General features: G+C 43.1%; 2 protein-coding genes across 10 annotated transcripts; one reads left to right on the plus strand and one right to left on the minus strand.

Moving 5' to 3' along the window:
- The first annotated feature begins 1,416 nt into the window (after positions 1-1,416).
- Positions 1,417-31,273, plus strand: LOC147627132 (potassium transporter 7-like). 9 transcript variants are annotated; one of them, XM_086815747.1, is made up of 11 exons: positions 2,268-2,348; positions 3,643-3,775; positions 5,660-5,722; positions 5,796-5,894; positions 6,520-6,765; positions 6,887-6,937; positions 28,426-28,686; positions 28,755-28,807; positions 28,912-29,026; positions 29,357-29,611; positions 29,831-31,273. In XM_086815747.1, exons 5-11 carry the CDS (start codon positions 6,654-6,656, stop codon positions 30,913-30,915), a joined length of 1,932 nt encoding a protein of 643 aa, XP_086671873.1. In that variant the 5' UTR covers positions 2,268-2,348; positions 3,643-3,775; positions 5,660-5,722; positions 5,796-5,894; positions 6,520-6,653; the 3' UTR covers positions 30,916-31,273. The 9 variants fall into 9 exon arrangements, with proteins under 9 accessions (XP_086671870.1, XP_086671865.1, XP_086671864.1 ...); XM_086815746.1 differs by lacking the exon at positions 2,268-2,348 and adding an exon at positions 2,654-3,349; XM_086815744.1 differs by lacking the exon at positions 2,268-2,348 and adding an exon at positions 1,417-1,535 and having other exon boundaries at positions 5,660-5,894.
- A 33,029-nt stretch (positions 31,274-64,302) lies between these two features.
- LOC147627133 (ethylene-responsive transcription factor WIN1-like) lies at positions 64,303-66,405 on the minus strand. Its single transcript, XM_086816162.1, has 2 exons — positions 66,245-66,405; positions 64,303-65,246 (listed from the first exon to the last, which is right to left on the minus strand). Exons 1-2 carry the CDS (start codon positions 66,322-66,324, stop codon positions 64,640-64,642), a joined length of 687 nt encoding a protein of 228 aa, XP_086672288.1. The 5' UTR covers positions 66,325-66,405; the 3' UTR covers positions 64,303-64,639.
- Positions 66,406-72,089: the final 5,684 nt, after the last annotated feature.

The raw sequence follows: 72,089 nt of genomic DNA on the forward strand, positions 1-72,089 counted from the left end.
GTCTTCACGGCCCAATTTCCAAAGGTTGTGTAAGCCTAATGCCACATTCCCACGACTGAGTATAATTAGGCTAAGAATATGTTGGGTCGATGGGACATAATAACTAAGCTAAAAATTGGGCATTCAATGCCATTGCAAGTTACACGACTGAGTATAATTAGGCTAGGAATATGTTGGGTCGATGGGACATAATAACTAAGCTAAAAATTGGGCATTCAATGCCATTGCAAGTTGCATTGGCCCAATTAATTGGGGGATGTGCACATGATGGACATTGGTGGTGTGGGCCGATGTGGATAGCCTATGTGTAAGCCCACGTCAAAAGGGCCACCCCTTTTTTTGCGGTCATGCATGCTGGGGGTGTGCAGTGGGCATGGGGGTCTTGTGTCCACATGGTTTCACTCATGGGCACCTTTTTCTAATGTTTTTTTGCAGGCGATGGCCCAGCAAATAAAAGAATGATAGGGTGTGTTGTTTGGCTTACCAGAGGTCCGAATGAGTGCTAATGGGCTCCAATCACATAATTGCAAAAATAGGCAGAGGTCTGAATGAGCATTGAGATGAGCACTGATCACGTGACTCCAAAAGCGGGGCACTGACATTCAGATGTGCGCGGGCATGTGCAACGGGTCCAAGAGGGCCTCAACACTATCTCCCACGAGGTCATAAAGACCCTTTAGGTATGGGATCAATGGCGGGAAGGCCAACTAGCAGGCGGGGGACAATGGGGGCTGTGTGATGGGCATTTTTATAAACTCGGGCAAAAATGTCGGGCAAAAATGTAACTTGGGCATTTTTGTAAACTCGGGCGGGATTCGAATTCGGGCTGCGCGACCCAGCGCAAAACCCATTACGTACGCCTGTGTTCATGCTCTGGCCAAGTGGCCATTAGGCCTTAAGCTTATCCCCCCTCCCCCAGCAGCCAATCGGGCGGCTGTCCTCCCTCATTCCCGCTCGGGCGCCTGACCCTCCACCGTTAATTCCATGCCCACAAGAGAAGCCCATAAAAAAGTTTTTCCCAACCAATCAAATTATTTCAATCACCCGCCCGTATGACAATTCTTTATAGATTGTGACCACATCCATGAGCGCTGGTGTGTTTGCTGCCTAGGGTCCAACAACCACCATTCCAGTTTCAGGCGTAAGACCCACATCGTGGGCATAGACCAACGCACCACAAACAAGATGACGCGTGGCAGATGGTTTCATTTATCCTGCCATGCGCACAGCTTACCTTTTCCGTGGGCATGCCTGCGATGTTTATCAAAAGGTGCTTGCCCACAGCTCTCAACCTTTTTCATGGGCAGGCCCTAATCTGTAAACACACTTAAGGCTAGGTGTAATGGCAGGGAACGGAAGCATGTTTGGACAACGTGTCCAGTCTCTAGACCTTTGAAAAAATGAGAAGAAATCTTTGAGTTTTGCAAATTACACAGGGAAAAAAAAAACCTTGTCATCTATGCAGCAAACAACAAAATCTTATGAAAAAAAGCAAAGGGAAAAAGCCTTTAAACACGCAGTGTGCGAGAGAGCCAGTGAGTGCGGTGTGCTTTTTTCCTTTCAGTAACTGTCTGTTTTTTTTTTTGGGGGGGTTTTTGTTTTTCCCATCATTGTGACCTCATATTGAAGAAAAGAATGGGAATTTTGGGGCCAATGCGGCTTATCAGTCTTGGTTTTGGTTCCCTGAGGCTTCCGTGTTGATGCAGCATACCAGGTACTCGCACCGTAGTACTTTGTGCCAGCGCCTCTTTCAAAGTTCTTTACCTAGAAAGGGTGACCTAGAACTTGCCTCTTTTTTGTTTTCTTGCTAGCAAAGTAAGCCCAAAAGCATGCCCACCTCGTTCTTCCAAAAGAAAACAAACCCACAATCCCCTCTGCTTTCCAGAAACATCCCCGCAGATGACCCATTTTTTGTGCTTCTTGCCTTTAAAGCTAGCCCATTTTGAGATCAGCCAATATGCCTATTCTAAGAAAACCCACAAAGCCCTCTCTTTCCTAGCAAACCCTCCCAGGCTTGTTAATTAAGCCCTGCAAACCCTCAATGGCTGATTAATTAATCCTTGCTCAGAGAACCCACAAAGCCCTTTCCAAGCAAAGCTAATCAATTAACGAACGCACAAAGCCCTTTTCTAGCAAACCAATCAATTAACAGCTTAGAGAACCCACAAAGCCCATTTGGAGAAAAACACACAGAGCAGGATAGTTGCCCACAAAGCCCACATGAAGAAAACACACCCATAGCCCATCTCAGAATCTTCTCTTTGAGAAAACCCTAATTGATTTGCTGTTCAAGCGAGAACGCTTACTTTGCTGGTTTATCTATTCAGCTTGTGTTGTCTTTCCTGCTGGTAAGAGAGAACCCACAAAGCCCTTTTTGACTGTTTTTGCCGCTCAGAGAAAACCCGCAAAACCCAAAAATTGCTGTTAAAGAAAACCCACTAAAAGCCCATTTTAGTTTTCCTTGTTGGACACCTAACAGGAAAAACCCGACACAAAAGTGCATTTGCACAGCCATTATAGAGAATCGAGAAATATAAAATGCCCGTTTGAGTAATTCACAAGGCCCATACGCCTAATTAAAGAGATAAACCCCTACTTTATCCTTCTTGTTTAATGAAAGAAAACCTAAAAAAACAGCCCTGTGTGTTGTTCTTACTAGGTAGGGAGAACCTAGAAAGCCCTCCTTGCTGATAAGAGCTAACCCATTTGATTCTGCTTTGCTGGTGAAGAACCTATAAACCCCACTTTGTTCTTCTTGTTGATTAAAGAGAGAGAACCCCACAAATTCTTTTGTTATCCTGTTTGCAGTCTCTGGGTTTACGTGTATCTGTGTGTAATACTGTGTATGCGCCCCCACAGGCGCGTGTGTACACGTGTGTTTTTTTTAATTTTCTCTCTGCCTTTGTTTCATCCAAGTCTCCCTTTCTTAACTGCAACCAAAGAAGCCTCACACGCTCCATGCATGCAACCTTCCCACCACTTCCCCTCAACAACACCACACAAGATAAAAGAGAAGAAAAACCCATATTTCCTATCACTCTCCTAGAACGCCCTCTTTAGCTCTAGTACGCAAATCACAAGCAACATACAAAGGCCACGGCACGGTGTGTTTAGTGAATCAAAAACCCACCTTTCCATCCTGCAGCATCTTTCCACCTGATTCAGCTGCCTCCACACGCAAATGGTGAGAGCGGGCACTTGCCGGTTAAAAAACTATGAGCCCATTTACATAACCCATTTACAGACAACTCCTCCTGCCCACTTGATTATCATTAAAAATTTTGCCACTAACAGGCCCTCTCAGTAAGGAGTAGTGCTACTTGGCAACGGTCCGTTGGCTGTGTCGATGGTGGGCTTACTTCCTTGGTTGTGTTTATGGTGGGTTAATGGAGACCCCAATGTGTTTTTTTTGTGTTGATGAAATCTTTGATTGTGTTTATTGCCGGTTTATGGAGACCCTAACTGTGCTCCTGATGGGCTGATAGTCCCTAATTGTGTTGATGGTGGGGATAATGGTGGGCTTTTTGACCTTAATTTTTCTAATGGTGGGACCTTAAGTGTTTTTACTGTGGGCTATAGACTCCCCAACTGCGTTTATTGTGGGCTAATGGAGACCCTTGTTGTGTGTATGGTGGACTGAAGGAAGTGCTCATCATGCCTATGGTGAACTAAGAGGACCCTATCTTCATTCGTATGCCGATTTTCTGCTTGCTCTTTTCACTGCTCTTGGTTCCACATGGATCTTGAAGCTGGCCTTCAACCAAACAAACATGGGGTGAGTCTGTCTACTTGTATCAAATCTCATTTTTTTGCATAGTTTAGGTATTGTATGCATTTGACTGCATAATGGTTTTTTGTTGCGAAAGCTTCAAATATTTTTGGTGCTTAGTCAAGCTTATTTTAGTGAGTTCAATCAAGTATGGCAAAGTTAGTGAGGAGTATGAGCAAATGTATTGATGCTTATGGTGGGTATGTCCAAGTTCAGTCAGGCCTATAGTGAGTATGGCCAAGTTCAGTCAAGCTAATAGCGAGTCTGCCTTTCACCTTTGGAGAAGTGATAGAGACTCAGTTCAATGGCTTATCTATGAAGATTTGTCTACTAAAGGTGACATAATTTAATGCATGAACCTGCACCTATTCTTGGGTGCTGATGACATGGTGGGGATGTAGTAGCACATAGTCTATTCTATCCATGATGGAGTTGATCATATGAAGTTTTGTGAGTACACTTTCATGGTATCAAGATCACACTTGGGTTTTTGTTAATTTTGGGAAATAACTTGAACTTTTTATTGGTATATTTGTAATAGTGAGTATGGCCAAGCCAAGTTTAGTCTATGCCAGGCCCAAAGTTTTATTTTTTCTCTCTTGATTGTGTACTATATGGTACCTTAGTTCATCCCAATCGGCCATTGAGTAATATCACTATACCATGGAGGAAACAGCTTACATAACCTCAAAGCACGTATCATTGGATCTAGTTCTTGAAACATTTTTTTTTTCGAGTGAAGGGAAACCATATGAAAAAAGTAAAACAAGGGATCTCCCAATCAAAGAGAAGTTGGTATGTCTGACTTAAATTACCAGAACGATTAAGGTACTATGCTGGTGAGGTGATAAAGAACTTCCTTAGATCTAGCTAACATAGGAGATAAGCTGAAACAACATGACATAGCAGCAAATTGGCAGCAAGATGGCATCTACAGACCAGAGCCCACATCCTTGACAGAGTTGAAATACTCCTCAGTTTTGGTGAGTTGGATTATGTGCTGACAAAGTTTATCCTCCTGGTGATGAATCTCTTCTGCCAGTTCATAGCATTGCAGCTTTTTTGAAACCATTTTTATTCATTTGTATGGATCTATCTGATTTTTTTCTGCTTTGTTCAATCACATGCCACATGGCAATAACATTGCAGCTCTTACAATGGACTTGTCTTTGCACTGTGGGAATGCTTTTACTTCTCTGCCACTAGTTCAAGTTTATCAAAGGTTTTAAATATTTGGTAACATTAAGGATTCACCTTTGCCTTGATAAAGAGCAGCATTTTTTTTCTTTTGGCTATATATAGAAAATTTAACCATCAGTAGGCTATTATTCCGTGTCTAAAATGAAGGCTGGATGTGTAAAAATTTGAGAATTGAGGGGTCTAGAGAGTAGAACCTAGGGTTTTTTGAGATGGAATACATAAAGAAAGGGGGGTGGAGATTTGCAGGAGAGGGTGAGAGCAAGGGGGGCAAAGAAATGGAGGAGGGGAGAGGTGGATGTGTTTGTCCTTCATCCCTGGAGAAGTGATAGATACTAAGTATTATGGTTTATCCATGCAGTTTTGTCCCACAAAGATGGACATATCTTTATGCATGAACTTGCGCCTACCTTTGGGTGCTCATGATGTCAGTGGGGATGTCATAGCATGTAGTCTATTACCCTGGGATTTCGATTGGTACATGTTGTTTTGTGTCTGAATTCTTAATAAATTACAATTGCTTTCTTCAGTGGGCTTACAATACGGATAGCTTTACTTGGACCCAAAAGCATTGGATGCATTTTAATAGTGTTCTATTCTTCTGAGTAATTATACATGAAGTGATGCCTGCTGAGATATTTGAAACAGTTGTTCAAAGCTGCTAAATCACACAATGATTCTCTTTGACTGTAGGGAACCTCCTGGAGAACTGTTTTGACTCTTGCCTATCAAAGCTTTGGTGTTGTGTATGGAGATGTGAGCATTTCTCCTTTGTATGTGTTTAAAAGCTCATTTGCAGGCATTGTGAAACTTTCCGAGGATGATGCAGAGATCCTTGGGGTTGTGTCTTTAATATTTTGGACCTTCACTCTGGTGCTGGTGATCAAGTACGCATTTTTTGTTCTCAGGGCTGATGACAATGGTGAAGGTACTACTTTTCATGTTCTTGGAATTGAGGAAGCTTGAAGAAGAGTTTTATTTGCATAACATACATAGACACGTTTATACACATGTATGTATGTATGTGTGCATGCATTTACACGTGTTTATACACATGCATCTATGTATGTAATTGTTGAAAGAGAAAGAAATATTATTTAATGTCTATGGAAGCCTTTGCTGTCTGCGTGGTTGATCTCCTCGAACTCATCGTTATCTCCTCTGGGGTATAGATGTGGCTCCATTATGAATCTTGGGTTCGTGAGATGCTGCAAGTCTCTAAGATATCTCGAGACAAGTCTCCTCTGGGAGGGCCTCAATCTGGGCTTTGACTTGTCACCAGGTGCTCCTGTAGGCCAGTTTCATCTAGCTCCCATAACCTATGTTGATCAATCCTTGGAAAGAACAAAGTTTCAAGAGTCATTCCCTATCTATGCCTATGAATCTCATGCACATAGAGAGCCACACATCTCTGGTCCTTATTTCTCGATGACTTTCCATAAGGGATTGAACCCCTTTTTGAATGAACAATGTGTGTGTGTGTGTGTGTGTGTGAGAGAGAGAGAGAGAGAGAGAGAGAGAGATTCTTTTTAATGGTGGCCCTTTTCATGCAGGCGGTACATTTGCTCTATACTCGCTGTTGTGCCGGCGTGCAAAGTTGAGCCACTTGCCAAATCAACAAGATGTGGATGAAGAGTTGTCAACTTACAGACTGGAGTCCTCTCCTAGAGGGAAGCAAGGGCATGCTATGAAATCTTTTCTTGAAAAGCACCAATATTTACGCACCTCGCTACTCATTGTAGTTCTCTTGGGAACATGCATGGTTATTGGGGATGGTGTTCTCACTCCAACAATATCTGGTAAACTATTTGTCATTGCTGTAGAATATCTTCTAGAACTGCTACTTGCCAACTAAAATACTGGTTAACTTGATTTCATGCCTTAGCCACGTTTGCAAATTTTTTTCCCTTTTTGGTGCAGTGTTATCGGCAGTCTCTGGTATTAGAGTTGCGGCAGACAACCTCAATGAACGTAAGTAGCTATGATTTGAGGTTGTGGGCCTACAATAAAGCTGTACTGTTTTGTAGGATCATTGTCTTTTGAAATTGGTGTTGGTTTAGTTCATTTTTGTTTTTGTATAAGATCAGTTCCTAAATCAAGCTCAGATCTCCGGAGCCCCCCATTTTACAGATTCCACATCTTGCTAGGGCCAGCTAGTGAACTATAGAAGGGGACCCCAGGAATGACCAGTAAACTAGAAACAACAGTTCTGGGGTGCTTGTCCCATTCCAAATGTGCTGTGCAAAACCGCCAGCATATGTTTGCACCACTCTCAATGCATGTAGCCTTTCATAAAGACTGACATATTGCATTCAATCACCATAAGATCAAGCTTGATATGGTGTCCAAATTCTATTTTGTTCTTCCTCGTGGTCTCCGCTCACAAAAGTCATCAGATGTCCTCCCACTGGAATTGCAGTCCTGTTACATGGACTTCAATCCATCTATATCCCTTGAAAAAAAAAAAAAAGTGAAACCTAGGCTCATAAGTTATTATGATCGTCTGGTCTGACATTGTTGAGCATGGCCCATCAGGGATGTTCATTGCGTTGACAACACCTGTAGGGTGTGGCTTGGTGGTATGTGACACCAGGTCTTATTGTGGGGTAGCTTCTCCAATGCTGCAGCTATGACCTCTCCTCCAGCTCAGGGATGAGTCCGGAGGACTCTTTTGGCTGGGAGGTGAGCCTTATTCCATGTTGGATAGTTCCAGGGCTTGGTCGTGGTGGTGGACCTTACGTTGGTATGAAAGTCTATATCTGGCACAAGGGAACCGTAGACACAGCGGTTAGGAAGCCATGGATTCTCCAAGGAAGGGAGACGAAAGCATGGACTGTTCCTCAGTGCGAGGGAATCCCAGGAGTAGACCTCTTTGCCCCTGAAGGTTTGCCCTTGTTGGCAGACAGGGATGGTAGAGTGAGTGCCCAGGGGAGCAAAGAGGAGTGCACAGCTTTGTGTGGTGGAATCGCCATGGAGGGCTAGGGCTTTTTGGCCATGGCCGGTCCATAAGGACTAGCCCCGGGTGCCTATGCAAGGTCGCTTGGCCGCGAAGGGCAGCCTGTTAAGAGGCGCAGCCAGGGAAGCCAGTTCAGGCCACGTATGATGCCTGGGGAGCCTGTTAAGAGGTAGAGGTACAGCAAGGAAAGCCAGTTCAGGCCACATATGATGCCTGGGCAGCCATGCTGCAGCGCATAAAAAGCAGCACTGTCTGACAGGCAGCTATCTGGACATATACATAGGGTTGGGATGCAGTGCGGTCAGCGGGCAAAGGTCTGGACAGTGGGCAGTGATCTGGGCGGTGCGCACAGGTAGACGGGGGCAGTGCATGAGGATAGCGAGTGGAGGTGCTGTTTGCACAGAGTTGTGTGTGGGATAAAAGAAGGGTGATTATTAAAATAGGGAAAATCTGGGGGTTAAAAAAAGCATAAGTGAGATTTTTTCATGTGCGTGCTAAGCATAAGGAGCTTAATTTTGAGCTTCAGCTTTTAAAAAGCAGAAATCTAAAGTAAGAGTTATTTTTTCAATTCATTATCCCTATAAATACAATCTCACCTTCTTGTTTGCTTATACGTACAAGTTGTGCAAGGTCTACATGCACCATCTCCAAGCTCTTGCTCTCCGAAAGCTGCAAACTTTGCTTTCTGCCCTCTCATCCACCCTGATATCCTGTCTTAAACCTTTCACGTCCTACACTTTGCAAGCTAATATGACGGCCATGACTAGTCATCTTGCCGCCCTTGAAGTGATGTTTATAGACTTTGAGTTGGAAACTGATCTTTACACATATCCAGATTACCAGTTAGAGGGCTCCCAGAACAGAGCCAAGACTTTGGAGGATGCTATTAAATTTGCCCAAAACTTTGATAATATCCATGGTCACAAACACACTCCGCAAAGACCCCAACAGGGATTTGGCAATAAAAAGTGATCCCATGGTGGCAATAAAAGCTCATTTGAACCCAAAGGGTTGACAGATCCGCCTCAGCAAAGTACCAAGAAGACTTGACAAGGATGAAAGGCGGCCTAGAAGGCGGAAACAAAGAAGATAGGAGCATCCTTTTAGTGCAACCAACTAGGGCATATGTCCATGGCTTGTCCGAATAAGAAGAACAAGAGAAAGTGGGCCTCTGTTTTGGAAATCTCGGGCAATCTTCGTATCTCTACTATTGAAATTCACCACCTAGAGCACAGTTTGTGATGGGGATGGTCTTTGGGTAAGTCAGCCTTTGGCAAGCATGATCTCCTCAGGATGGAGGGTTTGAGCAAGGGGCGGAAGGTATTTGTACTTTTTGATAATGGCAGCGGTCATAACTTTGTGAGTGCTTGCTTGGTGTAGAAACTGCAGTTGCCAACAGTGGCAAGTGACCTTAGGTACCAATTGAAGTTCGCACCGGGCATGGTGCAGGAGATTTGGGACAAGACGGTTTGAACCTAGAGTTGCACACGGGTGACTATCGCGAGAACCTTGACTTCCACCTTGACCCTGGATCAAAAGTTGATGTAATTTTGGGAATATCTTGGTTCAAGGATAAGAACCCTCCTTTGCAAATAGATTATGAAGACCAGATTATTACTTCTGTACATAATGATTACCCCATTGCAATTAAGGATCCCCATTTTGTATCTCTTCAAGGGAAGGATATTCCTATTGTATCCGCTATTGATACGGATGAAGAGTTAACATCTTTTGAGTATGATGTATATCTGTATCGTTTAAGTCTGTTTAAATGCAATACCTCTTTACGTGATTCTCAATTCGCGTGGATGGGCTCTTCTGACTAGGATACATTTTGTTACATGGAAGTTTTGAGGCACTCTTGTGGTGATGGTCATAATCCAAGATGCCTAGTTCGAGGTTTCCGGATGGCTTATAGACAGCCAGTGGAGATGGACATGGATTGGGGTGTGAACATGGTGGTATCTTTTATCCTTGCCTTTGCATGGATTGGATTGATCCTCAAGTTGACCTAAGCTTTGATCTTGGTGTTCAGAGGGGAATTTGGTTGCTTCAAGGCTCGGTTGTCCACAAAACCCCCGTTAAGCATGATCGTAGGTGGAATGGCCAACTTTCCCCCTGGTGTGCTCTGGTGGTATGGGACAGCAGAGTGTATTCCCATGTAGGATCTCCGGAGGCTTCATGGGTTTCTTGTCTAAGACACTCTATGCTTTGGCATAGTTAACCTTTGGTAACTGTGAGGAGCAGTGCTAATCTTTGAGTGACAACAAGACAAGACTTTCTTGGTTGGCTAAACATTGGCGTGTCACTCGCAGAGTGACAAGTTTTATGATTGTCACACACTCCCTCGTGATAGCCAAATGATATTGATGCGTGAGAGGTGGAATATGTTATAACCATTGTCCTTCAGGATCTTTGTTAATGGGATTGCGTGGACCTTTGGTTCCTCCCAATTTGGTGGAGTGAAAGTGGCTGTCAGGCTGTTCAAGGACATGGGACATACGTAGAAGTTGATGGGGATTTTTCCCTAAAGTAGACGTGAGTATCTACTAGTTATGTGTGAAAACACAATCTCCATTTAATCTTAGATCAGTATTGGACAAGGGAGATCTTGTACTGGAAGTACATGGCACCTATGCATTCATGAGGGTGTGAATTGAACAGAAGGGGGGAAGTATGTGACGCCCTGACAAGCCTAGGATTAGGGCTAAGGGCGTATAGCAACCCAAGATTAGGGTTAGGGTTAATCCAAGATTATGATTAATGATAGAGTAGCTATGGGGACTGAAAGGTGAGCAAGGCCATGGCTAGTGAATAGTAGATAGAGAGAGAGAGAGAGAGATAGGACAATGCTAGAGCGAGAGAGTGATTAACACGACTCAATGATGTGACGCTTGCTTGATTATTCCATGAAAGTACATGTAGCTTTATAGGTTACAAAGGTTCTTCTACGACATCACTGCTTATGTTAGACACACACAAATATCTAGATATTATTTGACACCCCTCTAGCCCTAGGCCTGTTCGACAATTTCATAAACCATGTTGTTGATGCCAAATGAACATTACGGAAACCTCATCACCGCCTTGAAGAACCTGCCTAGTCTCACCTTGGAAGGGGTTATAACCTCCTTCAAGGAGCAGAAGAAGATGAACACCAAAGAAGCAGGGAGGGGGGGGGGGACAGTTCTTCTTCACAAAGAACTTCAAAGATATGAAATGTTCCCTTTGTGGTATATAGAAAAGGAATGTTACTCAAAGAAGCCGGGCAAACATTCTAGGAAAAACAACCACAATAAAAAGTACTACTATCACAAAAAGTCAGACGCCAACATCATTGAGGAGAGAGAGCTTTCCACAGAGGAAGCAAACTACTGTTATGATGAAAGTCCAAAGTTATGTGTTGTGTTGTTCAGTTGTGTGTTGTAAGTGAGTGACCTAATCCTTTGTGTACTCTATCCTTGGGACCCCATAACTGGCATGAGAAGCTAGAGCCATGAGTCTAGATTTATCCTTGACACAATATAAGGTAATCCTTGAGGGGGGGATTGTTGGGAATCAAGATCTTACCTGTGTGTGAACCCACTCCTATAAGTGAGGAAGTATGTGTGTGTGAACCACCTCTGCTGTAATATGCGGAAGCTTTGGAGAAGAATCGGTAACTTCAATACTCAGAATTCAGCACTCTTTTCGTGATGGAAATTAACGCACAAACTGAAAGGAGATGTGCAGAAAATAGAGAGAGAAGGGAGAGGTGGAGAGGATACAGTATTGGGTCCCAATTACCCTCTGTAGGGCCCCCACCACGGATGGTGTATTTGCTTTATTAGAATGATGAGAAATCTGAAAGAAAATACAGCAATCTTGGATCTTTTCTTGGCTGGGAATACCCTGCCCTTGACCTGAATCCTTCACCCCTTTGCTTAGCACCCTCTTGGCTTTGTCTAGCCTCTTATGCTTGAGCTCTTGGTGGAGAATGAGATGAATGAATTTGATTATGGAAAACTTCTATTTATACTACCCACACAGGAGCAGTCGGCCAGCATAGAACCACGCGGCCAGCATTTAATGTCCCACGACTGTGAATATTCAGCAATAAATGCTGAATAAAATCCCATAAAATGCTGGGTTTTTTTCCTAAAAGGCTAGGCATGATGCGCCTCCTTCCAGAGGGCTGGGCATAGCTTTTGCCCACAATCCAAGGGCTGGGCAGCCTGTATGGGCTGCCCTATACTTGCCCTACAGCCATGTAAAGGCTGTAATCTCCTGGAATCTGCCTTATTCTTGCCCTAGGGCTGTCCTACACCCCCTCCATGGCTGGTGGGTTCAGCCTGGCCTTCCTGGCCCTCATGGGGGTGGTTCCACACCATTCCCATGCCCACACTAAGATCCGGGTTAGCCCTATGGGCTGGCTCCTTGTCCTAACCACTATCTACTCAGTGATCTGACATCCGGTACCATACCAGATACACAGAACTACTGACATCATTCTAGAGGGAGACTCACACCGCGGACTGGCACTGTTTCATGTGCAGGACAGTGCACACGTGACCTTGGACTCATGTGCAGAGAACAATGCACACCTGACCTCGGATGACTGAGATGGATCCCTAGCTGACTCCTCCGGGACTGGGCTCACATGGGACCAGTTCACCATCCCAGGTCCTACACCTTCTGTACAGAAATGTCTACGTGGTATCCAAGTGCGGGATGCATGTGACATCCCCTTCTGCTTAACTTGACGGAAGCTGCATGGCCTCCAAATAATCCGTCTATAATGCCGGATAGTCTTCAAAAAACTCTTTGTCAAGCCATACCGCTTCATGGGTTCCTCGGTCCTGAAACTTTGTGAGGAACTGTCGTAGTCTTCGGCCTGAGCCATGCTTGAAACGGTGCGGAAGGATCTGTTCTGGAACCATAACTTCTGCTTCATCCACAATGTCTGGTTTCGCTTCGTCTTTGACCTCTGAAGGGAGTGGACCTGCATATGGCTTTAACCAACTGACATGAAATACATCGTGCATAGTCCAACTCGGAGGTAGCTTTAACTGCATAGACATCTTATTAATCTTTTTCCGGATGGGAAAAAGGTCCGAAGCTCCTGAAAGACAACTTTGGGCATCGCTTGCCCACCTGCTTCAATCTTTGCTCATTATCCGAAGATAAACCCAATCCCCTTCCGAAAACTTCATATCCCTTCGGTCTTTATTGGCCTGTCGAGTGTAGGCCTCTTGCGCTTTAGCCAATCTGTCTTTTACTGACTCTAAGATCTCTTAGTAAGACTCCGTCACTCTGTTCGCCTCCGGTACTGAAGACGAAGACCTGGTTACCGACGACTGGAAAGGTCTTCCAAACGCTGCCTCATATAGAGTCCTGCCAATAGTTGAAGAAAAGAGTCATTCAAAACAGCTTGAACTAAAGGCAAATACGATTCCCACTTACCTTGCTGATCGTGGACATAACACTTCAACACATCAAAGGCCAACTGGTTGTATATCTCTGTGTGGCCATCTGTCTATGGGTGGAATGCACTGGAAAAATTCAACTTAGTACCAAAATTATCAAACAATGCCCTCCAAAAATGACTGGTAAACTTGGCATCTCGGCTTGACACTATGGTCCTAGGAATCCCGCCAATCGGGTACCAATGCCGAATGAACAACTGGGCAACATCCTCGGTGGTCACATTGGCCCTGCAAGGAATAAGCATAACAAATTTGCTAAACCTATCAACAATAGTTAAGCACTGCGTATTACGCTTACTCGGACAGGGAGGCAGATTCGTGACAAAGTCCATGGAAATGTCTTGGAAAGGACCCTCAGGAATTGGCAAGGGCTGTAACAACCCTATCTTCTTTCCACGAGGAGCTTTCACCTTTTGACAAATGTCACAGCGTTGTACATATGTAAACACATCACGCCTCATCTTTGGCCAATAGTATTGCCGTTCCAATTTCTCCAAAGTCGAATTCATGTCCCTATGACCACCTATAATGGCATCATGGGCATCATGGAGAAGAGCTGCCCTGAACGACTTCATGACACACAGTCGGCCTTTGTAGAAAAGCCAACCATCGCGTATCAGAAAGTGGCATGGTCCTATGGCATCCAATGCCTGTTTCCACTGTGTACCGAATTCCTCGGAATCCGCGTACATGTGCTTCATGTCCTCTAGTACTGTACCAACAAGATCGAGTCTAGTGGTCTAAATCGTAGACACTTGTCTCTTCCTGCTCAAAGCATCGGCCACTGGATTGGCCTTTCCTGGAAGGTACTCAATCATACCACCGAACTGCTGGAATATCCGACTCCAGTGGTGTTGTCGATCACTCCATTGTGCACTTGGCATCGTCTGAATCCAGCGTAATGCTTGATGGTCAGTGCGAACCTCGAAGTCATGGCCATACAGTCACGACCATACAGGAAATGTTTCCAATGTTTCAAGGCCTGTATTACTGCTAGGAGTTCATAATCATAAACTGAGTAGTTCTTCTCGGCGGGCAGTAACTTACGAGACATATAAGCTACTGGATGAACATTCTATTGCAATACACCTCCAATTGCGATGTTACTCGCATCGGTGATCACCTGAAATGGATTGTCCCACGAGGCAAGTGCTAGACAAGGTGCTTCTGATAAAGCCACCTTGAGGTTCTGGAATGCCTCCAACGCTCGTGGAGTCATTCGAATCTTTTGCCTTCTTGTTTTCACCCCCTTTAGCAGATCGGTGAGATTTGCCGAGAGGTCAGAAAACTTGTCAATGTGGGTGGAATATACCTGGCATATACCCACAAATGATCTAATGTCATAGGTTGTCTGAGGTACTTCCCAGTTGACAATTTCGGCCACTTTAGCCGGATCAAGTCGAATGCCTTCAGCACTAATTATATATCCCAAGTAATGCACCTGGAACAGATAAAATTCTGACTTCTTTTCATTGACGTAGAGCTCGTTACTTTCCAGCAACTTAAGGACTTTCTCCACATCAATGTCATGCTGTTCAACCGTAGCTGAAAATACCAGTATGTCGTCCAAAAATATGAACACACACTGTCCAATCAAATCCCGGAAAACACGCATCATCATGCGGTTAAATGTAGCTGGGGCGTTCGTCAAGCCAAATGGCATGACCACAAATTCATAGTGGGCCCGTTCCGTACGGAAGGCTGTCTTGGGGATGTCTCCCTCCACAATCCGCACCTGGTGGTACCCACTCTTTAAATCAAGTTTTGAGAACACCTTTGCTCCATTCAGCCTCTTGAGAATATAGTCAATTGGAGGCATTGGGAATCTGCTCTTGATAGTCAGCTTGCTGAGTGCACGATAATCGACACACAAACCGGAAGACCCATCTTTCTTCTTGACAAATAAGATCGGTGTTGCAAATGGCGACACGTTGGGGTGGATGAAGCCAGATTGCAACAATTCTTAGAGCTGGCGGTCCAACTCTGATTCCATTGCCTTGGAAAGGCGATACGGAAACTTGCTCGGGGGTTCCGAGCCTGGGAGGAGGTATCCTCCGGTCTGGACGGGGGGAGTTGGGGAGGGAGGCTGTCCCGAAGAAAAATCTTCTGGAACTTTTCATGGAGAATCGAGTACTTCTCGGAAGCACTGGCCACCGTCTAGGCTGTCTGGATGTAAATCATCGCACACTATGCGCCTTTCTTGACTGCTCGCTTAGCCTGTAAATGGCTTATGAGGGGAAAGTTTGGAATACCTGGCTCACACTTAATGGTCACTGGGGCGTTTGACACATTCCAATTGATCTGGAACGTGTGCTTGTCCCACTTGACATCAAGGAGAAACTTGTGAAACCACTGAATACCCAAAATTATGTCTGCTCCTACAAGAGGGGCAACCATAAAATCACGCACAAACTCTATGCCCTGAATAACTAATTTAGCACCTAGAGCTTCATACTTGACGCTCGTTGTCATACCTGTGCTAAAACCCTCAACCTGTTTGTCCACTGAAGTTAGCTCGAAACGGGCTCGCGGCGTGTTCCGTGACCACATCCTCCGTGCTGCCGCTGTCAAACAAGACAACGACTCTCGGCCACCTATGTAGCCAAAGGACTTGAGCAATTCGTTGCGCTCATACTCCTGGTCATGGGCGCCCTTCTGCTTATCTTCGAGCTCCCGACTAATAATTGCTCCAACTGAAGCACCGGGGTTGAAGAACTAGGGGTAGCCGCTGGGGTCTGTGTGGGAGCTGAGCTCACCACGGACGCTGTGGAGGCGGCAGCGGCGGGCTTTGGAGGCTTCTTAGGACAATCCCGAGAAGTATGTCCTTTTGTATGACAAAAGAAACATCTACCCTCCTTGTACTAAGAAAGTTCCTCAGCACTTAACTTGCCACCTGTCTTGCCTGCCTCCGCTTTCTGGTCTGGAGTAAGCTTAGACGCATTGTTCGAGTTCTTGGAGCCAGAGGCTCCCGGGCTCTGTCCTGGGGAAGACCCCATCTGGTTTTGGCTTTTGCCCCCCGAGGCGTTAGCCCTGGGAGAAGCCGGCTGGGAAGCCTTGGGCTTGCCACCATTATGTTTCATTTCTGCACTCTGCGCAAGCGAGAGTGCGTCAACAAAGGTGGCTGGCCTAAACATACGCACCTCTCATTGGATTTGCGTGTCCAGGCCATACAAAAACTGCCCTTTCTTATCCGTATGAGATAAGCCTAATTCTCCGAAAGGGGTAGTCCACCGGCGTCTAAAAACCAACCACACGAGCGAGAAAAAATTCTGGTTTCTTTGCTGAATCTTTGTACTTGAAGTAGGCTTTGATACCACTGTAATATGTGGAAGCTTTGGAGAAGAATCGGTAACTTCAATACTCAGAATTCAGCACTCTTTTCGCGACGGAAATTAACGCACAAACTGAAAGGAGATGTGCAGAAAATAGAGAGATAAGGGAGAGGTGGAGAGGACACAGTATTGGGTCCCAATTACCCTCTGTAGGGGCCCCACCACAGATGGTGTATTTGCTTTATTAGAATGATGAGGAATCTGAAAGAAAATACAGCAATCTTGGATCTTTTCTTGGCTGGGAATACCCTGCCCTTGACTTGAATCCTTCACCCCTTTGCTTAGCACCCTCTTGGCTTTGTCTAGCCTCTTATGCTTGAGCTCTTGGTGGAGAATGAGATGAATGAATGGGATTATGGACACTTCTATTTATACTACCCACACAGGAGCAGTCGGCCAGCATAGAACCAGGCGGCCAGCATTTAATGTCCCACGACTGTGAATATTCAGCAATAAATGCTGAATAAAATCCCATAAAATGTTGGGTTTTTTTCCTGAAAGGCTGGGCATAGCTTTTGCCCACAATCCAAGGGCTGGGCAGCCTGTATGGGCTGCCCCATACTTGCCCTACAGCCATGTAAAGGCTGTAATCTCCTGGAATCTGCCTTATTCTTGCCCTAGGGCTGTCCTACACCCTCCATGGCTGGTGGGTTCAGCCTGGGCCTTTCTGGCCCTCATGGGGGTGGTTCCACACCATTCCCATGCCCACACTAAGATCCAGGGTAGCCCTATGGGCTGGCCCCTTGTCCTAACCACTATCTACTCAGTGATCTGGCATCCGGTACCATACTAGATACACAGAACTACTGACATCATTCTAGAGGGAGACTCACAGCGCGGACTGGCACTGTTTCATGTGCAGGACTGTGCACACCTGACCTTGGACTCATGTGCAGGACAATGCACACCTGACCTCGGACGACTGAGATGGATCCCTAGCTGACTCCTCCCGGACTGGGACCTCTGAGCCAAGTGTCATTATAGCTTTTGGGTACCCTACACCTTGGCCATCGAGGGAGGGTGTTGGAAGGTCATGGCTTGGTCGTCTACATAACACATGCATGGTGCCATTATCATCCCTCCTCCACCAATTTTCGTGGCTTGGAAAGGATTAGAGTGGTGGAGGTTAAGCGGGCAGTGGTGTGAACACTACTGGGATGGGTGTGGCTCCCAATTTCCAACACATATGGGAGGCCATGATTTTCTTTGAATCTGAGAAGGTCTTAACAGACGAATATATCCAATGCCAGTGTCTAATCCCTTAAAAGCAAAAAATGCTAAAAATTAGGGTTTTTGGAAATTAGGCTTTTCACAAATTAGGATTGTTTTGGAATTGATGGTATAGCAACATCTTAATGCTTGATTTGTACCCTCAATTTTGAAAAATGATGGGGTAATTAAGATTAATGCTACGGTAGAAAAATAAAAAAGCCCCAAATTGTTTTTTCACTCTCCTGAATGTGTTGATTTAGTGAAGCTTGACTTGCTGTAGATAGTGTTGACGTATTGACGTGTTTGTATGTAGAGGTAGCCGACTGTGTGGATTATGTTGTAGTCAACAACTGTAGGTGGGTTTTGATGGTGCCGGCTAGCTTTTGGTGAGAATAGTTGCCATCGATGCCTTTAATTAAGGCTTTTAATGAGCCTTATAATATAAGGCGTATTAAGCCTTAGACAAGGCTTAGACGACTTTAAGCCTTAATAGCCTTCATAGGCCACGCGGCTACCACCAAGGCAGTGGAAAGGGCGACAACAACATCTTTGGCAGTGTGAACAAGGCTGCGTGCTAGTGTGAACAGGAGGCAGTCGGCGTTGAGGAGAGTAGCAGGTATAGTCGGCGGCACTAAGATGCTAGGCAGGCAACAACAAGTGATGTCACACAAGAATAGTGGTCGACAGTGAGCAACAATCAAAGTCACCAGAAACAAGAAACGAGAATGGAAATGGAAATGGTGAAACAAGTTTTTAGGGGTGGAAATGGCCGTTTCCTATGACAATAACGAGAAACGGCCATGGAAACGGATGGGGTCCTGAAAACGGAGAACCGCGTTTCTAGGGACTGAAATGGTCGTTTCCTGTGACTATGGCAGTAGGCGCATAGTAGGTAGGTGCTCACTACAAGGCAGGAGCGCTATGCTCTGATACCATTTGATGGAGCAGCTATGGGGGCTGAAAGGTGAGCAAGGCCATGGCTAGTGAATAGTAGACATAGATAGAGAGAGATAGGACAATGATAGAGAGAGTGATTAACACGACTCAAATGACGTGACACTTGCTTGAATCATTCCACGAAAGTACATGTACCTTTATAGGTTACAAAGGTTCTTTTGTGACATCACTGCTTATGATGTCAGACACAAATATCTAGATATTTTTGATAGCTCTCTAAGAGATGGTTCACACACACACACACACACACACACACACACACACACACACACACACTTCCTCACTCATAGGAGTGGGTTCACACACATAACTAAGATCTTGATTCCCAACAATTAAGGCTTAGCTGGGGTGTGGGGACCTGGAGGGTTCACACGTGGCCTAAGGGCACTAGCAAAAAGAGGTCTAGATAGGCTAAGAGCTTATAATTAATAGCCTAGGACTAAGAATGGCTAAAAGCTTATAAATAAAGCAAGAAAGCTAATAAATAAAGCAAGGTTCAAGAATAGCTAGGTTATTCTTATATAAGTGACCTTGGGGTCACTTATTAGACACAAGAGGTCAAGTAGTCACGTGGTGCGTGTGACCACCAAGGAAGTGTGCAGGATCTTGTGACCATGGAGCTGCAAAGTGGGTGGTTCGGCCTAATGGTATGGGATGTTAGGTTGGGGTCATCGGTACCAAGCAGACTCGCAGTAATTAGACCTTAGGCTCAGGGGTGGTTCGAGGCATTGAACCTACAATTGGGCGGTGAGTCGCTAGTCGCAATCCATCGTGATCATGTGATGATGCATACGATGTTGGGTTTATGAAACCTCATTAGGGTAGCTTTAGGCGTGGTCTGTGGAGACCTCACAAAGTAAGTCTCCATGGGGGCATCGATGCTTTTGTCAAGGAAAAAAGGACAGTACGATGCGCTTGTGTGTAGATAACAAGGGGCTTAACAAACTCACAGATAAGAATGGGCATCCATTGCCACGCATGGATGATCTGCTTCTGGGAGTGAAGTACTTCATGAAAATCGATTTGAGGTCGGGGTAGGATTCGATCTAAGGATGTGCCAAAGACTAGTATTTGTACTCGGTATAGTTACTATGAGTTTTTGGTCTTGCCTTTTAGTTTGGCCAATGCTCCAGCTACTTTCTACCAGATGATGAATGATTTACTTCGTCCATATCTGAGAAAGTTTGTCGTGGTATTTTTGGATGACATACTTATCTATAGTAAGTCATTGTGTTAGAATATTGTGCGTCTCAGTGTATTGGGGGTGTGCCCATTTATTGGGTATTTATGCTTTTTCCATGATTATTTGGGTCGTTGAGCAGTCGGCCAGCTCCTTGCTTCTCTATATAATGGGCCTCATATTCACTTGTTTCATCCATTCCTAGCACATTGTACTGCTCTCTTTGCTGGCTATTGCCATTGTAAAAGCCTCATGCTACAATAAAGGTGATCTTGTCAACAAGTGCTCTCTCTCCTTTGCTTTCTCTCTTTCCTTGTCTATGCTTCCGTCTATATATACTCCAACATGGTATCAGACGATTAGGTCCCGACTGTCCTCATCTGTGTTTTGCTTCCCTCTCCTCCTGCATTTCTGGCTTCAGAAGGTGGCTGCGTTTTCTTCTTTGCTGTCTGCGTTGTCTGCTGAACCTGCGTTTTCTGCCTCTTCACATCAGCATTTTCTTTTCTGGAGGTGTTCCTGCCCCGTGCAACCCTTGCAAGGTGCCAAGATGTAAGTCCAAGGGGCTGGTGGTGTATTGGCTGCTGTTTTTACAGTCAGGACAGCTTCTAGAGGTGGTTTATTCGTGTGTGGTGCAACCCGACAAGCAGCCCTGACAACCCTACTTCCCCGGCTTCCCCTCCCTCCGGTTGGGTGTTTCTGGTGTGTTTTGGTGGACTGTTTTGCTGCTGTCCAGCCTCTTTCTCTCTCAGATTTGAGAGGGGGCTAATTTATCCTAGTGCTTTGCTTCGTTGGAAAGTGCTCGAGGGGAGTTTTGGAGTGCTGAGATTTGTGTTTGGTGTACTTTGTTGCTGTGGATATGGCTCTCCCTTGTACGAACAAGGAGGACAAGTTGGACGGAACCAACTATGCTTATTGGAAGCTGAATATGCGGATCTGGTTCACCCACAAGGGTTTGTGGGAGATTATTCAGGGTAGTGAGAAGAAGCCCGAGCATCCTCAGAACTTGAGGCGTTGGACCCAGGTTCATGAGGATGAATTCCTTGCGGAATGACAAGACTGGGAGAATGAAGGCACACTCCGTGCCTGTGTGGATCATTACGAAGGAGGTCTCACTAGCTGTGTAAACTCTTACCAGTGCACATCAAGTATGGTCCAAATTGGAGGATCTCTATGCTCGAGATTCATTGATGTGGGCAGTTAATTTACAAGGGAAACTCTACGGTCTGCTATTTCCTACTACTGGTAGTTCTATGCAATCGTTCCTCATGAAGGCCAAGGTTATCCATGACCAGTTACTGGCAATGGGTGTTGTCTTGTCCTCTGCTCAGTTGGTTGCACTTATCCTCACCAAGCTTCCCCTGGAGTATGGTGTGGTTTCTCGAGCTTTGAGGTGCCAGGTCACAACAATTCAATTGGATTTTGATGACCTTAGCTCCCTTCTCTTGGAAGAAGAGTCCGTTCTTGTTTCTCAAGATAAGATCAAGGTGTCCCATAACAGTTCAGATTAGGCACTTGCTTTAGTATAGAAGAAAGGTCGGGGTCAGTGCTTCTCGTGTGGGAAGAAAGGACATTTGTCTAAAGACTCCTTGTCCAAGAAGAAGGACAAGTCTTCATCTCAGAAGAAGGGCAAAGACACAACACAAGACATCGATACAGATTCTTCTAGTGACTCATCTAGGGTTTCTAGGACACTTCCGGCTTTGGAGGACCAAGATGGTGTTCTTTTCTAGTATACATGAAGTTTTCCCCATGTGCTTCCAATTAGAGGAGGCTTGTGGTCCACCGTTGGGGGATAATGGGCACGGTGTGTCTGCGGCACCTCATCATTCTATTCTTGGAGTTCACTGCACACTGGTATGGGAATTCGGAGCCAAACAATTTTCTTTGTTGTTTGTGGTGTCGTGGTGGCATTGTGTTTCGAGGAAATAGATTGGCGGGTGCTCTCTCCGAGGTGATTCTGGTATCTGCAGTACTGGAGGGTCCATGGTTGCATCTTCATCAGCTTATCTTCTTCTGCGCTGCAGAGGGGTGTTAGAAGTCATCTCCTGTCTAGTTTTATACACCAGGGCCTTTGTTGTGGGTGTGCCCGCCCTTATGAGGTGTTTTCCCATTTTTTCCCACACTCCGTATTTTTCCCCTATTTTTTCCCATTTTTCTGAGGCTTGGGAGGGCTGCCAGGTGATGCCAGGAGCACTCTGAAGCTGGCCGACTGGATCTACATCAGTCGTGGGCTATCAGAGTGCTGGCCGACTTGTTCTGTCTAGGCGGAGGCATCTGTAGCTGGCCGACTGCTATTTTCAGCAGTCGTGGACATATTCCTCAGTCGTGGGCTTTCCTGATGCTGGCCGACTGCCCTCTAGGGGAGTATATATAGGTCCTCAGCCCCCATGCCTTATTGGTATCATATTCGGGATCTTCTTGTGTATATCAGAGCAGAGTTACACGCCTACATCTCTCTCTTTTTGTGCTGTTTTTTCTGCCTGCGTTTTTGCTCTTGTGTTCCCAGATTTGGTCATCATCTCCGTTGCATATTCTGACATGGTATCAGAGCCTAGGCTCTAGATAGGTCTTGGGATTTGTGTGAGCAAGAGGGGGGCTGTTTTGTGGCTGATTGGTGGACTGTTTTGGGCCGATCGGGAAGAGGAGAAGCAAGAGGAAGGCGGGCTGATTTGCTGGACAGCCACTTGCAGGTATCAGTTCTTCTTTGTTCCCACCCACCCACCCTTTTCAGAGTACATCCCCGCTATGGCAGATCTGTTTGAGATGGCCGAGAGACATGTGAAGATCCCGACACTCCCCACGTTTCCGGTGGACCGTCAGTTGGACGGGAGCAACTACGGCATATGGAAGGTGATGATGGAATCCGTTCTGGAGTCCTACGATCTCGCCGATTTCGTCGTTGTTGGTGTTCCACGGCCGGAAGTAGAGGAAGGGGAGTTACCGTCAACCCGAAAGGACCGGGAGGCCCAGACGCAGATGTGGGATCGCGTCAACGCCAGGGTCCGTTCGTTTATTTTCCTCAACTGCACACCGCAGGTAATCAATCATGTCAAGCACATGACGCTGGCCAGAGGTATATGGCAGCATTTGGCCTCACTTTATAACAGGGTATCGCCCATGAAGAGGATTTCCTTGGAAGTACAGATGCGGGTTATGAGCCCTGCAAAGTCGTCGACGATGCGGGAGCATATTAACAAGCTGCAGGCTCTTCAGCAGGAAGTTCTTCAGGCTGGGAAGGAGATATCGTCAGAGGACATGGCCATCACGTTGCTGTCACATTTGCCCTCTTCGTACTCAGCATTTTACTCGTCGTTGATTACCAGTGGCAGGCTCAGCACCATCACGTGGGAGGAGCTTGTGCCCATGGTCTTGGACCAGGAGGAACGATTCACGAACCCTCCTCAGGGTGGAGGTTCGGAGGCCTTTACTGGCCAACGGTCGAAAGGCCGTAATTCGGGCAAAGGGAAGGCTTCATCGGAGAAGTCTTCTGAGAAGAAGTCCGACGCTGACCGCGAGAAGCTGAAGGCAGAGAGGACCTGTAATGATTGTGGCGAGAAAGGCCACTACTGGAGGCAGTGTCCCAAGCGGAAGACCGAGAAGGGTGAAGACTCCTCAGCAATCATGAAGACTCCGGCTTTTGTGCACCTGGAGGTGATGGACACCGATGCTTCATTTTCTTCAGGCAGGGAGGAGATTGGAGGACTCTCCGCAACGGATACTCGGGAGTGGATTCTTGATAGTGGTGCTTCCAGGCACATGACTCCTTCCCGTTCCGGTTTACAGGATCTCTGCAGGCTTTCTGGTCATATTCTTACTGGGGATACGTCCACTATCCCAGTTCACAGTGAGGGCAGGATGGAGATAGTTCCCGATGGCAGAGGGGGGAAGCATTCCTCCCAGGTGTTGTATGTTCCGGCACTTGGTTTTCATCCGTTGTCAGGGCATCAGGTTTGCAAGATTGGCGTACGGGTGGAGTTTGATGAGCATTTTGTTGCTCTCCGGGACAAAGCAACAGGCCAAGTGGTTTGGGAAGGTGGAGTGGAGAATGGAGTCTACAGGCTTTCAGCACTCTCTCTCCCAGGTCCTCAAGATTGTGATGAGTGGCAGTGTGGTAATAGCTACTCAGGTGTGGATACGCTGCAGGTGCGGGCTTTCCGGGACCAGATGGTGGATAGCTTGCCAGTAGATGGCAGCAGTTGGCAGGAACTTTCCAGTACTGAGGTTGGTAGTTCTTGTGTTCGTGAGTCAGAGGAAGCTGAACAGGTCACTTATGCTATGATGTCTCGTAGTGTCGGGCTTCCAGTAGTTGAGGATGTTCTTTCCACGGGGACCTTTCGGAAAGCCAGGCAGGTGACAGGTGATTACTTGCAGAAGGAGGTGGTTTCTCCAGGCTTGGTGGTTCCGGATTCAGAGGGGGTGGTTGACAGGTTTCAGAAGGCCTTGCGTGGTCTTCAGAAGGTTTCCAGGACTTGCTTGTGCACCGTAACAGGTGTTGATCCTTGTGAGCAGTGTGATGTCTCTGTGATTCAGAAGCTGTATGGTTCATGGATCTGGTTGATGGACACCGGATTGGACGGGAGCTTCCTGATGAGGCAGTTGAGCTCTTGGTTGCAGATGTCTCTTTGGGAGGTAGGATCGCGTTTCCTGTGGTTTCTGCGGCATGCGAAGGATCAGAGACTCTTTTACACAGGAGGGGGATTGTTGGATGGAGTCCGACTCCACGGTTGGAGTGACTCGGTTTGGGGAGGAGATCCGGACACGAGGAGATCTACTTATGCCCGAGGAGCAGTTTTACGGAGCATGAGGAGGTTACATTGCAGGTTTGGGCTTCCACTGGAGGAACCCTTGGTCATCCAGAGGCACTTTGTTCGTGAACAGATTGTTGCTGATGACATCTTGCTGGAGTTCTGTTCGACGGAGGACAGTACGGTGGACCTCTTCACGAAGTCGCTCTCAGGATTTGCTCAGGCGGCACCCCAGCTCCCAGTGGTTGGTTACACAGCTAGGAGCTGAGAGGGGGTGTTAGAAGTCATCTCCTGTCTAGTTTTATACACCAAGGCCTTTGTTGTGGGTGTGCCCGCCCTTATGAGGTGTTTTCCCATTTTTTCCCACACTCCGTATTTTTCCCCTATTTTTTCCCATTTTTCTGAGGCTTGGGAGGGCTGCCAGGTGATGCCAGGAGCACTCTGAAGCTGGCCGACTGGATCTACATCAGTCGTGGGCTATCAGAGTGCTGGCCGACTTGTTCTGTCTAGGCGGAGGCATCTGTAGCTGGCCGATTGCTATTTTCAGCAGTCGTGGACATATTCCTCAGTCGTGGGCTTTCCTGATGCTGGCCGACTGCCCTCTAGGGGAGTATATATAGGTCCTCAGCCCCCATGCCTTATTGGTATCATATTCGGGATCTTCTTGTGTATATCAGAGCAGAGTTACACGCCTACATCTCTCTCTTTTTGTGCTGTTTTTTCTGCCTGCGTTTTTGCTGGTGTTCCCAGATTTGGTCATCATCTCCGCTGCATATTCTGACAAGGGGATGTTAGAATATTGTGCGTCTTAGTGTATTGGGACTTATTTATTGGGTATTTATGCTTTTTCCATGATTATTTGGGTCGCTTGGGGACGAAGATGGCTTTCTATAAAGACCATCTTCTGCGCACCACTGAGGATGGCTTTATACTTAGACCGAGCTACATGGATACCCATCTGTCTCATGGATTGAGGTGCGCCATTGGGCAGATCCACACCTCTTCACATCAGTTAGAGATAGAGACAGGCAGATTTAGAGGCATACCTCCAGGGGACAGGATTTGTCAGATTTGTTGGATAGAGCCAGAGACGGAGGAGCACTACATCTGTCGCTGCACAGCATATTATGAGATTCGAGGGCGCTACCATTGCCTTTTCAGAGAGGGATTTGGACCACTGGCTAGAGTCATGGACTATTGTGATCAGCGATGCTTGGGTTTTTATCTCCTAGAGATCCGCAGGCTCAGAGAGTCCATCATCAGGAGCAGACGCCCGACTGGCAGGGAGTCCACACAGAGACAGATTACTGACTTCTTTAGAGGGACTACCCAGGAGGACACACAGCTGACAGCCCAGCAGTGGGCACGCCGTGGGACTCTAGTTGAGAGAGCTATCTAGTTGGGCAGATCTAGACGCCCAAGGGTTCGTGGATCCTCACATCGGAGACGGTGCCTACACCGGAGGATTCAGAGCATCATTGCGAGGCATCGGGCTCGTCCGACCAGGCATCTCACTATGGCAGATATCCAGGCCATCCGGCAGAGACCCATGCTAGAGCTCCTAGGATGATTACGACTCCAGCCATATACTGTTGTACTCCCCCATATTCATGTATTCAGGTATCCATGTACTCATGTACCCCATTTTGACTAGTAGCATTAGCTTCCCCCCTACTGATGTATTATGGGGCTATCTCTTTTCTTTTCTAGATAGTGTATCAGATGTCACATGGTTGTAACTTTGGTCTCATAGGTCACTTTGGCCTTTTGAAGACGTTAATATAACATTTCATTTCATTTCTCTCTCTCTCTCTCTCTCTCTCTCTTTCCTTGTCTATGCTTCTGCCTGTGCATACTCCAACACATTGCACAAGCATGTGTGGCATCTGAGGATTGTCTTGGATATTGAGACAGGAGAATCGCTACGCAAAGGAATCCAAGTGTGACTTTTTCAGAACGGATCTCCTTTATTTGGGTCATATCATCACTCACGATGGTATACGGGTAGACCCAGACAAAGTGAGAGGTTCTTGAGTGGCCAGTGCCAATGACCATACAACAAGTGAAATTGGGTTCTACGGGCTTCTTTCGAAAGTTAATCCGAAATTATGCCCAGGTGGCTGCACCATTATGATGTACCTTTTTGTACTATATGGATATACTGAATACACAGCCATCTCTCTCTCTCTCTGAGAGAGAGAGAGAGAGAGAGAGAGATCCGTGGGAGGTTTCACTGTCTATTTCGTGAGGGATTCGGTCCACTCTCCAAGATCATGGACTTCCAGGACCAGCGTTGCCTGGGCCTCTTCCTGCTTGAGCTCCGCAGACACAGGGACACCTTCTTGAGACACAGGCCCCAACCACCCCGCCCCCTCCCTTGGCAACCAACCATCACCAGTTTCTTCCGGACCCAGGAGGTGGAGGAAACCGACATAGTGGATCTTGTGGACCCTCCGCGAGTTGCTCTGGACCTACCTCGCCCAAGAGGAGTTACCTCGGACCGAGCCTCTGCACTCTAGCGTGCCCGACTCCCTCGATCCCCCCGTCGGCCACGATCACCTCATCAGCTCCAGATCTAGGACATGCTCCACCGCCATCGAGCTACCTTTCCACGTGACATAGCTGAGGGAGACCTCTCGGCCATACTCGTCAACATTTTGGAGAGTGGTATACCATCTACTTGGAGCTGATGTTGCTTCCATGTTTTTATGTTCTTAGTTTTCCATGACGAGTTTCCATGGACAGTTTTGTATCACCCCAGTGAGAGAGCTATATTTATGTTTTCATTTTGTTTTACTTTCCATTCCATGATGAGATATGCCATGGACATTATTGTACCACTTTGGTCTCATATGCCCATTGGGTCTTTAGTAGACGCTTAATATATCTCTCTCTCTCTCTCTCTCTATATATATATATATATATATATATATATATATATATATATATATATATATATATATATATATATTCTGTCTATGCAGATTGTTCTTGCATCAAGAGTTCCTACGCAGTGCTTAGGGCTGAAAGAAGACTCCCAAAGCTTCCTCATGTCACACCTTTGGCCTTCCCAAAAGGATAATAAAAGCTTACATCTAGACCTACCCCACCTTGGGGGGAGATAATAATTAATGAGCAACATTGTGCCTTTTATAGGTCTTTGGAATACCTAATCAGGCCGACCTACTGTCGGCCAGTTCCATGGACAACAATAAATGTAAATGCTGCCAACTTCAACTGCAATCCTCCTGGCCGACTGCTTTTCTCTTTATCTCCCATTGCAAGGGACGAGTAGGGAGCAAGCAGATACCTTTGGTTGATCTAGCGAAGTTTGCCATGAGGAAAGGAGTAAAGGGCCACTAAAAGGTCACCATGTAGAGCTCTAGATAACTTTAGTTTTCTTCATCTATACTCTTTCAAGGTCTACTCACCTTGTAAAGCTCGATTTATGCTTATGAACAAGGAAAAAAGAAAGGCCACCATGTAGAGCTCTCGATACCTTTTTATTTTTCTTCATGTATACTCTTTCAAGGTTTACTGATTTATGCTTATAAACAAGGAAAAAAGAAAGGCTTTCCTACCATTCCTTACATGTCGGTTGTTGTTTGGCAGATGTGGTGGTCTTGCTTTCTTGCTTTGTTCTCATTGGTTTATTTGCGTTGCAACATCACGGGACACACAGGGTCGCATTTATGTTCGCACCCATTGTCATTACATGGCTCATCTGCATCAGTTCTATTGGCATCTACAATATCTTTCATTGGAATCTTGGAGTTATCAAAGGGCTTTCACCATTCTATATCTACAATTTCTTTAGAGTAACTAAGACAGATGGATGGATGTCCTTAGGTGGAGTGGTTCTTTGCATCACAGGTATGCTGTCACCTATCCCAGGTATGGATTATCAACATTCCATGTTTCTGACCGTGATTTTTGTTTAGGAGCGGAAGCAATGTTTGCAGACTTGGGACACTTCTCACAACTTTCTATCAAGGTTGGGTTCTCCTTCACATGCGAGCAGACATTGATTCAAGTAATGTGCAAGCCTTTAGTTGAGTTTTGAATGCAAAACTACGGTTTAATGCTCTACTCGTGCAGCTTGCTTTCATATGTGGTGTCTATCCGTCCTTGATGCTTGCCTACATGGGAGAGGCGGCCTTTCTTTCTAGAAACCGGGACGCGATCGGATGGAGCTTTTACAAATCAATTCCAAGTAATAACATTTTTGAGATTCTAGAAATGTTTTTTCAACAACTGAGGGGAAAACCCCCGCCAGTGAAAGGGGCAGTATTCATGCACGTGTCCCTCATTGGTGGGGCGTCTCCCTTGTCCAACCCATCAACCCATCAACACTGGGTTGATGGGTGGGGGGTTCTGTCTGTAAGGTCCCTAAATTGTGGCAATGCTTATTGGTTGTAAGGACACTTAATTGTAGCATTGCTTATTGTCCGTAAGGACCCTAAATTGTAGCAATGCTTATTGTTTCTTGCCTATAAGCTCAACAATCTTTTATTGACGTTCTTTCAAATTTGATAACTTGCAGAGCCAATATTCTGGCCGGTATTTGTGGTAGCCACTCTGGCATCTATCGTGGGCAGCCAGGCTATCATATCTGCAACCTTTTCAATTATCAAACAGTGCTCATCATTAGGCTGCTTTCCCCGTGTGAAAATTGTTCACACATCCAAGGACATATTTGGGCAAGTTTACGTCCCAGAGATAAATTGGATTTTGATGATCCTTTGCTTGGCTATCACCGTTGGTTTCCGGGACACGACACTCATTGGAAACGCTTATGGTTCGTTGTTGACCCCATGCCCTTGGTTTTACATATGGAGTACTCAAGGGGGAGTGAGTTTGAACCTTGACACCTAAATATACATTACATATTTCACAACACCCCAAAAGATGAAGAAAAATCAAATGTTTATTTGATGGACTCATCCAAATCACCATGGATTATGTTCTTAAGATGGATTTGAGGGCTACTAATCAAAAGCAGTTTTTGCCTTGGCAGGTCTTGCTGTTGTGACAGTCATGCTAGTTACCACATGTCTCATGTCACTTGTCATCGTCATTGTTTGGCAGAAAAGCATCTTGCTGGCTCTGGGGTTCCTTTTTTTCTTTGGAACTATAGAAACGGTCTACATTTCCTCCTGTTTGATCAAAGTGCATCAAGGTGGCTGGGTCCCTCTTGTTCTTGCCATGGTATTCATGGCAGTCATGTTCACATGGAACTATGGCCTCCGGAAAAAGTATGAATTTGAATTGCAGAACAAGGTCTCCATGAAATGGCTGCTCACACTCGGCCCAAGTCTCGGTATTGTCCGTGTCCCAGGCATTGGTCTCATATACACTGAATTGGTCTCGGGGGTTCCGGCCATCTTTTCACATTTTGTGACAAATCTTCCAGCATTTCATCAGATTGTTGTGTTTGTCTGCATAAAGGCAGTGCCAGTTCCATATGTACTTCCAACTGAGAGATTTTTGGTAGGGCGGATCGGGCCCAAGGAGTACCGGATGTTTCGATGCATAGTGAGGTATGGATACAAGGATGTTCATAAAGATGATGACGACTTTGAGACCCAGCTTGTGCTCAATATTGGTGAGTTTATACAATCAGAAGGAGCAGATACGGTGGCTGCTACACCTCCAAGTGAGATGGCTATGGATGGAAAACTGATGCTAGTGAGAGCATCTAGTCATTCCATGATGATGCTTGTTCCAGTTCATCATGAAGCCGATGACAATGCCTCTTCTCTTTCCATGTCATGTGATGAGTCCCTCGGTTGTCAAAGCATTGACCAGCTCAGTTCCAGTTTTGGAAAGAGAAAAGGAGTGAGGTTTGAGCTATCAAAGAGTTCCCATGTAGTCCAGGGGGTCAAAGATGAGCTGAAGGAACTCATTGATGCAAAAAAAGCTGGGGTTGCTTACATACTAGGACATTCATATGTGAAAGCTAGTAGAAGCTCCTCTTTGATAAAGAAGTTTGCAATCAATGTGGCCTATAATTTTCTCAAGAGAAACTGTCGGGGTCCTTCTGTGGCTCTGAGCATTCCTCACACTTGTCTCATTGAGGTTGGGATGATCTATCATGTGTAAGCTGCAGAGGCAGTGGAGGTACCTCTGCACCATGTTCAAGCTTTCAGGACATCCTTTAAAAAGGTTATATGTATGATTAACCCATCGTCTTTATTTTTGAGTTCTTTCTGGAAGGTGGCCATTTACAGATTTACTTCAGAGTCGTGCCAGGTGGTGTGATATGTATAGTACTAAATGAGTCTATTAGATATTATAAGTTTTGTGTAAGTGTATTCATAGACTTGCCTTGGAGGGGGCTTATACTGGGCATTGCTGTAGCATTTATGTCAGTCAAGAGGGAACATCAAGAGCGTGTGGATGTAAACCAGTTTTCTGAGAGCCATTTATTTTGGCTTGGAACCTCTGATATTTTTGGAGAGATTTGCACATCTGAGAAAGAGAGAGAGAGAGATTGATCTGTGCAGAGAGCTCTGTGCACCAAGAGTGTGGATGTAAACCAGTTTTTTTTTTCTCCAAGTATGAGTGAAACAGTACAAAATCACGGCTATAAGCCAGAAAATGGAAAGGAAAATGCTCATCCCAGAATATAGGGAGCTCTCAACCAATGTGGGGATGCTGCCAAGAGGGTCCAAGCACCATGATCCCACTCTCATAAACAGGTTGCATTTTTCCTGCGCACCTCTCGATGGACCCTATGCGAGTGCCCTCCAAAGCCTCTGTGCATCTGGCTTTCCAAATCTGCCATGCTGTAATGCTGGCAATGATCTCCCAAGTGGTGTCAATCCTCTGTGAGGGTGGTGCATACTGACTGAGGAATATCCTGAAGTGCGCCTGTCTGGTCCACACCTCCATGTACCAAAATAAAAGGATCAGAATCCCTGCCCTCGACAAATATCTGTGGGCTAGACTGGGCCATCCAAGTAACATAAAGTAGACCTCTCCCCAATCTGCCCAAGAGCTGGGTTATAGATACTGAGATCCTCTGTGCTGCTTTGCACTCCCATAAACAATGATGTACTGTCTTCCTAGGTGCTGTGCACTTGCCACAGGCTGGATTAGCATTAAAGATGGCTCTCCATTTATAAGTAAGGAGCCCACCATTTATAAATAGCCAGAAGTAGGATATCTGGCTCCTCTTGTATGAATGCTAAACTCTAAGCTAGAATCTCCTCTAGATGGGAGGAGAAATGTTGTGCGCCTCCCAATGTGGTCTAAGAGTGGGGGGATCTGTCCAAGTAAGAGCAGCCGAGCATTCACCATGTTCTTAATGACCATCATATAATCATAAACCCCAAGAAGCTTGAGTCACCATCATGGGGGGATCAATATACCAATGCTTCCCTGAGCGACCCACTACTCTCATTGGCTGAAGCACAGAGCCATGTATAATCTCTTGCATGTCACATCTAGTGATTCTACACCCCTGCTGAAAAGAGAGTAGGAAGCACAAGCCCCTTCATATTCCAGATCCAATAAACCATGCACTTGAAGGGGCACATTGATCCTTGAAAAGACACCCCAGCCATGAATGATGGTGCTCACTGAGAAATGTATGAATGATCCAATGATTAGTATCACATGCGGAAGAACTGCCTAGATTAAGAATTGTGCAAAATGCAAAGGTGAACAAAGAGAAGAGAGAGCGTTGTTAATGTATCAATGTTTTCTGTATATATGTATCAATATGTACATAGATCCTAGCCAACGTGGGAAGTCAAATGCCTCTCTTTTGGCCCTACCATCACCTTTTGATGAAGAAGGTGGTTGGTGATGCATACCACCATGAGAGGAAAATGGTGGGAAGTTCTCTGTCTCCCAAATGCTCATCATCGAAATCATTGATTGCCATTGGTTGCCTCATTGCATCATCCATATGCATCAACCTTTGACATGGAAAGCATGTGCACCCATCTTGGGCATTAAGGCATCTGATTTCACAGTAGCATGGGCATGATGCATTGATGAGAAGACAAGCTTTTCTCTAATTGAGTGGACTTCACCTTTGATCTCATGTACCAATTCTTTTTTATCATTTCTAAACTCTTGCACTAAGCCTTCCATCATGGCCTACACCATCATTACCATTGCTTGCATCTTAGTATTAAGTTGAGGGCTTGTGTTGGCTTCATGCATGCTTGCATTCCCTAGAGCACTAGTGTTGACACTATTGCCATGCATATGATCATTTGCTATGGCTTCTTCCTCATGCATGGTATATTGGTCTTCAAGACCCAATTGCTCACTATTGAAATCCTGTAGCGCCCTTTGTTGCATTTGTGCCTTGCTTCGACCACCACGGTTACCCATGATAGTTGGAGAGGCTACCGAACTCCAAATTAATCAATCTTTGGCTCGTTAGGAAGATATTGGAGTGTACTATCCACACAAGGTAACTTTTATCTCGTTCAAAGCATAAGTGCTCTCTTGTTTGACTTTTTTTTTGGCAAAAAGTCAACAAAATGTAATTTTGCAGTTTGACCACCCCAAAGATGTTGGAATTGAAAGACCTTGAGTTCTATGGAAAGCTTTAAGAGTTATATGATTGTAATTCTACCATATGGGTGTCTAAAGCCATCAAAGAAAGAACAACCTTGCCAATGACATGTAAGAGCAAACTTCATAGGAATGGCAAGAGATATAATTGTTGGCGGCCAACCAAGCACGTTTGGCCGCCGCCCAAATGGCAGCCCAGACTGATCGTTGTGCAATAAATTGAGCCTTCTTGTTTTGTAACAAACTTGTAGCAATCTCTTTAAGAATGGTAAGTATCCATATGGATGTAAGGAGGCAAGGGGAAATTAGTCGGATATGTGGATTAGAGGATAAAGAATAGAGTATAGTTGGGTACTGAGTGAAGGAGTCAAGCTTTTACCATTGTACTACTCTGTATTTGCTAAAGCTAATACTGAAGAATGTTGCTGGGATTGGTCTCTACTTGTCTCTGCTCTCTCTTGCATTGTGCTATCTATTTTGCATCATTCCACGTTAAGTGTATTCTTGTGTGGAGACGAGATCTCCATTTCGGAATCATGATAGGCCTGGGAACTAACCTGCACATAGACATGATTAACTCCTCTGGATTGCGCAGATGGATAGCTTAACGTGTCAGCGTTAGCTTATTGCATTGGGCACAATTGCATTAGTCGAGCTCTTTAGTTGGAGATGACTAGGTGGTCCAGAACCATGCAAGTGCCGGGTCTTGACTGGACATCGACACTTTTGGTGATCCGATTGGGGAACTAGTACGCTAGGTAGGGGAGTAGAAAGATAGAGGTTACTTCTAAGGTCAGTCCTGCACAGTAAGTCAGCAAAGAAAAGCGAGTTGAAGTAGATCTAGAAAAGAAGTGCACACACACCGGTGTCGAGTATGTTCATGAGAAAGTTATAGGAGTGCAATGGAAAGTGAAGAGAGCGCAAATAGAGTAATGTGGTACTGTCTCGCAGAAAGTCCGAAGCTATAGGAAATGAAGGGAAAATGCATCGTCTAAGAAGACTTCCAGAAGGGATTTCGTGCCAGTAAGAATAATAGATTCAGGAACCACTGAGGAACCAAGAAGGGAAGCACCAGGAGCTCCAAAAAAGGAGGCAAGAAGCTCACGAAGAAGAAGAAAAACCAATAGTTGTGGGATGAATGTCTCTCAAGTACCTGAAGTTCAAGGACAAGAGCAAGGAGGATCTAGATGCTCACATCTTCGCCTTCAAAACCACATTCTTGGCCACCCGAGCTCTGTTGCCCCGCAGAAGACAGAGTACTTTGCAACAACTTTGGGTATCAAGGCCACTAGTTGGTATGCACAATATGGTATGGAGCACTTCCAGACGTTTAAGGAATGAAGAAAGCCTTCCTGAAAAGATTCAAGAAAGACAAGGCCATCATAGAAGTACTGAAAAAGCTGTATAGGCTAACTCAGAAGAAGAGGATAGTTGAATTTCAAGCATTGCTAATGCTGTCTGAATTAGCCCAAGAAACCTGCCCCAGCCACACTGAGTCAGTAGCTCATGAGAGGATTAAGGGAAAAGCTCCAGACAGCGGTGGCCTCATATGATTTGGATACCCTCACCTTCGAACAAGTGGTGGTGGGAGCAACTAGAGCTGAGGGGATCTCAAAGCAAACAAGAAAAGACTCCAAGAAGTAAAAGAAGGATAAAAGGAAGGAAGAGGAAGAGACCTTTAAATCAAATTCTGAAGAAGACACCTCAGGATCAGATTCTAGTAGGGAGTTGGATATTGAAGAGCGAAAGCCTCGGAAGAAGAAAGGCAGGAAGCAAGCAGTGGATGTTCAAGAAGAACTGAAGGCTGCCCTAGCCAAGCTTGCCAGAGGACACACAGGACCCGGACTAAGACAAGACATTTGGTGTACGAAGTGAAACAATCAGGGTCATACAAAGGAAGAGTGCCAGTTGAAAAGCATGCAACATTCATGCACTATATTTGCGAGAAGAACAGCCACATCATTGACATGTGTTTTTACAACACTCAGAACAACAGGAATCCGAGAGTGGTGGAAAGCAAGCAGTGTCAGCCACAACAAGTCCCATCTATCAACCAAGTGGCCATAGGGTGTCAAAATAATAAACCATATGGAAGAGGAGGTGGAAGATTTGGGTAGAGAGGAGTTGGACTGATATGATTCTACTTTAATGGTCCAAGGCATAGATAAAATGACTGCCCATATTACAGTGCCATCAACAGGAACTACAAGAGGCAAGGCTGCAAAGGGAGGCAATCAGGGTCATACAAACGAAGAGTGGCAATTGAAAAGCACACAATAGTTATGCACTATCTACGAGAAGAACAACCACACCATTGACATGTGTTTTTACAACACTCAAAACAGGAATCTGAGTGTGGTGGAAAGGTAACAATGTTAGCCACAAGAAGTCCCAGTTGTCAACCAAGTGGCCACAAGGCATAAAAATAACAGGCCATATGGAAAAGGAGGTGGAAGATTTGGGCAGAGGGGAGTTGGACTGGTATGCTTATACTTCAATGGTCCAGGACATAGACAAAATGATTGCCCCATGTTTACAGCGCCATCAACAGGAACTGCAAGAGGCAAGGCCGCAAAGGGAGGCAAACAGGGTCATACAAAGGAAGAGTGCCAATTGAAAAGTACGCAACAGTTATGCACTATATGTGGGAAGAACAACCACATCATTGACATGTGTTTTTACAACACTCAAAACAGGAATCCGAGAGTGGTGGAAAGGCAACAATGTCAGCCACCACAACAAGTCCCAACTGTTAACTAAGTGGTCAGAGGGCTTCAAAATAACAGACCATATGGAAAAAGAGGTGGAAGATTTGGGCAGAGGGGAGTTGGACTGATATGCTTCTACTTTAATGGTCCAGGGAATAGACAAAATGACTGCACCATATTTACAGTGCCATCAAACAGGAACTGCAAGAGAGGCAAGGCCGTAAAGGGAGGCAAACCTAGCCGGAACTGAAGCAGTAAATATGGTAAAAGTGGACCAATGGACAAGAAAACAATAAGAAAAGCCACCAAAGATGATGGCTGTGACAAGATTGCAAGGAATTGCCAAGACGATGTGTGACAGGGAGGAATTCCGAGTTGAAATAGAAGCAGAAGCCATAACAGTGGTGGGCAGGGCAGCACAGAGTTCGCAAGAAAAGCACCAAGTTGATGTAGAGTGCACAAGGGATGGTGCGGACAATGCAGGAAAGCTTGCTCTACTGGGAGAGCATGCTGATGAGGATCCGGATAGGACAAGCTTGGTCAAGAAGAGGGAGGAAATTGCAGCATGAAAGAAGCTATTGTGTGATGATAGAGCAACTGAAGAAAGGATAAGTGCGAATTGGAGCTAGTTTACAGCCCAGAGCAACGGAAGTGTCCTGAAAAAGGAACTAGAAAGAAATCCAGAGGAAGTTCAAATAGAAAAGGTGAAAAGGGAAGGTTAGGAAAAAGAAAGAGAAGCAAAGGAGGAAGAAGGGAGAATGTACATAGGGTAGGGTATGCCCATTGAGACAAGGATAAAAGTAGCAACTCAGTGAAGGAATATGCCCATTGAGACAAGGAGAAAAGTAGCAACTCAGTGAAGGAATATGACCTGTGGGAGGATTTCAACAAGATGAAACTAAATATCACACTGGACCAAATGCTGAATGTAGTTCCCAATTACAAGCAAAAGCTGCTTCAGGCCATAGTGCCAAATGAAAGATTGGTGCAGATGCCCGTGCAGGAAACGAAAAATCCAAATATTGAATATAGGAATGTGGAGACAGTTCAGGATTGTGACACATCCGTTCTGGAGGTGACCAAAAAAATCAGAGGGGAGATAGTGTCAAAGGTCATTCTGGATGGAGGTTCAAGAGTAAACATAATATTAGACAGGCTAGCCAAAGAGAAGTGAATCATGGATATGCTGCTTACTTTGTTTTCCAGGTCTGGATGGCTGATCAGAGAAGAGTTCGACCGGTTGGAATCATCAGGGGAGAACAAATAGAAGTGGCAAGATGCATGTTCACTACTGTGTTCATAGTCCTAAACATGACTGAGATAGTGGGTGCATATTCCATGCTGTTGGAAAGACCGTGGCTCAGAAGTGGAAGAATCAAGCACAACTGGGATATGGACATAATCACGATCCGGAGAGGGAAAAAGAAGGTGTGCGTCTCGGTCTCGCAGGAAAAGACAAGTTAAATCTGGCCAGCAGATCGTTACACGCAGAAGGCTTAAACTACTTGGAAGGGGTAGAAGATGATGAGGAAGAACATATTCTGAAAGAAAATCCAAATCTGCTGTCGCTCTTTGAGGTGGACATTGAGCGGATTGTACAGAAATAACAAAGATACGATGCATAAGTCCTAGTCTCTCATCTTGAGATGCTCATGAATGAAGAAAGGACACATGAGGATGAGGTCACTTAGGACAGTATAGCAGAAAAACAGGATGAGCAGGAAAAGGCCATGGTTACTCTCAAGCAAGAGGAATCCTAACTAAGGAGCCGGAACATCAGAGTTCAGGAAGATGAGCTCGAGGAAGTAAACCTGCGAGATGATCAACAGGATGAGCAGGAAAAGGCCATGGTTACTCTCAAGCAAGAGGAATCCTAACTAAGGAGCCGGAACATCAGAGTTCAGGAAGATGAGCTCGAGGAAGTAAACCTGCGAGATGATCAACAGCCCAGAACAGTTAGAGTCAGAGTCAGTGCAAAACTGAATCATGAATTCAGAGGGAGACTACTAGAGCTGTTGAGATTCTACAAGGATGTGTTCACATGGAACTACTCGGACATGAAAGGAATTGATCCTAGCTTTTACTAGCATAAGATCAACCTAAAGGAGGATGTAATTCCTATCAGGCAAAAAAGCAGGTATAAATGAACCCTAACTATGCCAAACAGGTGAAAGAAGAAATTGATAAGTTGTTAAGGGTGGGGTTCATCTATCTAGTGGACAGAGAAAAATGGCTATCACCCATAATCATTGTCCCAAAGAAGAACGAGAAGCTCATAGTCTGCATAGACTATCGTAAATTGAACGCCTCCACCATATCGGATCCATTCTTGCTACCATTCATAGATTCTCTACTGGATGCAGTAGCTGGGCATGAGACATAATCCTTCCTGGATGGGTTCAATGGGTACAACAAGGTGCAACTGGCTCCAAAAGATAAGGGAAAAACAACCTTCGTGACAGAATGGGAGGCTTTTGCCTCCAATGTTATGACTTTTGGGCTCAAGAATGCTCTAGCCATGTTTCAAAGGATGGTTCAAGAAATATTCTACGAATATTTAACCACCTTCATGAGGGTCTTTGTGGATGATTTCAGTGTGTTCGGAACGAAAGAAGACCACATAACACACCTCACGATGTGCCTGGAGAAGTGCAAAAAAGCCAGACTGAGCCTCGATCCAGCAAAGCGCGCCTTTGCTGTTACGAGTGGATCCCTATTAGGGCACATAGTATCTGTAGAAGGACTAGCAATAGATCCGACCAAGGTCGAGATTATTGTGAAACTATAGCCGCCCAAGAATACCAAAGAACTTGCTAGATTCCTAGGAGACTGATCAAATGCCATAGCTGATTCATGAGGCTCTTGGCGAATGTGGCAATACCCCTGTACAACTTGACTCTGAAAGATGCAGAATATGTCTGGTTCAAGATCCTATTAGGAGGCATTCTGGAATCTTAAGCGAATACCGTCATTGACACCCATTCTTCAGCACAACCAAACTTTGATCTGGTGTTCCATGTATTTGTTGATGCTTCTGATTTCGCCATTGGTAATGCTTTGATGTAGGAGTCAAAAGAGAGCTGGTTCTAACCATTTTACTACGTAAGCAGAAGGCTGTCTCAAAGCCAAAAAGGAACTACTCCACCATAGAAAAAGAGTCATCAGGGATGATCTACTCAATCAAGAAATTCATGCACTATTTATAAGAAAATGTGTTTGAATTTCATGTGGACCAGTATTAAGCACACTCGAGAAAAAAAACACGTAGTAGCGGATTCCCTATCCAGACTGGAGTCTCAGGAGAAGATCCAAAAGGGGTGGAAGATGACTTCCTGGATGCTCAGCTCTTCATCATAGATGGAGAAAAACCCAACTGGCATGATGAGATGTTGTGGTCCTCTTCGATTTGTCCTTTTCAGAGTATATGTGTAGAGATCAGAGAAAAACAAAGACACTTTGGAGAAAGTCATTTTTGGTGGTAGCAAGTGAGCTCTACAAGATGGGCATTGATCAAATACTGAGAAGATGCATCCCCGAGCATTAACAACAGGCTGTGCCGGTTGAGGCGCATCAAGGGATAAGTGGAGGGAACTTTTTTGGAGAAGTCAAGGGGCAAAAAGTGTTCTAGGCAGGATCATGGTGGCTAATGGCATTAAAAGATGCACACAAGTTTGTGAAGGAGTGCGACATGTGCCAGAGGCTGGGCCAACCTAATGATGTGGACAGAATGCCTCACAGCCCAATATTGCCACTAGAGCCGTTCCAGAATTAGGGTCTAGACTTTGTTAGCATATTCAAGCTAACAACTCAGTAAACCAAAAATAGATACATTTTGGTGGCTATAGATTACTTCACAAAATGGGTAGAAGCCAAGGCTCTGAAAGACTATAAGGCATCGTCAGTATAGTAAAGTTTCTTTATGAAACTATTATGACAAGATTTGGATACCCAATAGAGATAGTCAGTGAGACCAAGCAAGCCACTTACTAAATGAAGTGATTAAGAAGCTGACAGAGTTACATATGATTATACATTAGAAGTCAATAGTTTACTACCTGCAGGAAAATGGGCCAGCAAAATCCACCAACAAAATCCTGAAGGGAATTCTGGTCAAGATGGTGAATGAAAACAGGACCAACTTGGACATAAAGCTACACTCAGTGTCATGGGCATTTAGAACTATTTACAAAAGAACGCAATAGGACTTACGCCTGTCAGCATGGTGTATGGACTTCAAGCGGTAGGGCCCATGCAGTTACTCAGACAGAGCCTCAGGTTAGCCATGGCAGAAAGATTCTCTCAAGAAGAATCAGAAGTACACATAATCGACCAACTCCTTTGATTGGATGAAAGGAGACTACATAGTGCATGGAGGGTTGAAATTTTACAAAAGAGGAGAAAGCTCCAGGTGGACAGAAACGCAGAGTTTAAGATCTTCGAAGAAGGAGATGCAGTCCTACTTTTCTCATCAAGAATGGGACCCCACCCAGGAAAGCTGAAAATGAGACTTATGGGCCCATATAGAATTGTTAGAAACATGGGGACAAGAAACTTTGAGCTAGCAAGTCTGGATGGCGAAAGGCTAAGGAAACTGGTGAACGGATACAAGCTAAAGCCTTATTATGAACGGATTCCAGATCAAGATAGAAAAATGCGTTCGAATCCGAAGAATGCCTAACAAGAAGAGTTAGAGTCTAGTTAGGATCAAGATATCGAAGTTGGACAAGGATGTCGAAGTCGGACAGAATTTTGGAGAGTATGAAGATAGAAAAGAAAACAAATCCAAAATTAGGCCCTATCTATGTAAATATGATTGCAATATGCACAGAGAACGACAAGCCAGCTCGCAGTAGTGTGGATGTGGCGGGAAAGTTGAGGTTATTGCTTCAAAAAAAGATACTTGGATGGAAGGGGAAACGTGTCAAATCACCGTCGCCCCTCCTCAATTCGGAAAATTAATGACCTCGCATCTCGGGAAGTGGGCACTCATGGATATATTTAAAAAAGAATTTGGAAAAATCATGGAGATATCAGGCAGTTATGGCTGTACCAAGGGGAGGCGTGTGCCATGACAATGGCTGGAAAGCGTATCACTTTCTTTGTCGAAGGCCTAGTTTGCATGTCATTGTGCAAAAACTCTCTACTGCTCTAAGCTTCCACCATTCTCTGTGCTAAACTTTGCTGCCATCCCTACCTTCTATCTTTCAACCCTAAGTATCTCTTGTGTCTTATAGGATGGTGGAATTTGAGAATCTCTCATCCACCCTGTATAAGGAGGCAGACAAGCATCCCGATTAGCTGGATAAAATGGGACTAAAGAAATTTGCGGAGCTGCCCTACGAGGAGCTCCAACACAAATTCAGAGTTGCAGAGCAATTGGAGTAGCTTCAAACGTCAAACATCATCACCCTTCCATCAGGTGAGATCTTTCATATCTTATATGTAGCTGAAGTGTTTAATTTTTCGGCCAAGGGGGAAGTCGAGATTGCGTCGGTAGTAGACGACGAGGACTTGATCAGGGAATTCAGCCCGCTAGAGGGCAAGGCAAGGAATTCAAGATTATCGACACAAAAGATGAAGACAAACAAAAGCAGATGCGTTTTGTGGTGGAGACGATCAATCTCACACACAAACCATACTACATGTCCAGAAATACTTTCGGAATGGTTAAGGGCAGCCGAAGTTGGAACAAGAGTGGCGTGGGAAGAGGTCCTGTACCACAATTTGAAGGAACAAATTCGGAAGCTAACCAGGCCCGACACAAAAACAAAGATAGGCCCATATCTGACGGCCCTATTTAACAGGAAGGCTCAAGAAGGAGCTAAAAAGGACAAGGAGGAAGGCCCCAAAGAGGAGGTAGCACGAAAGCCCCACAAAGGCGATGTTCGGACAAGGCTGCCAAAAGCAACTTCAGGACAGTGCAAGAAGACTCAGGACCAGGCATCATCTGGACTGGGAAAGAAAAGAATGTTTGAATTTGGTGAGAAAAAGACGGGTAGCAAGAAGGGGAAAATTGCCGAGGGGGCCACTGGGGTATTAGAGGTAGCAGGTGGCCGTCAACTCAAAGAGGACTTGGTCGGTATTGGCAAGTCTGCTTTATCACAAAGGCTAGAGCAGCAGTAGTAGGAGGGTAACACTACCGCAAGCTTGAAGCTAGATGCACTTGCACAATCAAATATCTATGCAAACTAGGCCGGCAAACTTTCGAGAATCCATTGACACGGAGTGGGTATAGGGAGCCCTATACTACCTCCAATGTTGTATGACTAACGGGCTGAAGAAGATGACAAAGTAATAGGCAGTCATCAAGGAGAAAGATGCAGCCCTTCCAGGTGGTGATGGGCCAAAAGGAACCCTTGCAAGAGGAGCTACGTAGGAGAAGGATGGAGGCTAGCCGAATGGATGTATTGCAAAAAGAAATTCAAGAACTCCAGGAGGCATCCATAGGGATAAAAAGGGAAATGGAGAATATGAAGGAGGTGATGGCTAGAAAGAAAAAGGTGGCTGCACAAATGCAGGAAGAGTTGGAGAGGGCCAGAGAAAATTAAGTAAGGATTGAGGAACAAGTCACTGTGATTCGGGAAGAGCACCTTAGAATCATTATAAAGAGGTCCAGAATAGGGCTGACAAAGACAAGGGGGAGTCGGTTTAAGAAGAAGCTAGGCTTGCAACGCTCGATGCAGAGGAGTTCCCTGCATATACAAGGTGGATGAGGGAAGATGGAACAATGGGAAGTTCATGCAATAGATGATCTTAAGGAGGTGTGGGGAGAGTATCTTACAAAGTTAACAATTGTTATGCAAGCCCCCACACCTTCCTGCAAATAGTTGGCTCCCTACCAATCGAAAGGGGGAGATCTGGATAGGGAATTGAGAAACTCAAATCCGGCCCAGATAGCAGGCATGCAGCCAATAAAGGACTTGGAAACAGCAGTAAACAGGTAAAGTGGGCAAGAGAGTTGGCAGCAAAGAAGGAGGTGCCAGTAGAGAAGAAGAGCTACAAAAGGAAAACGAGCAACTGAGGCAAGAGATGGAAATTTAGAAAAGAAGATTCACACTCTTGAAGGGAGACGGAAAGAAGCCAACCGTGCAATCTAAAAGGAAGGGGAAAGATATTGTCTTATGGAAAGGATCATCAACGGATCTCATCGCCGATGTTGAACTTAAAGAACATGCGTGGGCAGCTTTGAAGAAGTTGGAGGAGAAAGAAAATGGTAAGGCCGCATTGAGGGTCCAGATTGAAGAACTCGAGGCGCTCATAGAAGAATGCAAATAACAATAGAGATAGGATGGCAAAACAATAAAAACTTTGAAAAAGGAAGTGGAGGCAACCACACCTGTAAGGGTAACAAGGGGAAAAGAAGGAAAAATGACAATAAATGATATGAACATTGCACTAAGCTAATGTTGACCTCAGAAAGAAGGCATAACAAATGGAGGCCATGAAAAAGGCACATGCATAGGAAGTTTTGTCAAAAGAAAAAATGCTAGAGTATTGGCTAAAAGAGAAAAAAAGGCATTTTGAACCTAGTGTCTCTACCAATGATACTCTCTACCTGCACTGCATGGTGCGTAAGACATCGATGATATGTTACCTTATACTTGGTCAGTTAACCTTTTTAAGATATTAATAGAGGCCATTAATCGACAGTTATGAGATAGTTTAAAATATGGAGAAGGGGGGCGTGTCGGCATGCCCCCCTCGGCATAATGCCCTCAGTCAGATTAGCGCTTAGAATGCCACCAAGTGCTTTGAAACGTTACCAAATGGTTTGAGAAACCCTCAACCCTAAATATTTTGGTGGTATACTAGGTCTTTTGGTATTTTCAATTTGTAATTTTATTATCTCTTTGGAAAAATTCAATGAGGGGGTATTTTTTAAAATCAAAACCATCAGTGGCCATGGCAATACTTGGCCTTCATCTTCAATAGAAAAAAAAAACCATGAGTGGCCTTCATCTACAACATAAAAAAACCATGAGAGTAGGCAATACTCGTAGATAGCGATGATGAGATCTAATATCTACATATGAACAACAATGTCCACAAGTTTGAGTATGTTGAATTAAGGAAGAAGGGGGTGTGCCCCATGGCGAGCACACAAGGATTGGGGAAGAAACCCTCATTTACGCCATTTACATGGACCTTATTCAAAAGGGGATTCTAGAGGAGCTCTGGGCGACTGTGTTGCTTGGAGGAATTACTCCAATACGGCGAAAATCGGCACGAATCAGAGCTATAGTTGGCACCTTAAATTTTGGGGGAAACGGGTCGTTTGTCGAGCTCGCGCAAAAATTGCGTGATTCCTCTTGGATTTTTGGCAGCCACAAATACACCTATGAAGTTAGATTTGCAAATGGAGTAGCAGAGGTTGAGATCTAGGCCTGTACCTTCATCTTTCATTATGTTTTTGATAAGCTCTCTAATCCTTGGTTAAAGTCTGATTAATCCAAGTATCATTAGCTCAAGTTCATGTTCACTCATTGCTATTTCACTCTCTGAAAGCATTTTGGCTAAATGGGAGTGCAACTATTCTGGTTGATCACTCAAATTTACTTAATTTTTCCTCTTTGAGATTAGTGAGTGATTAGTGGTCTTAATCGAGTCTAGCACCCAAATTCGAGCTAAATTTATTTAAATCATTATAAGAGGACTAGAAACTATTGAGATTCAATTAAAATCTTGGTAAGACCTTCCTCATTGATCCATGGCCACTCAAATCTTAGTGGATAAAATTAGTGGTGAAGGATTTCATACATGGCAAACAAAGGTCATGTATCTACTCATGCGAAAGGAACTTTGGGGGTTAGTAAATGTAGATGAGCTTGATGAAAGGTGAACTATGGAGCAATTAAAGGAGCTTCAAAAGTCAAATGCGATTTCCTTGCCATCATGTGAGATCTTCTACATCTCTTATATATGTAGCTGAAGTGTTTAATTTGCCAACCGAGGGGGAAGTCGAGATCAAGTCAGCACGGCGGATGACGAGGACCTGATCAGGGAATTCGGCCCGCTAGAGGGCAGGGCCAAGGAATTTAAGATTATGGGCATGGTAGATAAAGACAGACAAAAGCAAATGCGTTTTGTGGTGGAGACGATCGATCTCACACACAAACCATACTGCATGTCCAAAAATACTTTTGGAATGGTGAAGGTAACCAAAGCTAGGACAAGAGTGGCGTGGGAAGAGGTCTTGTACCACAATTTAAAGGAACAGATTGGGAAGCTAACTAGACCTGAGACAAAAACAAAGAAAGGCCCATATCTGACAACCTTGATTAATGGGAAGGCCCAAGTAGGAGCTGAAAAGGACAAGAAGGAAGGCCCCAAAGAGGAGATAGCAAGAAATCCCCAAGAACAGGCGATGTTCGAACAGGGTTGCCACAAGCAACTTCAAGACTAGGCAAGAAGACTTAGGACCAGGCATTGTTCGGAATAGGAAAGAAAAGAATCTTTGAATTTGGTGAGAAAAAGATGGGTAGCAAGAAGGGGAAAATTGACAAGAAGGCTCAAAGAGGACTTGGGTAGTATTGGCTAGTCGGTTTTATCATAAAGGCTGGAGCAGTAGTAGCGGGAGGGTACCACTACCGCAAGCTTGTAGCTAGATGCTCTTGCACAATCAGATATCTTTGCAACCAGGCCCACAAACTTTCCAAAATCCATTGACATGGAGTGGGTATAGGGAGACCTTAACTACTTCAATGTTGTATGACTAACGGGCTAAAGGAGATGACAAAGCTATAGGCAGTCATCAAGGAGAAAGATGCAGCCCTCCAGGTGGTGATAGGTTAGCAGGAACCCTTGCAAGAGGAGCTACACAGGAGAAGGATGGAGGCTAGCTGAATGGATGTATTGCAAAAAGAAATTTAGGAACTCCAGGAGGCAACCATACGGATAAAAAGGGAAATGGAGAATATGAAGGAGACGTTGGCTAGAAAGGAAAAGGTGATTACACAAATGCAGGAAGAATTGGAGAGGGCCAAAGAAAATCAAGTAAGGACTAAGGAACAAGTCACTCTGATTTGGGAAGAGCACCTTAGAATAATTAAAGAATTGGAGAGGGCTAGAGAACATCAAGTAAGGACTGAGGAACAAGTCACTCTCTGATTCGAGAAGAGCACCTTAGAATCATTAAAGAAGTCCAGGAAATGGTTGACAAAGGCAAGGTGGAGTTGGTAAAAGCAGAAGCTAACTTGCAGCGCCGGATGCAAAGGAGTTCCGTAAAATATACGAGCTATATGAGGAGAAGATGGAACAATGGGAAGTTCATGCAATAGATGTCCGTAAGGAGGTGTGGGGATATTATTTACAAAGTTAACAACGTTTATGCAAGCCCCCACACCTTCCTGCAACAAATAGTAGGCTCCCTACCAGTCGAAAGAGGGAGATCTGGAGAGGGGGTCCAGAAATGTGAATCTGGCAATAGCAATGGGAAAAGTGGGCAAGGGAACTAGTAGCAGGAGGAGGTGCCAATAGAGAAGAAGAGTTGCAAAAGGAAAATCAGTTGATGCAAGAGAAGGAAGTTTGGAGGAAAAGAAGATTCACACTCTTGAAGGGAGACAAAAAGAAGCCAGCTATGCAAATCTGAAGGGAAGGGGAAAGATATTGTCTTGTAGTAGAAAGGATCATCAATGGATCTCATCATTGACAATGAACTTAAAGAACATGTGTGGGTAGCTATGAAGAAGCTGGAGGAGAAAGAAAATGATGAGGCCGCACACTGAGAGTCCAGATTGAAGAATTGGAGGTGCTCATAGAATAATTCAAAGAAAAATAGAGACAAGATGGCAAAACAATAAAAACTCCGAAAAAGGAAGTGCGCACCTGTAAGGGTAACAAGGGAAAAAGGAGGGAAAATAATGATAAATGAGCTGAACGTCGCCCTAAGAGCTAATGCTGACCTCAAAAAGAAGGCCTAACAAATGGAGGCCATGAAAAAGGCACATGCGGTGGAAGTTCTGTCAAAAGAAAAAATCCTAGAGGACTTCCAAAGCAGGGCTAAAATAGAAAAAAAGGCCAAAGGAGGACCTGCAAAAAAAGATCCCAGGGGAAATGGGCCCAAAAAGACTGTGCTAAAGTGCATACAAAATCTAATCTAGACGTATCAGTAGGTAGGTGCCATGAGGCCTTCCAAGTGGGATGAAATTGCAAAATTCATAAACCAGTTGGAAACGCCTAAGGCAGCAAGACAGGGCCAAAGAAGCTCTTAGGAGGCAGGAGCAACCGAACAAGGAAAAATCCCCTCCCCCAGATCCAGAGCCATGGGGGGAAGCATTGGGCTCCTATGACTTGCGAATCTAGGTGAGGAGGCAACAGCTCCTCGAAGAGAAATACTGCTAGTGCCTGTCGCCCACCACAGAGTTACCTAGCAGAGAGAGGAAGGGAAGTACCAAAGTAAGAACCAACATGTATACCACCCTATGGGTGGAAATGGAATCAGGGAAAGAAAAGAATGCCAAGAGAGCCAGAGGAAACAATTTTTGAAGACGACCCCATCACCCTAGAGCAAACAGAGCCCGATGCCTTTGTAGTAGGCATGGTTGTGGATAGAATGAAGAGGGCCAAGGCAAGGTATCCAGAGGCACCTCCCATAGATGTGCAAGGGAAAACGAAAGAACCGGAGTGAGCCATGATTTTGTGAGTAGCAGGAAAAGGGCCTATGAGCAAAGATATGCCCAAGACCACCCAATCCATGTTTTAGGGGCTATCACAACATAGAAGAAGCAGAAGGCAAATGAGACAAGCCATAGGAGTCTGATTGCAGAATCCAGAGTTGGGAACATCCGGATTCAAAATGTTTCCAAAAAACCAATTGTGGGCTTTGATGTTGGCGCAACGTTCACCATGAGCCAAGTGTTGGCGGCTAAGCAATCCGTTTGGCCGCCACCTAGATCGCCGCATGGACTGACCGTTGTGCAACAAACCGAGCCTTCTTGTTTTGTAACAAATTTGTAACAATTCCTTGAAGAACGGTTAGTACCCATATGGATGTAAGGAGGCAGGGGGGAATGAGTCGGATATGTGTGGATTAAAGGATAAGGAATAGAGGATAGTTGGATACTAAGTGAAGGAGTTGAGCTTTTACCATTGTACTACTCTGTATCTGTTAAAGCTAATACTAAAGAATGTTGCTGGGATTATTCTCTACTTTTCTCTGCTCTCTCTTGCATTGTGTTGTCTATTCTGCATCATTCCACGTTAAGTGCATTCTTGTTTGGATAAGAACTCCATTCCAGAACTATGACAAGCCTAGGAACTAACCTGCACATAGACATGAGTAACTCCTCTAGATTGCGCAAATAGGTAGCTCAATGTGTCAGCATTAGCTTATTGCATTGGGCATAGTTGCATTAGTTAGGATCTTCAATTAGAGACGACTAGGTGATCTGGAACCATGAAAGTGTCGGGTTGTCTTGATCAGACACCGATATTCCATATGCAATACCATCAGTAGGCATGTAATGAAGAGTGTAAGGGCAAATAAAACTTTTTATGGGTTTAATATAGTGAAATCTTGCAATAGGAATCTCTACACCCCCACAAAATTGATGTGGCTCCACGGCAGCCTCAGGCACTTTATTTTGGCCTCCTTATGTTGAGAACCTTGCTCAAGAGCTCCAAGAAGAGTCCAAACTCCTTGTACAAGCCCTTGATGGCTCCCAAGTGGCTCTCATGGCCACGCTCAAACCCTAGAAACATAAAGGGAAAAACCCATCTTTTATGCTGTTCCACGTTTGTTTTTGAAATTATGATGCCATTGTAATTTTCTCCAAATGATGCCCAAGAAGTCAAGAACCTTTAAATTTCTCCAAAGTAATGCTAATCTTGAACATTCTTGATTTGGTAAAAATTTACAGGAATTTAAATTTTCCATAGCCCTACTATTGACCAAGAAAATAAAGAAACCATACATTTTTTTTTAAATGCATGAAAGGATTAAAGCCATGCTTTGATACTAATGCAAGAGAGGAGGGAGAGAAAGATGGGATTTGAACTTATGATAGAGTACCACATGCACTCAAAGGGAGTAACACCATGGAATGTTGATTTAGAAGCTCTCAAATTATGATTATCATTCATTAATTCTTCTTAGTAGGGGTTTGGCCCATTGTCCTTTATACCTGGCTCCCATTTCCCACTATATTACTCCTTGGCCTTGACACGTGACCATTCCCATTGGCCCATTACAATTATTCCCCTTGGCATTTTGCCCAAATATCAATTCATATGTTCAAGACTCATGCCCATAGGCTGCCACATTACAACTTCTCTACTCTTTCCTACTCCACCTTATTATTTTCCCCTACAATTTTTTTTTTTGGAATGAGAGTTATCGGTTTGTAAAAATTGAATCTTATAGGCTTCATCCTATTGGGAAGTCTCTTTGTATTTAGTATTTTTCTTCTCTTTACCTTATTCTTTTCTCTCTTGATCTATAGTCGTTCCATGATCTTTCTTGTTGCTTGCACAGCCTTGTCCTACTTGAGCTTCTTTCTTTGCTTATTTCTTTTGCAACTTGTTTTTCTTCCTTTTCAAGCATTTTGAACCTAGTGTCTCTACCAATGCTACTCCCTACCTGCACTGCATGGTGCATAAGACATCGATGATCTGTTACCTTAGGCCTGGTCGGTTAACTTTTTTAAGAGATTAATAAAGGCCATTAGAGATAGTTAAAAAAATGGAGAAGGGGGGCATGTCGGCATGCCACCCTAGGCACAATGCCCTTAGTTAGATTAGCGCTTAGAATTCCACCAAGTGCTTTGAAATGTTACCATCCACCAATGGTTTGAGAAACCCTCAACCCTAATATTTTGGTGGTATACTAGGTTTTTTTGGTATTTTCAATTTGTAATTTTATTATCTCTTTGGAAAAATCCAAAGTAGGGGTATTTTTTTAAAATCAAAACCATCAGTAGCCATGGCAATACTTGGCCTTCATCTTCAATAGAAAAAAAACCATGAGTGGCCTTCATCTACAACATAAAAAAACCATGAGAGTAGGCAATACCCGTAGATAACGTTGATGAGATCTAATATCTACATATGAACAACTCACATAAGCTAAGGCTACAATGTCCACAAGAGTATGAGTATGTTGAATTAAGAAAGAAGGGGGTTGTGCCCTGTCACACAAGGGCTGGGGAAGAAACCCTCATTTACGCCATTTACATGGCCTTAATGCAAAAGGGGAGTCTAGGGGAGCTCTGGGGAGTGACTGTTGTTGAGATATCGAGATCAACTAGGCTACGAAGGACATTGATGACCCGCCTGGGTGATAGCTTCCACATCTACACCACTGGCATGGTTGGTGAGATTATGGGTGATATGCGGCCAGTGGGATGACAGGCTGTGTGTGACAGCCATTTTGGATTACTAGAGATTGGCATAGTTATAACGCTAGCTCATTTAGTCAGGTTCACATTATGGACCAACCCTTGTATGTTGTAGTAGTTGAGTAATAACCTATATAGAGTGTAATCTTATCTTTATGTTATGTTGGTTGAGTAGAGAAGAAGAAGATAGAAGAAAATTCAGCTATCCATCTCTCTTGTGTGTGTGTGTTTGCTTGCTAGGATTTGAAGCTCTCCCTCTCCCCCACATTCTCTTTATGGTATTAGAGCCTGGTTTGTGTGAGAGCTAAGGAGGCAAGCAAGGGGAAAGAACAAGCAAGGAAGGAAGGAAGCGGTACTACACGGGTAAGAGCACCATCATCTCTTTCCCCTTCTTGGTTTAGGTACAACACCCCCTCAGTAGCTCTGGGAGCTACACATCTCCGATTGAGGAGTTATCTTCGTGGAAGCGGAGCTACAATGCAAGTATACCATCCTATTGGATAACGTTTTTTTAGCCAGATTCGCGTTTCGGGCACGTTACGGGCCTCGTTTCATCACTGCAAGGTATTTTCGACAGTTTTCTAGAAGTTCTGGTAGAGAACTGTTCTGCTTGAAATCTGGTTATTACAGTGCAGCAGTGCATTTTGGAAGCGCAGACAGGGTTTGCACATGTATTGTTGATATTGGGTGTATGTACATGTACTCTGGTCACATTTGGTGACACACAGGCTATGCTGAAGTACTGCTGCTTGTAGTAGTTACAGGAGATATTGCTGTATTATAGGTTGCATACAAAAGTTGTCTGTTTGCAGGTTATTTAATTGCTGTAGGAAAAATGACAGAATTAATCAGATTGTTAGTGTGAGAAGCTAGATAAGAATAAATTCCATGCCTGGAAGTTCAGAATGACCAATTTCCTAATGGTGGGTAAAGGATTTTGGGATTATGTAGAAGGAGACAATGAGGAGCCTCCAGAGTTATCTGAGGAGAATGCCACTCCTACAGATATAAAGGCATTCAAGGATTGGAATCAAGGTACAAGAAAAGTCATGTACTGGCTTTCAATTAGTGTCATAGACACTATGATAGGACACATACACGATGCAAACACTCTAGTAGTTTCATGGGACAGAATCTGGTTCAGATGTTCTAGACTAACACAAAGGCAAGGAAGTTCCGGTTAAAGCAAGAGTTGCATGCTATGGAAAAGAAAAGCATGTCCATCAATGAATATGCCTTAAAGATCAAGGGCATTGTTGAATCCCTTGGGTCTATCAATGTATCAGTGTGGAGGATGATGATTTGGTGAGTGTCTGTCTGAATGGACTTGGCAAAGAGTACAAGCCATTCAAGACCTCCATTGCAGTTAGGGAGAATATTCCCAACTTTCGGGACTTGATATCTATGCTGATCATAGAAGAAAAGGCTTTAGGTGAGGATTCTTCTTCACAAAGAAAGAACACATCGGAATAGGCCTTCTACTCTAATTCAGGTAGAGGCAGAGGTAGAGGCCGCGGTCGAGGCCAAGGTGGTGGCCGACAAGGAAATTAGAATTCTAGACAACAAAAGTCCAATGACTCACAACAACAATCATACAAAAGTTCAATGATACACAACAACAACTGCGCATCCCATTGCGCATGTTGGTAAAGTTCCATTGTCTATGCAGGATGGCAAAATGAAGTACTTGGCTGATGTACTTCATGTTTCGAATATTACAAAGAACCTAGTTTCCTGGACAGATGGTTGAGCAGGGTCTGCAAAAGTGAGGTTTAATCCTTAAGGATGTTTTGTGGAAGACTTCAAAAATAAGTGTCGCTTGGTTGCAAAGGGTAATAGAAATGGCAGGATGTTTACTTTGGATATGAACATGCCTTAGATAAAGGCAGCCATGTTTGCGCATGGAATATGTGTCATTGTAGCTATTAACATATGGCACAAGCGCATTGGTCATGAATGTACAGTGACTGAAGTCTATGCAGGCCCAAAATATTGTTGCAGGTTTGCCAAAGTTTAAGGTTGACGGTATGCATAAGGTATATGTGAAGCATGCCAACTTGGTAAGTAGGACAAACATACTTTCCCACATGAAAAGCATGTTAGTGCAAGGCCATTGGATGTCATATATTCAGATGTATGGGGACTGACCAAGGCTGTTGATGACCACACTAGGAAAGTGTGGGTTTATTTCATGAAGGAGAAAAGTGAGGTGTTTGCTCACTTTTAGAGATTTAAAGCCTTGGTCGAGAAGGAAAAAGGAATGCAAATAAAATGCCTAAGATCAGATGGTGGGGGAGAATATTTCTCCAATGAGTTCAGCGATTTCCTAAGAAAGCAGGGAATCAAGAGGCAGTTTATATTCAGGTACACTCCGTAAAACAGAATGGTGTTGCAGAAAGGAAAAACAGGCACATTGCAGAAGTGGCACATACCTTGATGGCTGAAAAGAATACGCCATATTACTTTTGGGCAGAAGCAGTAGCAATTGATGTGTACATTATGAACATGACACTCACTGTAGCTGTTCATGGTATGACTCCTGAACAGAAGTTTACAGGCATAAGACCTGATGTGTCTCACTTGAAAGTGTTTAGGTGTATTGCATATGTACATGTGCCTGATAAAGTGAGAACAAAGTTGGATCCAAAGGCAAAGAAATGCATCTTCATTAGTTATGCTATGGAGTAAAAAGGTTATAGATGCTATAACCCTACCACTAGTGAGATGCGCAGTGATGTTGTCTTCGATGAGATGAGTAGCTGGTATGCACCAGTAGTAGTGAAGGCAACAGAAGATGCAGATGTAAGAAGTGCTGATATTGCACCATATGTAGAGTAACAATCACAGGTGCTGAGTGGACCTGGGGAGTCCTCGAGCAGTGGATCCAATGTTAGCCCATGGTCAGGTAGGTTGAGGAATGATGTAGGTACACATGTATCACGAAAAGGGAAGGAGAATATAGATCAACCTTTTTTGCCTGATTTGTCACTAGGTCACTCATATGTGGATGGTGACTCTAGTGGCTCTGAGCAAGCACCTCCTCTAGGTGGCATGAGAGGGACAAGTGGGTGTGATCTTGGCGCCTTCCTCCTCAGAGCCTATAAAAGCATGGTCTCTATACCTTCTCTTGAGTGTGAGAGCTCTAGCCTTCTTGTATGCACTTTGTGTCTAATCCAAGCTTAGTGTTACTTTTTGTGAACTTTGGCTCTTCACCATTTTTGCTTCCTATTGATTACTCTTTCATTTCCATGTGTTAAGAACCTAGATGACATGCGTTAAGTCTCTTTGATACTTATTGAGTGCTCTCTAAATCATGTGTTGATGTATAACTTAGTGTTGTTACAAGCTATCACTACATCTATTGGTGATTAGCTTGCTAACTAAGTGACTCCAACATTTGGTATCAGAGCTCCTTTCCATGGGAGAGTATCTTGCTTATTAGTTGAGTAGGAGCATCTTTGTGAGTGTGCGTTTCTTTCTTAAGTGGTGAAAAACTTTGTTAATAGCTTTGTGCTAACCATTGTAATAAGTTTTGTGCTTAGCAATATTTCTTGCATTGTGGCAAGATGAGTGGAAGAAGGGAGAGAAATCTCTAATTTTCTTGGTGAACTCGTCACTTTTGTGAATTTGTTGCACTTGATGGCTGACTTTGTGAATCATTTAGTGGCATTCTTAAGGCATTAAGTGGCCTCCACTTTAGGTCTTTGTGGGCATCATCTTGTGAAGAATAATTATTCCTATGCATTGAGTGTGGATCGTATACTCTGGGTGATAAGAGAGAGAGTATTGTCTATTCTTGCATCTTGCATGGCAACAAGTGAGAGATAAGAACAAGCATCAGCAGCATCAAGCACTCTTTGTGCACACCAACAAGATTCTTCGAAGCTACAGGCTTACTCCTGTGCTACTGTGTGAGCTTCTGTATGTGTAAGAAGTCCTCGTCAACTAACCGAATGAAGCTTCTCTATGATGGCAAGAGCTGAGTGCTGCAGAGCATGAGGATTCAGCTCCCTGTACAACAACCTTCTGTGCAGTAGTGAATATTTCTGAGGTGACTGTAGAGAAGGGTCAACTCTGAGGTTCTTCCATCCCCCAAGCGACTCCATCTTCTCCTGCGACTCTTGGGCAGCAAGCCGCCTAGCAACCCTCTACTACGTGTATGTCTTTCACTGCGTCTCAGTCGTGTCTACAACAACTGTGAGGATGTAGGAATGCTGAGGGATGCCTTCGACAGACAAGGAGGAGGCTAATATTGACTGAGGAGGTGAAGCCTTCTGACGAGCGGCGCCTTCTGAGGAGAGTGACGTGGAAGAGAGAACCTCCAGCCAACTGACAACGTGTCCTGGCATCTGCACAAGCCAAGAATAGAAACCACAAGTTGCCCACATGCTGCAAAAGAACTAAAGCGAAGATACCTTTATTCTTAGTTGGTGAGGTTGATTTCCTCTATTTTCAGTGCGCTGCAAAAGAACTAAAGCAAACTTTATTCTTAGTTGGTGAGGTTGATTTCCTCTATTTTCAGTGAGTGGGTTTACAATAATTACTTTGTGGGCTATAACTCATCAAAACCTTTCTTTGTTTTCAGTGAGTGGGTTTACAATAATTACTTTGTGGGCTATAACTCATCAAAACCTTTCTTTGTTTTCAGTGAGTGGGTACTCATCAAAACCTTTCTTTGTGGGGTCATTTTTTTTGGAAACAATACCAATCTATGTAACAAAGTCCTATTTCTATAAAGGACACTCCCATGCCTAGTTCTTGTGAGTCAAGTAACCGCAAAAGCAAAAAGATAAGAATCAAAAAATTAAACAAATCTCGCTACTCCCACTTAGCAAAAAGTTTGGGATTTTCACCCTTTCTATATGAAAATATGCACTTGTATGGGGAAGGTGCTTGGTGAAGTTGGGTAAAAACAATATATTTGTAATAACCCTCCAACTATAAAGGGTATTTTTCTCCAGAGAGGAAATTTTGGCAATTGTTAAGTCACTAGGGTCGGTTCTTTAATAGGAATGACTGCTTTGATGGCACCAAATATCACACATGGGCCATCAAAATGCAAATGGCTTTAATAGATAAAGATCTATGGGGTCTAGCAAAGTGGGACTAAAAGGAAACCCACATCAAGAAATTCGGAGGCAATACAAAAATGGGAAGAAAGTGATGCAAAAGCCTTATCATTCATCATAAGTGGTCTTACGATAATCAAATACATTAGGTCAGCTCAGCATCTAGTGCTCATGAAGGTTGGCTTCGCCTAAAAGCTATTTTTGGTCAGACCAATGTAGCAACAATACTGTTTCTCAGGAAACGTCTCTATAGGTTAGAAAAAGTTGAAAAGACATCCATTGCCACGCATATGAATGATCTTAGGTGTCTCATCGAACTAGCTCTCTGAAGTAGGAGTTACAATCTCAGAAGAAGAAGCTGTCTTTGTGCTTCTATGTAGTATGCCTCCAACTTTTGAACAATGTCTTTCAGTCATTTCAAATCAACCTAACCTCACACTTGTAAGCAGCATCTTCTTTAATCCTAGAGGAAACAAAAATGAAGGCAAGTTCATCGTCTTCAAGTGCACCTCAACTATTGGGTGAACACGATTTGATTATAGACCAAGATAAAAAGAAGGCTCCAAGAATCTGCCACAATTGCAGAAAAAAGGGGCATATAATCAAAGATTACAATCGTAAGGCCTTGTATGGGCTGAAGCAAGCTCCACGAGCATGGCATGACAAGATTGCTGCTATTGGCTTTCATATGGCAGATGCAGATCACTATTTATATGCGCACAAGAGTGATAAGGGTATTGTGATCATCACCATTTATGTAGATGATCTTGTTGGGGGTGACAACTTGGAAGAGATTGAGCATGTGAAAAGTCTTCTCAAAATGAAGTTTGAGATGAAGGATTTGGGAGATCTGCATTACTTTTTGAGAATTGAGGTTATTCGCACACTTGAGGGTTTTTGGCTGTCACCACAGAGGCAGTATGCATTGGACATGTTGTCCAAGTATGGGATGGTTGATTGTAAGCTAATCTCGGTGCCATTAGATCAAAATGGCAACCTTATTGTGCGGATGCAAGCTTTGTGTTGGAGGATCCCACTATGTACAGGAAGATTGTGGGGAGTTTCATCTATGTCACGATCATCAGGCTAGATTTGAGCTACACTGTTGGCTTAGAGAGCGAGTTTATGCAGGGTCCGTGTAAACCACATCTTGATAGTGTGCGATGCACACTTCGGTACTTGAGGGCCACTGTTGATTATGCATTGTTTTATGCAGCAGGTGTACCATTAGAGCTATATGAGTACACACATGCAGATTGGGCAGGTAGCACCTCACCAAACAGGAGATCTACCAGTGGATTTATGTTTTCATTGGGAGTGCTGTTGTGACATGAAGTAGCAAGAAGCAGCCCACAGTTTCCTTATCGAGTATAGAGGCAGAGTACAGAGGAGCTGCGGTGGCAGGATGTGAGGTAGCTTGGTTACGCAAGCTACGTGCTAATTTGGGGTTGCATGTGGAAAGAAAGGTTGTCATATATTGTGACAATCTCAACAGTATACAGTTGGCCAAGAACCTAGTTTTCCATGCGGCGCGGACGAAACACATTGAGGTGGGTGCATTACCACTTCATCAGAGAGAGAGTCTTGGCAAGTGACATAGACTTGGCCTACGTCAGCACATAGGATCAGGTGACTGACATCTTCACGAAGGCCTTGGGAGCTGAGAAGCTCCATAGATTTCGAGATATGCTTGGAGTTCATGAGCTAGAGTTGAGCTTGAGGGGGAATGTGGAGACGTCAAGCTCAACATGAGCTGACACTCACGAGGCGCCTACATGACTATTTGACATTTATATCACTGGCGGGTTTAGTAGCTGGCACTGACATATCTTTGCCAGAGTTCTACAGCTGGACTACATCGACTAGTCCATATCTACCCACTCCTCTTAGCGTGTTTACATTATGGACTGCTTTTATATACTCTATTATGTGTGTTAGCCATCTTATCTTCTTAGTAGACCTCTTTTGTTGTGTGAAAAAGAAGAAGAATTTTTAGCCTCTCACGTTGTGTGCTCTCTTCTAGAGGTTGTGTGAGTGTGTGTGTGTGCTTGCAAGAGTTCAAGATCTCTTCTCCCCTACATCTTTTCACAAGTGTGGTGACAAATGGTACAAAGATCATTAGAAGGTCATTGGTGAAGATCGCATCAACACGACTTGAAGAACAAGGAGTTGCGCTTCAAGTGTGGTAACAAAAGATACAAAGATCATTGGAAGATTTGTAAAGCCAAGAAGATGACATTAAGCACGATCCTCACCGAATCTTGCAATGAAGGCATAAAAGAGGATGTGGATGAGTATGAGGATTACTTTGAAGATGCCAACAATGAAGTTGAAGTTATAGAGAATGATAGTGAATTTTCTTTTGATCCAGGTGGGTCAAAGATGACTGAAGTTCACTACGATAATGGGTAACCCTGCCTATGTGTGTTCATGATGACAAGGATAATATGTCCACCTTGTGTAATATCTCAAGTGATGCCTATGTTGGTTGCAAGGGTGTAAGAACATTAAGGTTGAAGGCATGCATAAATGGGAGGGTGGCACAAGTTTTGGTTGATAATAGGAGCACACATAGCTTCATTGTTGAAATTTGAGCATTGTGATGAGCTATGGTGGATCAAACACTAGAATCAACATCATTAACAAAGTGATTAGCAAATAATTAAGATGTAATTAGTGGGTAATTAGCAAATAGATTAATGTAGACATGGATACTCAAAAACCAACAAATTCTCATTAGGGCAATGCCTCAATTTATAGAGTTTACATCAAGCATCAAATCCCACTGATTTCTCCATGATTCACTCCACCTCTTTCCCCTGATTCTCTCCACCTCTTCACTTTTCCCAGAATATCTCCCAGAATATCTCCACACTTCCCAGAATATCTCCACACTTCCTAAATCTTCTCATGCTACCCTTTATTCTCTCCCAGTAGATTCTTCTCACCTTTTCACAGGTTCTTTCACATTTACATCTTCTCTTTTATAGCCTCTAACCAAGGGCTTGTTCCCGCACACACCCTATTCACTTGTATTTTCAACACCTCCCCTCAAGTAAATACTCCTAGAACACCTCCCCTCAAGTGAATACTCCTAGAACACCTAGACCCTATACCAAGTTTGCCTCCCCTTACTTGATAGTTTGTGACTAGTGTCTAGCACACCTCCCCTCAAGTTATCTTAGCACACCTGGACCCTATATCAAGCTTCTCTCTTACTTGATAGCCTGCGACTAATGCCTCGAGTCCCTAAACTCATAGTCCTTGACACTCTCTCTCTCTATGTGTCCAAGGCTTACTATAGTTGCTCGCGACCTTGACTAAAGTGCTCACACATACATCTCTCTACCACGTGGCCTACATCATCGGTGGCTCAGAGGTGGTTTTACTTTGTTGGGGCAGGTTACATTGGGTTGTGGGGTCTCTCTCTCTCTCTCTCTCTCTCTCTCTCTCTCTCTCTCTCTCTCTGAGATTTTTACATGGCTCCTCACTCTTTGGAGCCTCACATCTTCTCTTTTCTTCAGTCTTCTTGTCGTGGCAGCTTCTCTCCATGCGTCCGTCTCTTCTTTCAGTCTTCTTGGGGCAGCTTCTCTTCTCGTGGCAGCTTCTCTTCTCGTGTCCATGTCTTCCTTCAATTCTTCCTTTAGATCTTCTTAGTGTGGATTCTTGGAAAGAGATATTCTTCTTCTTTCATGGCTGGGGCCATGAGCTTGTCCGTCAGGTCTTCTTGCTCCATGTGAGCAACATGTTTCAATGTTTTGCTGACAGTTCCTTTGGGTTTTTGATGTTTATCTTGTGTCATTATGCAATGCAAACCCAATTTATGCGGGAGGTCTTACCTCTTGTCTTATTCTGGACAAGGGCAGTGTCTGATCCCATTTTTACACTGATGCAATGTGCCCAATACATAATGCGTATAGCATTCATTCTCATGCACATTCCAAATGCAACTCTGGCTGTGAATAATCTTGAATTTGTGTGTAATTTGCAGGCATTAACCAAGGGTTAAATGCAAAATGATGATTTTCACAAATTTATCAGCACAATTTTATCAGAAATTACATTAAATCAAGGGTAACCAATTTGTACGGGATGGTTGGAGTATCAAACCAACTCCGAATTGCAATCTGAAGTTATAGGGATCTGTATCAGATACTAATGGTTAATTTGAACCCTCAATTGCACCAAAATATAGTGATTAGCACTGATTAATCTTGATTAGCAAATTAATCCTCTGTTTTGTGTGCAGAAAATAGAGTATACGGGGAGTCCAGATCTGGTGCCTTAGACTTCAAATGAGCTCAAATGATGCCAAGAAACACAAGATTTGACCAAATATTGAAAGCTTAATCTCTGTTTTACCAAAGTCACCTGTAGATTTGATGAAGAGCTTGGATCTCACTGTAGACTTGATGAAATTGAATTCTGTCTTCACCAGCTTGTAGAGCATGCTTGAATACACCTTGGGCTAAGAGGAATTAGAGAGCTTTGATTTGTGGAAGTTGCAATGTTCATTTTCCTCAGAAAAATGCGCCTGCAAAATCGTCGATTTCTCCTCAACGCATTGGCGGTTTTCGCTTCCCTTTCGACTGGCTACAGCTCAAGGATGTTGGCTACCATATGCTAGAAGGGTTTGCCCTAATTGTGAGTGTGCAAGATGAATGAGATCCTCCACTGGCTGGAGGTACAGAGGTGAAGTGAAAACTAACTAAAATTTTGATTATTTCCTAATTATCTACTAATCCTAATTAATTAGATAATGGACTCATAAATCTGATGGATTCTAGGTATGGCTCTGATACCATGTTGAAATTTGAGCATTGTGATGAGCTATGGTGGATCAAACACTAGAATCAACATCATTAACAAAGTGATTAGCAAATAATTAAGACGTAATTAGTAGGTAATTAGCAAATAGATTAATGTAGGCATGGATACTCAAAAACCAGCAAATTCTCATTAGGGCAATGCCTCAATTTATAGAGTTTACATCAAGCATCAAATCCCACTGATTTCTCCATGATTCACTCCACCTCTTTTCCCTGATTCTCTCCACCTCTTCACTTTTCCCAAAATATCTCCTAGAATATCTCCACACTTCCCAGAATATCTCCACACTTCCTAAATCTTCTCATGCTACCCTTTATTCTCTCCCAGTAGATTCTTCTTACCTTTTCACAGGTTCTTTCACATTTACATCTTCTCTTTTACAGCCTCTAACCAAGGGCTTGTTCCCGCACACACCCTATTCACTTGTATTTTCAACATTCATCAACACAAAATCCATGTGCAATCTCAAATTACAGCCCATAGCTTTACCCTCGTGGCATAAAGTTCAAGTAGCTAATGTGGCAAAGATGGATTACACATTGGTATGCAAAGATGTAAGCCAAGTGATTATACTTGCAAGGCCGATTTGCTTGTCTTGGATATGGGTCCCATTGATATCGTGTTGCAATGTGATTGGTTGGCAACTCTTGGGTTATTTCACATGAATTTATAGCAAGGATATATGAGTTTCATGCATGGAAATGATGAGGTTACATTGACCGAAACTCATGTGTCAAGTATCAAGATGATCAATGCAACACAACTCAAGAGGGAGCTAAAGAAAATGGGATTCATATATGTATTACAGCTTTGCAAGGAAGAGCGCAATGAGAAAAAGAGTGAAGTTATGCATAAAGGTATGAAGGAATTGTTAAGGGAGTATGAATATTTCTTTCAAATGCCAAAGTGCTTGCCACCAAAATGAGAGGTGAATCATGGGATAGAGCTTGAGCCGCATACCAAAATCATGTCTCACAACAACAAACCACCTTATAAATTTTCAAAAGTGGAGAAGGATGAAGTGGCGAAGCAAGTGCAAGAGCTCATGGACATGGAATGGGTTACTCCAATCACCTTTTGCATCACTATACTCTTGGTCCAAGAAGAAGAAGGATGGCACTTATTCACATGTGTGTGGACTATAAGATTTGAATAAGTCAACAATCAAGAATAGATTCGCTATATCTAGGATTGATGACTTTCTTGATGAGTTGTGAAGGGTGCATGTTTCTTCTCCAAGATTGATTTGACATCAGGGTATCATTGAGAATCAAAGAGGGTGTTGAGTACAAGATGACTTTCCGAACTAAGAGGGGTCTCTACCACTACTTGGTTATGCCATTTTTGGGTTGTGCAATGCACTGGCCATGTTTCAAGCCTTAATAAACAAAGTGCTTAGACCTTTCCTTTACAAATGGATGCTTGTGTTCTTTGACGATATCTTGATATATATAGCAAGAGTGAGGAAGAGCACTTAATGCATGTAAGGGCTGCTTTGGATGTGCTAACAAATTGTATGCAAAGGAGAGCAAGTGCACCTTTATGGCACAAAAGGAGAAGTATCTTGGACATATAGTGAGCAAGAAAGGCATTATGGTGGATCTAAAGAAGTTGGAATGCATTAAGAATTGGCCTCACTACAAATACCACTCAATTATTCTTGGGCTTATCATCATTCTATAGGAGGTTCATCAAGTGATATACTCATATTACCAACAAGCTTAAGAAAGAGGCTTTCTTTTGGGATGCCATAGCCGATAAGAACTCAAGAAGGCAATGCTCACATTACCCCCTATACTTATATGCCCGAAATTTACGAAGCCATTTATGGTTCAAGAAGCGGATGCATGTGGAAGAGGGTTGTTTTGTTTCAAGAATGTGAGTAATTACATTTGAGAGCCGAAATCTTGTATATATTTATTGGGACATGTGAAAGCTCCCTTGTGCATATTTATTTTATACGAGATGTACACATTTTTAGTTTGGCTTACACATCCAATAAAGCAAGCTATTTTTAAATAAGTCGACATATTTGTATTAAAAGTGGACACTATGTTGAGCCCCACAAGTTATTTCAAGCAATGTGATTTAAATACACCAAGAGGAAGCATGGGCTCACTCTTATGTGGAGGCAAATTGGACCCAATCTTATGTTATGTAAATTTTTATTCTATGCTTTGTGATTATTGCTTTACAAAATTATTTAATTGAGCTGTTTTCCTCCAACACCAATAACCCACTATAACAGGTTGAGCACCATGGTGTCTAGTTGCATGATTAGTTTTGCAGGTCAAATAGTGCCCCGCATAGCTCTAACGGGGCTGATTTTGACCACATGTTGTTGGAAACGTTGGCCAGTTCGCCTATTAGTATGGCAAGCTTCTAGGGAATCTGCATGTGAATCTAAATTGGCTAAGTTAATCATTAGGCTGTTGGCCAAGCTAACTTAGCCATGGGGGAAGGGTACATAATATTACCAGTTCTGTTTATGCAATAAAAAGCACAAGTAGGGCAACATAAAAACATAGTTGTGTTGAACCCTTTTTTTATTTTGAAGATGACATCATGCAAGGGTTCTTAGAGGTATATCACACATGAACAATCACTCACACACAATCAACCAATTTTTTCATGTTTCAATTTCAAACCCATAGGCATAGGGAGTTGACCTATGCTTCTTTCATGACATTGCAAAAGTTGAACTTTGATATACTTATCAATTCCAAACCTTCACTCTCACATGGTGGCATACAAAACTTACATCATAGTATAGTGTCGTGAAAGCTACATCATTGAGTGTACAATGTGCAACCACCAAAAGTGCCTTAATTACGATCAGATTTCAATGCAAGGAGCTAGCATGTATTGTCATGTATATGTTTATTGCAACAATCAAATTTAGTAGTGGGTGCAATGAAATTCTTGCAACATTTTATGATAATATAACGAGGCACGTGTACATGTCACTCGTTCTTCATAGTTAATTACACACATTGTAAATCAAGAATACTATCCATTATAAATTACATTTATTATAAATCAAGCTTACTTTGTAGAAGAGGTCTTTTTGAATATATATATATATATATATATAACTTTGTACACCAGAAACTTAGAGAAGTTCAACCAAATAGAAGGTACGATTAAGCTAGCTATGATTTTTATGGTTTTGTTCGATTTTTGCGCACATAGAGAGAGAGAGAGAGAGAGGAGGGGGGGGCGGGGGGCATAGAAAATTACATTTTGGTGCGCTGGCCGATATTTATTATAATATTAATATGTAATTTTCATTTTACCGCCGGTAAAAGATCAATTCGGACGTTGTAAAATAATAATAATAATACTAATAAAAAGCTGATACGGCCACCCACACATGTGCTGCTCTGGAGACACCCGTCCTCCTCCTCCTTCTTCTTCTTTGGTCCAAGCTTTACACGTTCCTCATTACACGTTCCTCATTGAATGCTCAATTGTACCCTAAGTGGAAAAATGTAACCGCATCTGTCCCCCCCCCCCCCCCCCTTAATTTCCCATTTTCCCCCATTGATTTACAACTCATTAGCCCCCCCTTCCTTACCCAAAGTCATCACCTTGTGTACCTTCCCTAACTCTCCCTCTATCCATCTAATCCAACCTCTTTAATTCACATGACAGATGTGTATACCTGCCTTTCCATCATTGCAATCCTTCCCATTTCTCAAGAACACATGTTCCTTCCCAACCCTCCAAATTACAGACATTGCTTAGGCTTAACCGAGATTTAGACTCGACAATCGCCAGGAACCGTACCCATCCCCGGATTTATGACTAACGTGTACGACTGTGTGAATTTTAACCTTTCAAATTAAAGGCGACGTCGAATTCGAATCGGGATCCTAAATTTCAACGCGAAAAATTACACTACAAACCGGGTTATGTGAGCCATGATCCTTAGTGTTTAGACATGACAAGTTAATCAACTAGTTTGCAATAAGACAATCAATCACATCAATATAAGAGAAATAAAACATGCACTCACAAACATAACATGCTAACAAAAGTTTCAAGTTACAACTTACAAGCATGCTTGCTTTCAAAATTGAGCTGTTGGGGCCACATGTTGTCTTCATAGATAGGTACATTACACTAAAACTAGTGCCATTTTTGCACCATTGTTTTGTGGGCTCTGGCTAAAAATATTATTTGCTAGCTTTTAACATTATAAGACATAGGCTTGATGTAATCAAAGTGTTGCTTCAATTGCCTAAGGTTTTTCAAGTGCCATTAATAAAGTGGATGAAACTCATTGTCAAGGTGCCAATTGCACCCACTATCTCATAATGGCACACCTTTGCTAGTATCCCAACATTGCTCATGTGCTAAGACCAGGAGGAGGAAGGGCACAATTAATGTTCTTGGGAGTCATAGAGTTATAGCTTAGAAGCTCTTCAATCATTTGGGCAGCTATAACATCATCACTCTCTTGTCTTTCAGAATCAATTTGCCTTTGCATAGGGGCACAAACATGATGCGCATTGATATCGTGATTAGCACTAGGATTATCACTAAGATGATTGTCATTATCAAGGTGAAGGGTCATGACCCACTTGGATTTGGAGTCAAGGCCAGGCCCTAATTGCTTTTGCCAAACACCAAGGTTGGCTTTTTCAGTGTCAAGGCATAAGCAAGTGAGAGATTTGGGTGGGTGAGGTGGTGCATGATAATTATTGATATCAAGTGGGTAATTGTGGCTTAAAACATGTTGTTGATCCTGTTTTTGGTAAGGTAGAGACAATAAGTAAAACCTTTGGAGCTTGGCTATGAGGGGTGAAGAGAGAAGTGTTGTTGTTGCAGGTGCCTTTGGATCATAAGGGAAATTGGTCTTTGCCCTTGGCCCACTCATCAATATTGCAGCCTCATCATAAGCCCTTGCAGCATCCTCTGCTGTCTCGAATGTGCCAAGCCATACCCTTGTCTTCCTGCCAAAACCACCATTAAACCATGTTTTTAAGCCCCTTAAACATATAATACCCACCCCATTATCATTTATCAGCCCCTTAACCGCATCTCTAAACACACCCACATCATGCTTATTCACATCCTCAGTCCTTCAAATCCATCATTAGCCCCCTAAACCTATCTGTGTGAACAGATGATTTTGATCAATATTAAAGCTGTGGTAAATCGGTATCGGAGGACAGCCAACTATCATGATAATTAAGCTAATCTTTTTAACGAAAGCAGAAGTAGTACAAAAAAGCTCACTATGATCATAATTGAGAACCCATCGTTGGTTATCGAGTGCCCAGTAGCAACTTGATACAGATGGCAGTGCAGTATCAAGATTAAGAACCCACTTTGAGGTTACAGAAGAGTGCATTATCATGATCGACAACCCATTTTTGGCTGGCAGAAGAGCGCATAATCTTAACTGACAGCTAATCTTTAGCTTACAGTATAGGTGGGCTCTTGAAACGCATCGTAATCATGTTGCTAATTGGGTTTTAAGGCCTTAAGGCGCATCGTCATTAAGTATTATCCTAATTGAGAACTGTGTTTAGCTGTTAAGTTGCGCTCCGAAATAGCAAGGCTAATCTTGTCAATGACTAACTTAATTTAAGGTCTTAATCCACATGGTCATTAACACAATTAGCATATCAAGCTGTTAGAGCAAATGAAGGATGGGAAATTGACCATAGTACGAAAGAATCAAGTGCGCAATTCAATTAGCTAACAGCCTCTTAAGCATAATCCGAACCCATTAGATAAAACAATTTACCTGTATTATAGAGGAAAAATTGGAGCATAATTTTGATTTTGTTTACTAAACCTTTACTTCCTTAGTTCAGATTTTTTTTTTAAAAGGAGGGATTAATTCACTGATTTTACAAGTGATTAATAAGACAAATGAGATTAATTCACTCATTTTACAAGTGATTAATAAGACAATTGAAACATAGCGTGATTGTTTGCTTACAGTAGAGGGTGGCGGATTTCTGAGACCCAAGAGCCCCAATGGCGCTGGCGAACCCCTCTGAAGCGTTGAGGGCGAGTCATGGGCAAGAAGTAGAATTAGCGAAAACTACCGAGTTAGAAACACACTCTACAACTTCTTAAGATGAAATGAGAGAGAGACGTGAGAATATGACCCAGTGAGCAGGAAAAAGAAGCATATTATATAAATGAATGCGTGTGTGTGTGTGTGTGTGAGAGAGAGAGAGAGAGAGAGAGAGTGTGTGTGTGTGTGTGAGAGAGAGAGAGAGAGAGAGAGAGAAAGGACGCCCGTACTGATAGAAAAACAAATAAGGGAGCGTCCATTCAAGGGGTGTCCGCCCCAAAAGTGAGAGAGAGACAGAGAGAGAGAGATTGATTTTACTAATTGTCTAGTGTATTTGACTTATTGAAGGGGTATGTGTGTGTGTGTGTGTGTGTGTGAGAGAGAGAGAGAGAGAGAGTGTGTATGTATGTATGTGTGCGCGCGTGCACTCGTGTGTATGAGAGAGAGAGAGAGATTAATAATTGTCTCGTGTATTTTACTTCTTGTGAGGTGTTTAAAACCCTATCAACATGCATGTATAGTTACGAGAGATGATGATAATATATACGTCAGATCATTTTTGTGTGTGTGTGTGTGTGTGTGTGTGTGTGATAGAGAGAGAGAGAGAGTGTGTGTGTGTGGACGAGGTTTCACCTCACTTTAGAGGAAGAATGAGAATGTTGAGAGGAGAGTGTATATGTCTAAAGTAGGTTGCTAGCAACTTCTCCATCACTCAAGATAACTTGTCACATTAGAAAAAACAACTTTTAATTCCCTAAGATAACTTGTCACATTAGAAAAAACAACCTTTAATTCCCTAGGATAACTCATCACATTAGAAAAAACAACTTTTAATTCTCTAGCTTTGGGGCCTTGTTATTGAGTGTATTGACAAATGCTTGACAAGAAACAATTATAGTTTAATGCCCTTTTTCTAAACATCTTAGTTTTTGTTTTCTAATATTTGCTTGATGAAGCTCTTTTATTGTACTTTACTCTATAGAAACCTTTTTTTAAACATAAAAAGGTGGATTCATTGTACACTAGAGTTTGTAAACTTATTGCCTTCAAAAACATTTTGAAAAGGACAAAGCCACAAATTCAATGTATTACCTATTCTTTGGGCTTAAAATATAGCCTTTTAGTCTCACTAATTTCTAGCACATGGAAAAAAAGTATTTCACTAAAAACTTGTAACAAGATTCTTTCTTGAAGTATAAGAAACAATATAGATACTTTCTTTACTTGAAATGCAATTAAAGCATATCTATAAGTGTGTATCTCACGGCTTGAATGTCAAGTGTTAGCATTTGCAATTAGATTACTTTTGATAAATAAGAAAGAGTCTTTTTTATTAAATCTCTCTTTAGGCATAGAAGGTTATGAAAATAAAAACTTTTTTTTAGCATTTTGAAATGGAACACTAATTAATCACTTTGAGTCTAAATTTGGATGCCAAATTAGGACTTTACACAAAAGGTCACTAAATAAAATCTGTGTTTGCTAAGTTTAAATGCTTAAGCATTTTGAATTGAACACTAATTAATCACTTTGAGTCAAAATTTAGATGCCAAATTAGGACTTTACACAAAAGATCACTAAATAATATATGTGTTTGCTATGTTTAAATACTTCTTACTTGTTTCTTTTATGGGGAAAAATCCTTATTATATATAATAAAGTATAAACTTATCCTTATCAATGGAAGCTTCTTTATATCAAGTGAAATAAAAAGTTGGGCTTAAAGATGCCACAATATTGTAATTTACTTAACATTAAATTTATGCAAAACCTTATCTTTTCTAAGATAATAATTAATTCCTTATATATCATCATCCTTTTTACATGAAAAATGCATTGCATCATACTTTCTAGTAAGGCAAGTGGCACATGCCTTGAGTAAGCATTTACTCATTTTTGGGTATTTTTTTCTATTCTTTGGATTTATCTCATCCCAACACTTGGATTAATCCTATTGGTCCTCTTTTGGGGAGAGAGAGATAAACATAAAAAGCATCCTAATTAGAATAAATGTAAACTTTTCTTAATTAATTATTACAACTCTTAAGAAAAGCTTGATTTGCATTATAAACATTTAATTTAGAAACTTATCAAGCTTGAGAGGGGTTGAGAAGTGAAAACATTGAGAATAGTAGAGAAAAACCATGAAATTACACCTTACCTCTTGATTTTGCTTGCTTCTCTATCTTCGAAGAAGCCCCCAACCAATCAATTGGTTAGTGTGTCGAGAGGAAAGCTCCAAGGATGGTTGAAGAGAGAGAGAGAAGCTCCAATCTCTCCAACATGTAGAGGATTTTTAAGGGATAATAGAAAATATCATTATTTTAGTGTAATACTGGAATGGTATAGTTCACAAATTTTTTTACAAAAGACTAAGGATCTATTTATAGGTGAGGAAGGTCTCTAACCAAGTCCAACTAGGTTCTAGAATTTTCCAAGTTCAGTTTGGTTGAATTTGGATAAGATTTGTTGGCTCCCTTTTGATTTGGTTTGATCCAGGAGAGAGAAGAGATAAAAATATCACAAATTTTTTGAATTAAAAACTGATCCACATGTGTGAAATAGGCGCCTACCTCAAAGTCTCCCCCCTCCTTACCAAGGTGTCAAAAATGTATCATTATTCTAAAATATCCCTTTTTTTAGTAATATCTCATAGTTTGTAACTAATAAACCTTTTACTCAATCAACTCTTCATCTTATGTGAGCATTTACTCATTTTTGGGTATTTTTTTCTTTTCTTTGGATTTATCTCATCCCAACACTTGGATTAATCCTATTGGTCCATAGGAACCTTAATTGGACCATAATCCAGAATTTTTAGAAAATCTTGTCCCTTAGACTAAGGTCCTTTATACATATTTTTAATTAATTCCAAATGCACATTGAAAAGTTCTTTTTGAAATTTTGTTTCAGGAGAAACCATTTTAGACACTAGGAGGATTTTTATATCCAAAGATATCTCAATTTTGGATTATCTCTCTCTAGATATTTTCTCTCTCTAGGCCAAAACAGGGTAAAACAATATCTTTATTTTATTTCAGAGAGGGGAATAATTATAAGAACAGAAGGGGAGGTTCTTACACCTTTACACCTCAAAAGCTGGAGGGAGGAATCTTACAGAAGTACAGAGGTCAAGATCCCTATTAAAGTGACATAGATTGCTCCTTAAGGCATAATTCAGATTGAGACTCTAGATGGGATTGATATAGAAGGATACAAGTCTCAATGGTAGCAAGTTAAAGTGCTATGATAGACCTCTCACCTAGAACATGCTCTTCCGAATCCACAAGAAAAAAGAGGAGAAACAAGAGGCTGGCAACAAAAAATTGAGGGCAGTTGCTCAGCAAAAGAAGACCCAAAGAGGTCATAGACCCACCAAGTGTACACATCTCTGTACATGATGTAGTCAATCTCCCCACGACGGTGGCTAAAATAGAAACACGTGTGGAACCTGCTTACCTCCTTGAGCTGGAGTTTCCCTAAGAAGACCATTTAGTGGCATAGAAAACCTTGGTGGACACACTCAGGCTCGTAACGTTTTATCTTGGAAGACGTGGACCTCACACCTTTCACCTCACATCTTGGAAGACGTGGACCTCACACCTTTCACCTAAAACTTTTACTATCCGTAGAGAAACCATTTGATCAAATCAAAGGATCCACAAAAAGAGAGGTGGATTAAGATGCAACACAGAAGAAGCCTATGAAGTGGTATGAAAATGAAAAGAAAGAAGGGAAACTTGGAAGCCAGCCCAATGTAGTGTCCCCCCACACTTGGTATCAATATTCCTCCTTTAATAAGGACAAACAGTTGCAAAAAGCAAAGCCACAGATGCGTGCCATGTGTTGTTCCATGGGATCCACCTTTATTGGGAGTGCTGCCAAACCTTATGAAGGTGGTCAACACCGCCCAGTCTGGCTGACGATAATGCCAGTATGGGTAGTTTCCATGTTCTTTGTACACAATACCCTGTAACCATTAGCTAGTACACCATTAGGAGCTTGAATGTAGCTTATATGTGCAAAAATAAGCTCAATATAAGCAACTTGTACTATAGACTGATAGAAGGTGGTGATACTAGAGAGAGTTGAGAATAAGGCTCATTGCGCATTTAAGCATTGCCAAATCCATACAGTGAGGTGCCTTGATTTTCTTGTAGCTTTGTATTATATATATTAATATAGTCATGTGCCTTATTGTGTAACCTTCTGTTATTTCATATGTTTAAGTTCTTTCAATGATCTATTAGTATGCTCCTTAAATGTGTTGTGTGCATTAAAAACTTTCCCATCTGACTATGCTCTCATTGGGAATTTAAGAATTACTGGATCCATAATCCCAAATAATGGACAATTGTTGTTGTGTCAGTTGACCCCGGCAACACATCACATGGCAACCCCAACCTGCACATTCCACATTGCATGTCACAACTTGCACGTCACCCTACACATCACACGTTACCACGTTGCAACAGTATGCATGTTGCCACATTGCATCCTGCACGTTACATTCCTCTAAATTGCACATACATGTTACACGAAACTTGCATCTCGCACGTAACACTTTATACACACATGGACTCGCATACTTGTTCGCTTAGGTTGCAAGTAGAGACAAGTTATTCTATGGATCTTAAATCTTGTATTGGACCTTGATTAGTGATAAGCACTTACTCCAAAAGACTCCAAGTGGAAATCTAGCACTCACTTAGGGTAGGCAAGATAAGGAGTATGCGGGGATAGCTCTTCTCCAAGTGATTGCTAGATGAAGGAGGAATGAGAAAATCCAATGAGACATCTTAGGCCTTATCCATCCCACCACGTCAATGCAAAGCCATCCACATGGTTAGTGATCACAAACTCCCCAGGAAAGACATTTGTATGCTTGCAAACACATATCTTGTTTTTGGTATTTTCTTTTGTGTTTTTTCCTGATATGTAATATTAATAAGAGGCACCATCTCTCAAATGGATTCACACACCTTTGTGATGAGTGGATGTGAGGTTGTTAATTGGCTTTGTGAGCAAGTTGACGTACATGCATAGAGATGGAGAGGGCTAGGATGATCCTCATTTACGTGAGTAGGATATCCTTATTTCCCATTAGTACAAGTGTAAAGCTTTGCTAGAATTAATATTTGCCCAAGTTGATCTTCATCACTCTGGGTGCAAGTTTTGATCAAGATTAGTTTAGGTTTTAGTTTTGTAGAGATTTATGTGTGTAAGTTAAGATTTGATTTCCTTTACTTTAACCATTAGGATGGTGATAACTCCTTATGGGGGTGGCTCCTCCACACTTAAACCCTTGGGAGATGTCTAACTTATAAATGCTTCGTCAACGTTCTACATTTATAAACACTTATAAGACCATGATTAGAGGGGATAAAAGCTCTTTTATAGCTTTTGGAGGAATCCCCAACCCTCTCAACCTCTCTCTTCAGAGAAAACTAACATAATGGAAGCAAGATGCATTGAGAGAGAGAGAGAGAGAGAGAGAGAGAGAGAGAGAGAGAGAGAGAGTTTTGATTACCCATGCAAAAGGCTCTTAGTAGGAAAAAGTGAAGTTTTGCACATTGTCGCTTAGTCGCTACACATGCATTATCCAAGATTTTAGAAAAAAGCCTAATATCAATGTGAAACATCTGGCAAGTATTACTACAAGAGATTCTTAGTGATAGAAAAAATTTTCACTTGTTAGTGATACTTAGAAGATTTAAAAAAAGTTCATAACCATGTGTTGCTAAACCCATTTTTAGAATTTGTC

The sequence above is a fragment of the Cibotium barometz genome, chromosome 21, assembly GCF_041138505.1.
Source record: "Cibotium barometz isolate CiBa-2024 chromosome 21, ASM4113850v1, whole genome shotgun sequence".
NCBI classification, from domain to species: Eukaryota; Viridiplantae; Streptophyta; class Polypodiopsida; order Cyatheales; family Cibotiaceae; genus Cibotium; species Cibotium barometz.

What these genes read in the sequence shown, in the direction of transcription:
- LOC147627132 (XM_086815744.1), top strand. Translation starts at nt 3,737, where the DNA reads ATGGATCTTGAAGCTGGCCTTCAACCAAACAAACATGGG. An exon ending in AGTGGTTCTTTGCATCACAG is followed by an intron (nt 28,687 to 28,754) that starts GTATGCTGTCAC and finishes ATTTTTGTTTAG; the next exon opens with GAGCGGAAGCAATGTTTGCA. An exon ending in CTTTTACAAATCAATTCCAA is followed by an intron (nt 29,027 to 29,356) that starts GTAATAACATTT and finishes GATAACTTGCAG; the next exon opens with AGCCAATATTCTGGCCGGTA.
- LOC147627133 (XM_086816162.1), bottom strand. Translation starts at nt 66,324, where the DNA reads ATGACTCGCCCTCAACGCTTCAGAGGGGTTCGCCAGCGCCATTGGGGC. An exon ending in GAAATCCGCCACCCTCTACT is followed by an intron (nt 65,247 to 66,244) that starts GTAAGCAAACAA and finishes TGGTTTTGGCAG; the next exon opens with GAAGACAAGGGTATGGCTTG.